Source organism: Glossina fuscipes, unplaced genomic scaffold (genome assembly GCF_014805625.2).
Source record: "Glossina fuscipes isolate IAEA_lab_2018 unplaced genomic scaffold, Yale_Gfus_2 1, whole genome shotgun sequence".
NCBI classification, from domain to species: domain Eukaryota; kingdom Metazoa; phylum Arthropoda; class Insecta; order Diptera; family Glossinidae; genus Glossina; species Glossina fuscipes.
Window position 1 is genome coordinate 5,923,619 of NW_023998415.1, and position 71,488 is coordinate 5,995,106.

The following is a 71,488-nucleotide window of genomic DNA, read 5'->3' on the forward strand; positions in this document are numbered from 1 at the left end:
TCAAATTTTCCAAATCCCTAAGGTATTTAGTTTAATAAAATAATACTCAATGCTTTCAACTCCTTAAAAACTTGTAAATAACATAACTTTCCACGACATCTGTAAATTCATCTCTCTCTTTAACATATGTATGTATATCTATCTAAACATCGCGTTTCATGCTTGTTCTCTCCTTCTCCTCAAATTTCCTGCTGTAGTGCATCTGCTCGCTTTTCACCGCAACTGCGACGGCTTACCTTAACTGGCTCTGTGCCAAATCTCTCCACTCATGCCAATCATCCTCTCGCCTATTCCACTAATATATCACATTTGCTTTCGCCGAAACACAAATCCCTGCTATTGATGGAACACAAACGTTTTCGCCACTCGCACCATCGTCACCATCATCATCATCATCAACATCACAACCACCATTACAACAATAACCATCAAAATCGTCCTAAATCAAATAATAACAACAACAACAACAATAGTGGTCGTCAGATCAAAAATCGTGGTACACGTATTAGTAATAGTTTAATTCAAAGAACAACACGCGAGAGTACTGGTTCGGTGGCCTGTACTTTATTACAACCGCCTAGTAATAAACTTTACTGGCATGCAGCTTCATTTGATGAGAGTGCACGATCGGATAAACAACTCGCGCGAATGGTAGAGCGTACAAAACGTTCCGATACAGCAAAAAGGCACGTGCTGTCACGTCAGAAGCCAATTGAACAAGAAGAAGATAAAAGCTCTGTTAGTCCACTAACTAATCGCAGGTAAAAGCACGAGATTTAATGATTTGTAATCAGGGACATTCGAGTAAACACAGTTCTCCTATAGAAACTCTATCATGTCGGATTCATCGTATAGCGGCCGCTGGACGGCACGTTGTACTTCAATAGCCAGCCGAGCATCAAGCATTGATTCGCGACGCATTCAAGTCGACCTACATAGCCCTGAAGTAATGCCGAAGTCCATATTACGTTCACCGAAACGGTACAGTTCAGGACCTTCAAATAATTCGTCAGTGGAGAGAGAATTCAGGTATGATTTAGTATTATAGAGATATGTCATCATTGCTTTTCTCATGTAAATGCAAATAAATTTTATTTACTTTACAGAAGTCAGTTATCGGTTTGTTCTGAACCACCGGCAACCATACGTCAACTTTCGGGTCAGTCCAGTCTCGAGCCTTGTCTACCGGAAGAAGCAATAGAAACGATCGATGAAAAAACCCAAGTCAATCTTAGCGACTCATCTAAATCTCCCGTATCTCCGTCAACGCCAGAAAACACCGAGCCATCGCCTATTAAACCGGATAGTAAACACTGCAATCGTTTCGCTGCGATTAAAAAGCCCCGACCCGATTCATTACCGCTAACGGGTTCAGCTACGATTTTGAATTGCACAAAATCTAAACATGAATTCAGCGATAAAGTGTTGCAACGGAGCAACTCAACGCGGACGTTCTATCGACCTAAACCGCAAATATCGCCCAGACATAATGATTCCATATTTTATATACGTTCACTGGAACAGCGTGACACTTATGATTGGTATGATTCCGAGCAAGTAATTAACGAACGTCGCTGCACATTACTTAAAGCAGATAGCGAAACCGCATTAACAGAAAGAAAGCAAAGTAGTTTTTCAATACCTGAACGTATCAATGAGAACTCACACCATACGTCCGTTGATATTGAAGATGTGACACCGACAACAACAACAACAACAATAGTAACGAATAACGAGACAGTCTTGCAAATTGATATAGACGTTCGCAACTCAACGGTCGAGGTGAGTAAAAACACTTAGATGCGCAGTAACCAAATAATTACTTTACAATTTAGTGTTGCGTTATATAAAAGGCAACAAAAGAGATTAAAAAATTTAGGCAAAATCAATATATCTTTAGTTTCTCAATTTTAGTTGACGTTTTAAACGGAATTGCAGGAAAGAGTATTGAATTCGATTTTAATTGAGAAAAGTATTTAGTTTTAAATTTATTGTTGATGTTATAGTGAAATCAATATGCAACTAATACATGCATTAGATAATTTTTTTGTGTTTGCACAGTGAATTTCCCATATTCACCGAGAAAACTTTTTTAAATGCCAACAACAAGTTTAAGGATAATTATTATTAAAACCACAACAACACACCTATATGAAAATAAAACGAACACCCACTGTGCGTAATTCTTATGATATCGAAAAATCTATATCTACTCACATTATCAATTAACAATAATCTAATAAAGTTTCTAAGTTCAGCTCAAATGCACTTTAGTTGTTTATGAAAACGCAAAAAAAAAAAATACACTTTGGGCGAATTTTGTACACCCACCATATCCTACTAAGGAACGTTTATTACTTCGACTTGCTTTACATTCCATTATACGTGGCAATCTGTATGCAATACAAAGGCATTTATTGCCTGCCTATGGATATATCATATACCTATCAAGTGCATAGCGCACTATCATATTACCATTTTTAGGTTAATATTGTTTCTCTCATAACTTTGTATCTACTTCATTCAATTCATCCAATTTTTCGAATGATTTTCGACATAATATCACTCATTCACGTGTTTACCTGTTATGCTATTGTCCGGGTTTTATTCCGGAAAATTCCTTTGAGTTGTCTAAAAATAATAAGAAATAATTTCTCTGTCGACAACATTACTTAAAAATAAAAACCGGCGTTTCGATACCCTACAATAGTAAGTGGGCGCGGCTGATTTATTTATTTTTTTTTTCATTCTAATAGAAAACACAAGATTATCAAAAAGTAGCAATCAATGTTCGTTAGATTATTACATAGTAGGCGTGTTGATTGACTAATTTGGCCAATTTGTGACAAGAACTTCCAATGTTTTTGACAAATCTGCATTTTTGCGACAAGAGGAATATTTACTACACAAATTACCCGGGCGGACTATACTTTGTACGGTCCTAGAAATTTGCTTCCTTTCGTATGGCAACAACTAATATTATATGATAAATGCACCACCCATCTTTAGTAGCACCTACAACAATTTTAATTCATAGATTCTCGACATTGAATACTGAAATCTTGCAACCGGGCAGCAAAAACCTTGAAACTGAACAAAATACAACAGGGACGGTTGTCAATTTTCACTCAATAAACCAGAAAGAGAGAACTCAACCTATCCATGTCAACCAAGCCTTGAATCTTTGATTATCTGGAAGGAATAAACATTTCTCGCTATAAACTTGACAACTTCATATGGATAAAGCAATTTTTTGAAACCTATAGATTTGACAAAGAGGCACATTTTTGCCATTTGGAAAACTCATAATATGAATAGAAGAGAATATATTTCTTCCAACTAAAGCTAACCCTTTAAATAATAATTAAAGACAACTTGCAACGAACTCTTTTGTAATTGCAAAATACTTTCAACATTTAAATATGCTCTTGAAAATGTAAATCTATTACGAAAAGAACTGACTTTTAATCGACTAACATTGAAGGATAATGAAGGTCGTTACTATGGTTTATGTTGTTTAAGCGTTTTTTTTTTCTTGTGTTTTCTCTTGATAAATACGCAATCGTTTTCAATCTTCTCAGCTAAATTAAAAAGAATCTTGAGTTTGTTTCAATAGTATTCCTTCAAGCGTCATCATGTTGATTTACACGTTGAAACACTTAAACAGCAGTTATGGATGTGCGGCAGTTTGCTATTTAGCCGTATAATCGCCAAAGACTTTACAACTTCCTTTAGAGCGAAATTGTATCTCATCCAATTTACTATATGTTCTTTTTGTTATATTAAGCGTTCAAATAAAAAAAAAAAAGGAAAAGAATACAAAGGATAGCAACTAAAAAACTAATCGTTTCAGTTATCAGAAAAAAGGTCTATAATATATTTTGTTTCGCGTTTTACTTGTCTCTAATCATAGCTTTATTGGTTCCCTGATAAATGATAGATGATAGTATATTCGCGAAAATGGATTACCTAAATATTTTATGAGCAATATGCGAAATAATTTTCTATTTTTAGATGCGCATAAGCGTTGAATTAAGTCTCGTATGAAGTAAAAAATTTAATCTCACTTTACGACAAAGTAAACCTGCTTTCTGTTCTTACATCACTCTTATAGGGTTCATAACTTTATTTTTACTTCTACGAAATGATTAAAAATGGAGAACAACGCAAAAAGACAGCGAATATGGTAGAATAGTCGTTGATTTAAAACATTTTTACGTAATTGGTCTTCAATGATTCTCCTCGATCCGCAAGGACTTCATAATCCCTGTAAAGATGTGATGAAGGTATAAAGACAAATCAATTAAGTAACCTCCATCAATTCCCTTAATACAATTATTCACGTAACGGATTTTCAAAATGAGTTATTACATGGGAAGTGATCCGAACCGAACTATTCTCAATAGCGCTCGTCTCTGAGCCAAAACATGTCGGCGGTATATGTCAAATTTCATTAAAATATCTCAAAAATTGTGACTTTTATGTTACACACAAGAACGCAAGACGGCCAGACGGACAGACAAGCTTATAACGATTCAGAAAGTAACTCAGAAAGTGATTCTCGAAACGATCGGTATACTATAAAGTGGGTGAGCCTAGTTTAATTCCTTCCGGTTGTTAAACACAAGATGGACAGACGGACAGACAAGCTTATATCGATTCGAAAAGCGTTTCAGAAAGTGATTCTGAAACGATCGATACAATATAAAGTGAATGAGTCTATTTTAAGTCCTTCCGGGTGTTGCATGCATTCGCCCAAACTTAATATACCCTTCTCCCGCAAACGGTGTAAGGTATTAAAATTAAAAAACTTATTTGTTAATAAAAAGAATGCTGTAAAATCATAATTAAATCCGTAATTTAAGCATCCAAGACAAGAAGTCATATATCTAATAATACCGTAACCTTAAGGATGCCCTTTTATGATTTCTACGTTTCTATCCAATTACTTTGATGAATAAGTCCATACCATTGAATTGTGGTTTTTAAAGTAACATAGGTCTTATTTACAATTTTTAAGAGATCCGTTTACAAATGGATTATTTACAGAACTTTATATTTGAAAAATAATAATGTTTTGTCCGTTCGAATATTATGATTCGATACTCTTGACTCGACTGACGGTATTTACGTTTTGAAAATATTCTGCTTATAAGTAATTCCCCTCCTGCCTTTACGAACACGTTACCAATACCAAATTTTATTGTGAGATTTTTGCGTTAATGACTTCTTGCGTAACTCGTTGGTAATCCTTTCGATAATCGTTGCCTACTTGAGGTAGGATAGGTAAGCATAGAATTTTTTTAGAAATTTGTTTTATTAGAAAAATCGGTTAGTTTTCATTCATGAGTCATTATTTCGTTTTCGGCCCAGATGGCTATGATCTTAAGCTTGAATTTTCAATAAATGAATGAAATCGGTAGAATCGATATTAGTTTTGTTGGAATTTCAAATATTAATTTCGCGTTTTCATTTAAAAATTTTACACAACTAACTTTAAAATAAACAATCAATTAACATTACATTGAAGAGACTGAATTTAATAAAAAAAAGTTAAACACAAATTATAACTCTTTACAAAGTAACCCAAAAAAAAAAAAAACCCAAAAAAAAAATTTAGAAAACCATATATGTATATATATATATATATACATCGATATATGTATAATAGATGCTTATATGTATTTTGGCCAGCGAAATTTATTGATGAAAATAATAAAGTAATGCAAAGTGTTAATGTACACAACGGTTAAATTTCATAATGTTAACCACTCCCTCTCTACATAAAAAAAAAAGTTCTTCCATTTAGGACAATTAACACATCAATGTGTGTGCAGGCGTTAATCATGGAATGCTCAATATGCATTGCTTTCATTGCTTGCCAAGCAAAGAAAGAAAAGTTTTTTTTGGCGTATTATGACTGTCAACGAAAGAGTCAAAGTGGTTCTATTACGGCAATCCCAAAGACGAAAATTCATGGGTTAGGAGGAGGAGAGCCGTCCACATCGGCACTAAAGCGAAAAATTTCGCTGTGCACATGATGGGACCAACAAGTAGTGTAACGTAGTGCATTAAGGGCAGCTGAAACCGAATGAAACTGCTAATGCCGATGCGTACCGACCAGCAATAGCGGTTAACAGTCCAGCAAAGCCATCATCCACTTGCATGCCAACACTCGGCCACACGTCAAGGCTACATCGTTGCAGCTCGTATGGGAAGTTCTACCGCATCCAGCATACTGAGCAGACATAGCGCTTTCTGATCGATACAACCGGGCTTGGTTGGCAAGCGAGGAATTGCGAAAATCGATCGATGATTGGATCGCTGCCCACGATATCGCCATCTTGTCAGAAAGACGGGGAAAAGTTACAGAAAATGATGAAATAAATGCTTTTTTCAAGTGGAAAAATGGCCAAAATACAAATGCAAACATCTAATATATAATATATATATATATATATATATATATATATATCTAATATATAGAAAGACTTGTTCTCATACTTCACCTTGAAATTTCTTCAAACATATCTTTTGGTTAATTTTTTGTTTTCATTTATATATACGCATATGTATATATAGAATACGTACATTAAATGTTAGGAAATGTTTATGTAAAGCAAAAACCACCAAAAACTTGCTGATTTTGGTATAAAAACAAATATAAAGAAAATAAAATTTTTATTGCGAGTATGGTTTTATATGACACTTGTTTTCCTGTTTGATACATAAGATGTTTGTTTGATAATGTTTATAATTAATTATTATTATTAATAAGCCAATCAATCAAATAATATTTGTGAAAAAACTTTTGAAAAAAAAAAAAAAAAAATTAAAAAAAAAAAGCAATGAACTTATGAAACTTTGTATGTTTATGTAAATCGAAAACAAAAAAGTATGTTTATTACTATCATTATATGTGTATATAAATGTGAATTTTATAAATATACGTATGTATATCTATTTCTGTGAAAGTAAGACAACTAACACTGTAATAGAAAAATTACTGGCAAATAAAACTTTTATGTGTTAAAATACAAAAAAAAAAAAAAAAAAAAAGATATGTGTAAATGTTTGCGTATATTATTTCACCATTTCAGACATGATTTCTATCTAACTGTCTCTCTTCTATTGACCGTGACATTCAGATTCTACATGATTCCTCAGCTAAACCTAAAGCTACTGAATGTTGACATTGGCTTGACTTGAACTTGGACTTAAATTTAATTATTGACTTAACACTGCTAAATAACTTTAACTTACCCGTTTCATCTGCGCATCTACGCATATTAAAATAGAGTGATAGAGGTTTTAATAAAAAAAACAAATGAATAAAATTTTATTACCCTGCGTCTGACATTCAGTCAGTCAATATTGAATTATATGATTATGCATATAGAATACACATGCGCCTCGTCGATCTAGAGCCAATATCTGTGAAGAAGTTTTACTGCGAAAGGAAATTTACGAGTTTAATCATTGTTTGCACTGCACGTTCGAACTGAACGCATTTAGAGTTTTTTTTTGTTTTGTTTTTTGGCAAGCGAACTGCAACGCGGAGTGTCATTTCGTTTCTGAAGGAGTTTCAAACACTCATCGTGCACTCAAATGCTCTCTAAAAACTGCATTAACTTATTGCCACTACTGCTGTTTGTAAACTTACACTGAATCTCTGACGATTATAATTGTAATCAAACTTACGACCTGTCGTTAAGTTTGCAAAGCCATTACTGTACTCCTTATCCGATGACGCGGTTCTCCTTTCATGCATCATATTACTCGAGGATTGAATGTTAAGCGGACTTCCCAAGCAATTGCACAAATTATCGCATGCATCGTTGTTCTCATTATGATAGCCATCGCGTCTCCCATTACACTGGCTATGCGGTAAACGTGTCAAATTATTGCCATGTTTGTTTGCAATATGCGAATTGAATTTACGCAATGTGGCCAACAAATCAGCATTTCGTTCCCACTCCGTAGTGGTGGGACGGTGCCTTTGGAGCCCCTGCCCCTGCCCCTGCCCCAACGCACGCTGTTTGCGAATAATAAGTCTTTACGAGAAGAAACATAAAAGATAATAATTATATAATTTTTTATATAAGTTTTTTTTTTTTTTTTTTTTTTTTTTGGGTTTTTGAAGCCAATTTTTTAAGCCATAACAACTATGACAATTGTTCGTTCCCCATTAACGCCCTTAAAACGTAGGCCATTCACCACTTTATCGAAATAGCATCGCTTGAGTTATATTTTCAGGATCAATGGGATCATTGCAAGGTTACTTTCTTGGAGGCAATGTTCCAATACATATTACGCATTACAAACAAAAAACATTTCATACACAAAAGTCACAAGTTTTGCTTTAACATAAATAAATAATCGAGAGAATTTATAAAATGTTTATTAATAAAATTTGCTATAATCTGACATATATGTATGTATGTATGTATGTATGTATATATGCATGTATAGATGGACATTTAATATGTACAGATGCGTAGACTAAATAATTAAATCAACTTTTTTTTTTCTTTTTTTTTAATCATTAAAACTGATCGAACCTACAACTATTTGTCTTAATGTACAACAATAACAACAACAACAAAAAAAAGAAAAAAAAAAAACAAAGAAGCTTTGATCACTTCTTTTACAAATCGGTTTTTTAGTGAATTCTTAAGGTTGAGTAAATGCAAATGTGCTTAATTAAAACCATAATTAATGAAAATATCAAAAATTCTGTCATAAACTATTGATGATAGAAACATTTATATATATACGACTATATATGTATATGCACGACGAAACTGAATGAAAGATGATTTATTTAGTGATAGTTTGCATCGCCTCATCAGCGTAAGTTCTATCATATTAAATCTATCACAATCGTGATTGCCTCTCCGTCCACGTACGTAACTCTAAATGGGATAAGATAATATAATTTAGATTTCGAGCCATTACCACACAGTCTTCGCTGTACAATCGCTCACAGAAACTTGAAGTCCCTACCCATTACAACAATCGTTGTTGCACCCCTATATATGTAACATAGTGACGCATAGAAAGAGAGATGGTGCGGAGAGATCACATAAGATCACATACGCCCGTCCCATGCACTCACAGCTGTGTAGCTGCGATTAAACACCAATCATAATTAAAATATCGTCTATCGCACGACGATGAGGATATCCGAGTATGCCCGATTCATAATCGCGCTTTTAAATTAGTCGCTTATGCAGTAGAAGAGAGACTTTCATATTGTTCCATATTGTTGCATATGCAGAGAACACGTTTATAATATCAAATTTTATACGAACAATAACAATTTAGACGGTGGGTATCAAAAGCTTTGGCTCAAACCGATGCGAGATATTGATATCTCTTCGCTTTTCTATCCTTTTGCGTCCTTTGTTCTTATATGAATTGATCATAAAAATAACATAACGTATCACAATAATTTATTTAGCAAAATGTTTTGCATAATAAGTTTTAAGCTCTTACTCACTGTTCGGTAGAGCTGTTATTAGTGTTTTTATTAGTCTTGTCAGACAATAATGTGACTTGTTCGGCTAGCACATGCTCTTTTTCAGAGTTATTCGCTTCCTTTATTATGATGCTATCAGCTGCTGTTGTGGTCGTTGGCATACTGTCCGTTAAAACGTTCGCAAGTTGCTGTTGCTGCTGCCGCTGCTGTTGTTGTTGATTTGATTCTTCCGTTAACTTTTCAAGTTCCGCGAAATGCGGTTTCGGTGTGGGCGGGCTAACATTATCATCATCTACGCTAACATTTGCTAAAGCTTGCTCAATTTCCGGTTCTGGTGTAGACGTACGCAAACTATCCGCCTCGCTATCGTTTCGCATTAACACGTTCTCACTTCTCCTATTAATTGCGGATTGTACGGATGTTGTTGTGTTCATTTTTTCAGTTATATTTAAAATTTCTGTCTCCCCTATTTTTGCCACGTCTAATGTACTCGCATCGCTAACACCGTTACAGTTACCGTTATCGTTACTGTTATCTGCAATCGCGTCTGTCTGTTGACCTAAATGCAATTTACTTAAAAGCGAATTTTTCGCCTCCTCCAACATTTCGGCCTTCTCTCTTACTGTTTGATCTACCTCATGCTTGACATCCTGCATCACGTTGTCAGCATTTTCCTTAACCGCAATTAAATTTTTCCCCAATGTATCTTTAACGCCTGCAACAACAACAAAAAATTCAAATCAAAATACAAAGTATTTTATTAACTTAATTTATGTGATTTAAGAAACAATAAAGAGCAAGTTAAAAAATAAAAAATAAATAAATAAATAAAAAGAGCCATTTAAGTAGAGCTTTGACTAATTACACTTTTACTACATGCTTGTAAATCATTATACCGTGATACACATATGGGTCAGCACATTGCACGCAATTTGAAATCGATTTAACTCTATCCCTTTTGTTTGTAAATAAGTTGTTGCTTGTTCTTCCTATTTTTCTTTTTTCTTTTTTTTTTTTTTTTTTTTTGAAAGAGGAAAGAATAAGTTTTCACACAAATATATATTGTGATATAAATTGGAAAGTAAGTATAATACATATTAAATACATTCATTCATTCATTCATTACTTTTACTTGATTACTTAGAGAATTAAAATTAGAAATGAAAAGAATTAAAGGGAAATGCTGTGCAATTTCATTACGTTTATAAACGGAATAAATGTGAAACATTATGATCGACTTCTATATATTTATACCCTACCCAACATGTGGTACAGGCTATATTAAGTTAATGCGGACGTATGTCGCCCCCGAAAGTGCTTCAGATGGACCGACCCTTTATTATACCAATCGATTCAGAATCATTTTCTAAATCGATCTAAACCAATCTGCCTGCCTGTCTATCCGTCTGATGTTTGTCCATGTATTATTGTGTTGAAGCTACAAACGCAATTTTTAAAATATTTTGATCAAATTTAGTATACAGACATACTTTAGTCCAAGGACTAGTAATCCGATATTCTCAAAAGCCGTTATATTGGAAAAATTTGCAATTTTCAGAATTTCTCGGAAAAAGTGCCCAAGTAGTAGTGTTTCGGTATTCTAAATTGTTGAAAAAACTTCGGATCGGCTATTGGGCAATTTTTTGAACCCGCTCTCATACCGTCGTTCTTGCGAAAATGGAAGCTTTACATGGTAAAAAGATCGAAATTATAAAAAAAATTGAAAAAAAGATCTACCTTACCGAATTGGAACCGCAGGGATCTATTTTTTGGATACCGCCAAAAAAAAAAACGCAAACTTTTTTATGCCAAAAAAGTCTAATTGCAAATGTGTTTGCGATGAAAATTTGTTTACGGTAGTAATTAAATAGAAAAACTAAGTTGACCTAATTGGAATGACATGGGCCCACTACATAGAAGATATCTCACGATACCGTAATAATTCACAGTAGCGTTTCACATAAAAAATTAGGGGCAGTAAATTTGGATCACATAGGTCGATTTTTTTTCGGACCCCAACATACAATCGCACTATCACGGGACACAAACTCTTACATGGAGCGAAAATCGAACCTTTCAATATACGGGCTTTCATGACAATTATGGCTTTGCTTGAAAATAATGTCTACTCTATGGAGTAACTGTACTAGGCGAAGTAGTGTTGAATATCAAAGAATCGGCCTTGCCCGACTATGATGTTCTGACTTGTTTCATCTTAATTATATCAAAAAGTGAATCTTATGCCGACATGTAAAACCTCATCCTTCATAAGAAGCAGCGATATGAAAGGATGCTGACACAATGGTCTCATCGCATCTAAAATTTCATTATTCACTTATTATGCTAAAATAGTCTATAATTTATCAATGTCATCAACATAAAATATATTAAAAAGTTCTTTTACGGGTAGTAGGGGTGAAAATGAGCCAAAGGTCAATTTAAGTTGTTTTCCTCACGGTTTATCTCCAAATTTCATCAAAACATTGCGAAAATTTTACCATATAGTATAGTATGAGACAAATATACAAGTATAAAAATCAAACAGACACGGGAAAAACGGACCGACATGCTTAAGTCGATTTAGAAATGACTTTCAACCGTTTGGTACACATAAAGTGGCATCTGCCTGACTTCTTTTCATTCTGACGTTGCATAGATTCGGGCATATGTTGCATACACCATTACCACAGATGCTATAGAGTACAAATATATAACACAAAGAACTTGAATGAGATTTTTCCGATTTTTCCGCTATTGCTAATTACGGATGAACCTAGAGATCAATTTTTGCTGACTTTTAAACTTCAAACTTCAAAAATAGCTGACTCTAAACTTCCAAAGCAATTCTTAAGACCGCAATTAAGATTTAAGCGAGCAGATGTGATTAAACAAATGTAACCGTTCGGACTGAGGAGTCAATAGTTCCCGAGACGTAAATACGGATGTCGCTTCTAGCAAAAAAAAAAAAACAAAATTCATATTATTTCTAAACAGTGCCAAAGTACTTCAGAGGAAACCTATCAAAATTTCCCATCATTCCAATTATTTGCTACCAGTCAACAGTATACATATTCCCATGTACTAGGGAAATACAGACACGTATTGATTCAATATTGATTTTTGATCGGAAAAAATATCCTTCAAAGTTAGTATTGATTTGAATAACATTATGACCAACATTTCTTCTTCGAAAACTATTTTTCGATGCTTTCCTGATATTAAATGGCACCGTAGAAACATCGATGACGTTGAACGTGGCGAATGCCCAAAACAATTGAGAAGTGAAGTGAAGTGCAAAGGACAACTGTTGTCCCGAACAAATCACTGCTTTGCATAAAAATTCGACCAAGAGAAGATTAACTTGTAAATCAATAGTCACGATATCGATTTTAGAAGAATTGAAATTCGAATTACTTCTGCAAACACCGTATTACGCAGATCTCGCGTCCATCGACAGTTATCTGCTCCAGACAACAAGATGCAAATCAAATGCTGAGGTTATTGCGAAAACTAGAGCGCACAATGAGAGCCTCGAGTAATCGTTTCATAAAAAAGGCATCGACGTGTTAGAGAGCGTTGCCGAACTGATTGTTTCACTCTCGAAGGATTGGTAATAAAACTGGAAAAAAAGGCGTTGCTCTTTTGCTTAGTCCTGGGAATTGTTGACCGACGTATTACATACAGAAATATTATATATATATATATGACAAAGTTAATGTACCTGTGGCGTGGGGTACAACAAGCAAGCAAATTTCTTCCACGAATGCCCTAAATAAGACAGAGCGCGAAAATTTTTTTTGTAAATTACAACAACGCCATTAAGTTATTGTATTCTGTTTAGAAAAAAAAAAAAACAAATCTTCCTTCGATTTATTACTCTCTACACTAGTGCTGGTTAAAGGGTGTATTAAGTTTGTGTGAACAGAAGGGCATGAGATAGACCCACCTTTTATTGTATTAATCGACTCAGAATCATTCCCTACCTGTCCGTCCGTCTATTTATAGATCTGATGCACACATTTACATTTGTGAGCTACCTTGTAAATCCCTTAAAATTTTTTACAATTAATTTAGCCTCTTGTGTGTATGAAGAGGGTATATATGAGACGATTTTGGCAGTGATAAATCCCGGATATAGTAATGAAATTAGGTTTCTCTGTTACCCAGGCGCATTTTGGACCAAGGCCGTATTCTATTGGAAATGGTTCGGATCGGTTCACTTTTTCGATCACTCACTATCACTATTTAACGGCCTATTCTGAAAAGTCGTTATATGGGGAAAAATTGCGATGTTCAAAATTTCTCGGCAAAAGTGCCTAAGTAGTAGCATTTCGGCATTCCAAAATGATATGTAAGGTCTGGATCGGCCGGCGAAATTTTTTGAGCCCGCTTTCGTATAACCGTTGCTGCGGAAATAGTAAAAAGATCGAATTTCCAATATTTCATGGTGAAGATTGACAAAGGAATCTATCTAACTTTCCGAATTGGGACCTTACATATAGGTGTATGTTTTTTGGACCACAGCATATATAAACGCTATCGCGAAATGGAGAGAAAATCTCACCTTCCAATATTCGAGCTTTAATAACAAATATGGCATGGGTTCGAATAACGGTAACAAACGATAAATCGTAACTTAATAAAGACATATTCCGCAAAGACACAAACCATACAAAAAATGCGAGCTATCTTCACTTCTTCAATAAGTTTTTTTTTTTTTTTCATTTTTAATTTTATAATAAAAACTATTTTAAATATTAAATGTAAAGCAACGCCCAAACGTAGACTTATAAATGGCAAAAACTGTTTATCGTTCTTGTCTACTTGGTCTTGTATTAGCGGTACTATTTTTAGTGAAGCGTTTTTCGCAATAATTTAACATCAAAGTGTACATGCACTAACTACACTTGACATGTAAGGATACGAAGTAAAAGAACTGTTGTACAAGAGTGCAATATATGTGTATGCGTGCATAGGTGTGTATTCGCCGACAAAAGGATTTCGTTTACTTGGCAAGTGACAAGTGTTTTTGTGTATTGAGATAAGTGTAGCATATCTCTTATAAAGGGTTTCCTTTTCTTTCTCTGTTGTTTTTATTTTTTTCATAAGAAGAGACATTTTTTTTATAAATGAACATGTGCGAGAGACGATAAAGTAACAAGCAAACAAGCGAATGCATAGGCAAATGTACATTAATTCATGTATGTATGCAATCACAGTACAATGTATGATACTTGGAGAAAGGAAACTCAACACTTTTCGCATAGTTCACTAATGACTGTTTAAGATTTTTTTATTTTGTTTTTTATATGATTGTTTTCTTGTTATATTTTTGTTTCGTTTTTACCTTGCACAGCACCTTCAGCTGTTTTAGTTGCATCCGAGACAGCATTTGTGGCTGCTTTTAACATTTCACTTCCGGCAGTTGTTATCAGAGGTTGCGTACTGCTGGCACAACCCATGTCCAAAATTAATAAAAAAAAAAAAATTTTTTTGTTTTTTGAAAAATGCGAATGCCTATCTAAAGGCTTTTATCTAATTGCCTTTTAAAATATACTTATTTGTTATTTTTGTAAAATATTTATAGAATTTAAGAACGTTGGTAAGGGATTAACGTATTATTTGGCCCTTTTTCTATTTGCTTTTTAAATTAATAAGTAGCCTTGTCAACGCAACAGAAGTGTTTGGACACGCAGCATTTAGATAACTAAAGGTAGGAACGCGCTTTTTATTCCATTTAACCGTAATACCAAGTGTTGGTCAATATTTTTCTATTACTTATTTCCCCTTTCGTTTCTTGCTCTGTAGTTAGACTGTCCAGACCATTTAATATCCTATAAAAAGGTATGTTCGTGTTTAGTTGGCATTTACGTTAAAATATTCAAATGTTGTTATGGTTGTTGCTATTGTTGTCGGATTCTCTTTACCCTTAGTTAAAGTTGATTGGATATACTCATTCCTCGAGGCACGCTAACTACCGTTAACCCACAGATGAGATCATAGCGGTCTATTACAAGTTATATAGAAGAGTGCATGCTTCATTGTTCGATGGCCTATTATTATCTCTCTTTCTTTTCTATCGTCCTTTCGTTCTTTCTTTTGTTCTTTCTTTTATAATCTTTTACTTTTTATAATTTTTCCTTATTTTCTTTTTTTTGCTTGAAAACTTTTTATAATTGCGACCACAAATCCTTTAGAGAAAAATAAAAAAAAAAAAAAAACGCTTCAGCTTAATATATAAACTTTTATTATAGGCTTATTATATACAAAAATACAAAAGAAGAAAATGTCACAAGAACATTTTTATTATTATATCATGTGAATGTTGGTTGACTTTATGACTTTGATTAGTTTTTTATGTGCGCTTTCAAGGCCACCAAGTGTAAGCGTTTAAGTTGCATTCGCTTCCATTTCACATTTTTTAATGTTACTGTTCGAATTAAATGCCCGACACATAGGTGCACGCAAGCGAAGGCTCATACATTATAAATCCATGTTTAAAAACATCAATTACATGCTTATCCAACAAAATGTTATATCGTCTAAAAATTGAAATTTAATTAACACTTTTAGTGTCTCATCGCGGAGCTAAAACAAATAAAAACATTATACCCATTACGTTACGTTACATAACATTATCCATATAAAGGACTGTTCATAGGAAGACTTTATATGGGAAGTATTGAAAAAAGTGTCCCGATCCGAATTATTTTCGATTGCGTTCATTCTTTAGTGAAAACACGTACGCATACCAGATATCCTCCAGATATCTCAGATGGACAGACGGACAGACAAGCTTAGATCGAATCAAAAAGTGATTTTGAATCCATCGCCAAGCCATACTGGCGTTGCATACATCTGCACTTAACTTCACATGCCTTTGCACCACAGGTGCTGTAGGGTATAACAAACAAAATTCTCCATTCAAAAAAAAAAAAAAAACCCCCACACTTTTAATTATACGAAAAAAAAGTAATGGTTACATTTAAACGAACACCGAATAGATATGACTTCAAAGAGCTTTTTCCAAGTAAGGAACTACTAGTGCCTTAAAAACTTAAAAAGATTTAGTTTCTAAGCACCTTCTAAGCAGCTAGTTAGCTTTAGCTGAAAAAATTGAAACCTTTAGCCATAACGGCTTAAAAAAATTATTCGAAAATTCGATTTCGAATTTCGCTCACGTTATTGTGTTAACTTAAGGCATCATTGAACAGCTATTCAGAAGATGAAAATGAAACGACGAAACAAAATTTCCTTCAACATAACTATAATTAAAAAAATTCTCAATATGGTCAGTAAATCAAGAAATGATTTTTTTCTAATTCAAAGAGGTACTGAATTTTCATGAGATCGCAATTCGTCCATTCGCCCATTCGTCGTTGAAAACTGGTCATAATTTATTTTTAATACTTTACCTTCACATGCTTTATGCTAGATTCTAATCTAATTGCTCTCCACTTATAAGATACATACCATACATATGTATATACATTTGTTATGAAGCACTTAACAAACCATTCTTCAATCAACAAGTTTTTACGTGAATGTCACTTAGTCGGCCAAAAAAATGAAAAAATAAAACTGTTTTCTATATTTAATAACAAGCAAGAAAATTATATTCGATCATGACCGAATCTTTTATACCAATCACCGTTAAAAAAAAAAAAAAAAAAATCCATTTTGATACATTACAAGACTGGGCAGGCGCCGTCATCGGCATCGCCCATAGAATATACGTTCAAAATTATTACACATTTATCGGCTCTAGTTTATGGGTAATGACTATACAAAAACAATTTTTCATTCCTTTTGAAAAACAAGTGTTCCGGCTTTATATAGCCCTGTGGGCATATTCTTCGACCGATTTGGCCCATTTTCAGTACACCGATGTGCCCGCATAAACTGCCAGTGTTGCTGCCAAGAAAACAGAGGGACAGGCGGACAGACGGACGGAATTTGATGCTGATCAGCACATTTATATATATTCGTCGTCTCTAAATTTTTCTTCTGGGCGTTGCAAATATTTCAACAAAATGAACATACCCTTCATCCTTCGATTGCGGTGGGTATAAAATAGGTGAATGACTTTTAATTCAATTTGGAAGAATACATAGAGCATAGAAAGTTTTGCTTTATTAAAATGTAATAAGAAATTTGTCCATAATTCTCTAACCGAATTAAAATAACTTGCAAATATATTAAATTTATTATTAGCATACGATGTCTACAAGAGCCCTCTTGAAGTTCAAGTCATTTTATAGCAATGAAAATAACTTTAACACATAATTATAAAATGAATTTATGTGAGTCGTTTTAATTGTTTTTTTTTTTTTTTTTTTTTTTGTTATATTTATTTGATTGCATGTCTTCTTCCCTCATTAGAATATGTTATTATTATATCCTGTAATTGTTTTCTTCCCATCACAAGGTCGTCAACATGCAACCTACCTAAGCGAAATAACTAACAATGTCGTCTAATATTTTATTGTGTTATATATATATATATATATATATATTTCGAAAGGCATGATAGGCAGACAAATCGAATTTTTGTTACTCTCTATCGGCGGCTTCTTTGGAATATTTACATAGTCGGTCATGCGGATGCACTCAAATTTTCACAAATACATAAATGCCTGCCCGATTATGAATTTTTGCATTGGCTCTAGAAAAGTAAGATGGACTTTATTTAAAAATTTTCAAAAACAAGCCAAAGCTACAACTGTCTACCAGATTTTTAATGCCTGGGCGGTGCTAATGTTATTCTTTCCTTCTAACCAAAAAGTTTTCATACTATACTATACTCACACCCATTTTTCGCTAACATACCAAATTTCAAAAAATCGTTAAAAATAGCTCCCGAAAGAAAAGTTTCAATTTTTTTTGCTCATTCGACAAGTACTTTTATATAGACTCACGTGATATAGGTGAATATTGGTAACATTTTCTAGTTTGGCCACACTATAGTCTCAAATTTGGTTGTTTTTCCATATTCATTTTTCGCTCACTTACCAAATTTCAAACATCGAAATAGAAAAAGCCTCCATAAGCAGAATTTGAATTTGTTTAGCTTTTTTGGACGGTAATTTCATATAGACTCATGAAATGTTTACAAAAATATTTTGCTTTTTTTAATATGGAGTAAAGAGTAGGCTTTCAAATCCAAATATATATGTTAATTGTAATTATTTAACAGAGCTTTGTTAAGTCGTTTTCTTATTGGAAATGGTAGGTGTCTTTGCTAGTTAAATTCGAATTTATCTTCACACCCTTGCGATTCTTAATGATTGCAAATCTTTAAAGATGAGGGATTAAATGTTTTTGTTTAATTGGCTTTGCTTAGTAGCCAATAATAAAACCAATAGACTTTCGGTCGAGTCGCCAGGCTGACACGAAGGCTTAAAATTACTTCTTTAAGATTAAAAGCAGCGGTTTCTACTAAAAGACTTTTGCCATCTGCCTCCAACACAGATGTTGGAGGCTACTTTCGGCGAACATCTGAAATGTGGACAACGTTAGCCTTCGGCTATCAAAAATACAATATTACGAGCATGGTGTTCGAAATAAGTGAAGTTATTAAAGAAAATAATTATATAAAGTGTATAGTGATAGAGCTAGAGATAGAGAGAAGTAGAGAGATTGAGATGTAAGTAGAGATAGAGATAGAGATACAAATAGTGATAGAGATGGAGATAGAAATGAAGGTAGAGATAGAGATAGAGATAGGCATAGAGATAGAGATGGGGATAGAGATAGAGATGGGGATGCAGAGCTTGACATAGAGATAGAGATAGAAATAGACATTCTTTATGGGACTAGCTTTAAAGGTTGTTTTTGCGCATTCTAAAGATTTTGGGAAAAAAAATTAATTTTTGATACACTATAATACTGGGTAGACGTCGTCAATTTTTTTCCATTTTTATACTGGTTTTACATCATTATCCATAGAATATGTGCTCGAATTTTTATACATTTATTTGCAATTTGTTTATGAGTGATGAGCAAAAAAACGATTTTTTCATTCCCTTTGAAAAATAGGTGTTTTCCGTTCACGCGGTGCGTATCCTTCGACCGATTTGGCCCATTTTCAATAGCAATCTGCATGCGGGAACTTTCAATATTTCTGCCAAATTTAAAGTCGATAGCTTAATTTTAGCGGCCAAGAGAATGTTTACAATATACACAGACGGACGCATGCTTAACTCGATTTAGAATTTGATGCAGATGAAGGATATGTATACTTTGTGGGGTCTCTTATCCTTCCTTCGGGCCGTTGCACATGGTTTGACCTATGAATACTCTCCTCATCCTTGGGCGATGGATACATATATATGTGAAAAAGATGATTAGCAATAGCGAAGTTGTTACATGCATGCGAATCGTTCAAATTACAAAATTGATTGATAAAAGCAAATACAATACTGTTGATTTCCTGAATAGAAGAAGAAAAGACTAAAAATAAACATAATCCGAATGTAAGAATACACAGCCTAATTTGTTTAATTTTACTTGGAAAAAAATTACAAAAATTAAATGCTTGGAATTTCAAAACCGTATAGAATAGCTATGTGAAAACGATAAGTGCGTGTGTGTTTTTCTAATTTTATAATCACCTTTGTTGTCCTATTTGTGTGAAAACTTATCGATATAAAATTACGTGATTTGTCATCGCTACTTGAATTGATTATAAAAATTTTGAAGTGACTTAGCAGCACTAGTTGAAGGATTGAATTGTCAATTAGATATTTCTCAATACACTTTTTTCACAATAAAGGGAGAAACGATTAAGAAACAAAAAAGAAATCTTATCGAATGGAGTTCACAAGTGTAGCAATAAAATGTGTGGGTGAAAAGTAAAGGAAATAGGAAAAGGGAAAAATGGTGCGAAATTGTTAAGCGAAGTTTTTTGCAGTGAGTCAGTCAAGTAAAAATAAAGTAAAGTCACAGAACATACATATAGGTTTTGCGATTTACGGACGAGTGATTCACTCAATAAAAATGCCTAGCAGCTTGTTGTTTGCTACAAGCAGTGAAGGCCGTGTTTATACATTGTCTACAAGTTCGGCAGCATGGCGAGAATTTCCCTATTTAGGCTTAGAATTTAAAAAGATAAGCGCTGTGCCAAATTTCATGTGGGCAATAGGTGGCGACCGCCAGGTATACGTCCACGTTTACGGTTTAGATGTGCCTATTCGCGTACGGGAAGAGTCTTATGAGAATGAACGTTGGCTACCTATAGAAGGTTTCTCGAAGAAATTATTGCCTACAGATAGACCGCGCCACTCGTCTGCTGATGGAAGCCAAGAGCGTAGCATTGAAAAGATTAGATTGCCGTCAATGGCTTGGCAATGGGATGGTGATTGGCATTTGGATTTAGATTTAGAAGGTCAATCGTTGGCTGAAGATGGCTGGATGTATGCTTTGGATTTTCCGATGAATTATTCCGCTAAAAAATCATGGAATTCCTATGTACGTCGCAGACGTTGGATACGTTACCGTCGATATGGCGCTTTAAACAGTTGGTGCGCTGTTGCTCCATTGCACAAAGATCCAACACAAGAGCCGTTTATTGATGTGGCAATTGGTGGTACCAACATACCGAACGCTCCCCCAGGCACCCTTGTAGTTTGGGCGATTACAGCTCATGGCAGAGTAAATGTCTAGTTTTTGTATTTAAAATTCTGTATTTAAAATTCCTTATATTTTAGGCCATGTTTCGGACTGGCGTTAGCAACTCTTCCCCAGAAGGTTTGCGCTGGACAGCTATTTCTACCCCAGCAGGTAGCGAGCTTACACAATTAAGCGTGGGGCCTACGGGATTGGTTTGGGCCGTTTTATATAACGGTCGCGTCATAGTACGTTCAGGGGTAACACGTGAAAATTTGGCGGGAGAAGCTTGGCTGGATGTTAAACCCCCAACGCCAGTTAACGGTTGCGATGCAACAAATGGTTTGAAAATTGTGCAAGTTTCGGTTGGGACTGATTCGGTGTGGTGTGTCACCAATGATAATAGCGTTTGGTTTAGACGAGGCATTAAAGGTGACGCATCAGGCATTAGCGAAGATGCTGCTATAGGCGGTGGCTGGGTAGAAATGATAGGAAATATATCTACAGTATCGGTAGCAGCCAATGATCAAGTAAGTTTTTTTTACAGTAGTAGTATATTTTCTAAATATATTTAACAATTTGTAGGTATTTGCGATAGGATCTGCAGATCGCGGGCTTTATTACCGTTTTGGTGTTTCTCTATCTGATCCAACAGGCAAGAAATGGCGCCAATTGCAACTGCCAATGCAAATCAGTCGAACTTCGAGTTCAATGTCGCTTATATCCCGTAAAAGCGGTAGCAGTTCTACACCTGGCTCCAAGCATCAAAGTTTCTCAAATCTTTATAGTAGGGAAAAAGAAAAAGCCGTAGTAGAGACATGTGCTCCTATCGAAAACGTAATGCCTCCCGCTACAATCACTTCCGCTGCTTCACGTAGCAGCTCGCACTCCAGTAATGGCACCGCTGCCCCAGCGCACGTTCGCTTAAAAAATGACTTATGGAAGTATAACTCTGACTCCCCACCAAGTATTGGAAGCCTGAATCTGAATGAACGTCATAGAAAGCGCGCGGCTGCTTTGCGTGAAACTACACATGCTTCGAGTGCGCCTGCAACTGAAGTAGCTGAGGTAACTGGTAAACATTACGAAACTCAACTAAAAAATCCTAGAGCTTGGTCCCCGGTTCGTTCAGTAGGCTCAGCTGTAGGCGCGGAGGCGCATCCCGAAAGTGACTCTGCCGTGTTTGATGCCGATTCAACTCACCATGGTTCAGATGCTTTTCTCGGAGATGATGACGATCATGCAGGTGGAATATTTTAATTTAATTTTCTAAAATTCAATAATTGAAAGATTGCACTCTTTAAGGCTCTCAGTTTTGGACAGAATGTGAGGTTATGTGGCTTTGTGTGACTGCCGGTGCAGTGACCATTAATCCTAACAATTTGCCCAACTGGTTTAATGAGCAAGTAGCTGCTGATGGGTGTGTCGATGTGAACGCACCATGGCGTAAAGATATTTTGGAAAAATTACAAAAACGTCAGTTAGCCTTAAATTCCATACCTAACTTGGGGCTCTACGAGAAAGCTGTAGAATTATCATCATGGATTAAGTCGGCTGAGGCTCGCTATCAGCGGCCCGACACTTTAGAATGTGAAGACTGCCTCATAGAATTAGAATGGGTTAGCAGCAATGCAGCCTCGACACCCACCACTCAAAATCCTAGTGTATCAAGAGCAACAGATTCTGGAACATTTACTGTCCTTCACCCGGACGGAGTGACTACTAAAATTCAATTTTCTCTCTCAGCCATAACATGCGTACAATGCTGCAGTGAACCAGCGTCACCACGTCTTGCCATACATGCTCCCTGTTTACCGACAAACTGTTCGCCTGTAAGGTTGCTTTTCCTAAGTGATGCTGAAATGGAAGATTGGTTGTCCCACTTAACTTCAGTGTGCTGCCAAATTAATGAAGTGTCAGGTACACCAGCGAGTAACGCGATTTGGACTACTACGGAAATAGGAGATGTATACGTATTTGATCCGGAAAACATCAAGTTGCAACAATGGGTTGAACAAGAAAATTGTTTCATGCAAAAAGTGGATGTTAGCACCATGGAAACGCCCTATTATAATACCCTCTGCAATGGGTAAAGGCACTACAAAAAAATGTTTAATATCAAAAATGTTAATATCTTTAATTACAGTATGCCATCAGGCACTGAATTGGATATAACAGGATGCGTGTATGATGACGCCGATCAAATACGCTTCGACTTACAATGCCATCCTAATATAAAGTTACGTGTTAAAGTTGAAAAATTTCGTGTAATCGCAATGCATATTAATCCTAGGTAAATTTTAATTTAAACTAAATTAAAAAAATGAGAGTATCACTGGTTTTAACAATGATGCATCCTTCTTGAATCAGATTTAACGAGAAGACCACAGTACTCAATTCTATGGACGATTCAGAATGGCAAGATGAGATGCGTTATGATAAAATGGTATTCGCTCCGGGCGCAACGTTTAATTTGAAAATCAAGTCAGTTCGCTATAAACATAACCGTAAAAAAAATTTAGTTTATCTTACGTATAACGGTGTTTTGTTCTTATCTTTCTTGTAAGGGCTTTAAAAAATCACTACCAAATTATAGTGAACAATAGCCATTTTGCCGATTACAATTATCGCGTAGATCCCGCTGCTGTTACCTGCCTTTATGTATCGGGACGGGTTAAACTGTTCAACGTCACTTATCGTTGCCCCACATTTATAGTGAACTTGCAAAATATGTTTTGGCGCCAGATGGGCGGTCATCTTAAACGCGTATTTACTTGCGGAGCTGGCGTTGTGTGGGGCATGACATGCGATAATACTGCTTGGGTTTACAATGGCGGCTGGGGTGGTAACTTTTTAAAGGGCTTAGAAGGAGGTTCCGGCAAAATTAATCCTATGCTAGACACACACAACTATTATGTGTACGAAAATCAGCGTTGGAACCCCATAAGTGGTTTCACAACTAAGAGTTTACCCACAGATCGCCATATGTGGAGTGATGTAACGGGACGCCAAAAACGTAGCAAGGAGCATACTAAGCTTCTATCATCTCATTACGAATGGATTTCTGATTGGATGATAGATTTTAATATTCCTGGCGGAGCTGACAAGGAAGGTTGGCAATACGCCATAGATTTTCCCGCTACGTATCATGCGCAGAAACGTATCACGGATTGTGTGAGACGACGACGTTGGCTAAAAAAGTGTCGTTTAGTTAGTAGCGGACCTTGGCAGGAACTAAGTCACTCGAAAATTTTGGACGCTAGTTTGCAAGTTATAGCAAATGAAGACAATCCCAATGAGATGAGGGAAGAAGTCTCCATAAATGCATGGGCCATAGCTTCGAATGGGGACGTTCTAATAAGATATGGAGTAACTTCTTTCAATCCGAAAGGTGATAGCTGGGAACACATACCTAGCGAGCAGCCTCTAATCGGCATCAGTGTTTCACCCTCAGGTCAAGTATGGGTAGTAGGACGAAACGGGACAATATTTTATCGCTATGGCATAACAAAGCAAAATCCTTTAGGTAAGTATATAAAAAGAGGTCCATGAAAATACTGTAAAGGAAAATATTGTTCAAATTTCGATAGGTAAAGCCTGGCAAACGATTGAAGCGCCTGCTGGCGTGCATTTTAAAGCTATTGCTGTAGGTGAGGCAGGCATTTGGGCGTTGGATAATTCGAATCGTTTGGCTGTGCGCAGAGAAGTAACAAAATTTTTCCCTGAAGGTTCTCATTGGCAATTCTTACCGAATTTATCAACAATCGCCCCGCACACTGACACTCATGTAGGCTTTAAAGCTGTTTCAGTTGGACCTGAGGTATGGGCGGTAGCTATGAATGGAATAATTTGTAAGCGTTGCGGCATTACCAAAGAGAATCCAGCCGGCTCAGGCTGGAATTTAGGAATTCCAGTAAGTAAATGCAAAATTACCTTTTTAATTATATCACAATAATGATATATACTTTTAGGGTCAATGGCAATATTTATCTGTAGTTGGCTTCTCTTAAGACCAAAATTTCTTATTTATGCTTAATTATAAAAGTTTTGCGATTTTTTTTACATTCCTTCCTTTTAATAGGTTGTTTAGCTATTAAATTATTTTTTAAACCTTTTTGTGCTTAGCGTAATTCATTTACCAAAAAAGTATTGAAAAAACCATTTATTTGCATTTATCATATATTTTGACGCTATAATAAGAATACATTGCATACCGTAAATACACAAATCAAATAGAAATACAATTACAAATATATGCAAATATATGTATATATTCAAAAATCGAAATATGAAAGAAATTTTTATTAAACTCTCCTAAAAATTATAACTTAACACTAAACCGACCCGGATTGTTGAATATCTGCTATAGAAAAACATAAGTAAGTTTGCTTGTTCATTGTTTCCCTAAGTAAATCCAAAAAGTGTGTGTTGAAATGATCTTCGCCTCGAACCGTTTTGGTAAAACCACGGAGAAAAACAAGAAAGAACATTATGGTCGGGCGAATCCAACCTTTAAATACCCTACACCACATTGTCTAACACAATACTTATTTTTAATGTGCGTATTTATGGGGTAACAGGCCTAAAACGTAACCTAATGTAGTATAGGTTTAATTCTTACACAGCACAGAATTCAAAAATAGGCGTACGTGGTCGTTAGACAAAATTTATTTTGTAGAGTTCATTATTGTAGGAAATTCCTAGAATATGGGTAGATTTTCATCACCACATTTAAAATTTAGATTTTTCTGCTCTACAAAGCATCAAATTTTCGTGAAAATCCTTATTAAGATAGGATCCAAAAACTAGGGCGAGATGGTCGAAATTTGGTACAGTTAATTTTTTTATGTTAAATTGCTATTATGATATAATTTTCATCATGAAGCATTGAAAATTATACTGTTTTCGTTATATGAGAGGGGGTTCAAAAGTTGCTCTAGCTGTTGCAAAGTTTTCATATCAATTTAGAATGCCGAAATACTATTACTTAACCACTTTTGCCGAGAAAATTTGAAAATTACCATTTCTTTCCATGTAACGAATTTTCACAATAGGGCGTTATATGGGAGGAGTGGTTGAACAAGTGGATCGAGCCGAACCATTTTCAATAGCGTTTGTTCTTGAGTCAAAACACGTCACTATATTAAATTTCATTAAAATATCTCAAGAATTGCGACTGGACATACGCATAGACAGGCTTGGGCCAATTCAGATTATGATTCTGAATCGACCGGTATAATAAAAGGTGGGATCCTCCGCGCTACAAGATCATTGATTTATCGATGCAAATATTCTTTTTTTGGTTTGTGAAAAAAGAATGGATAAAACCTGTAAATTGAGAGGCTTACACAGCAAATTTTTCTGATAATCCCCTGTGTTAACAGGCATAGATATACCAGCCGAGAAAAGTGAAACATAAGTCCAGAATGTTTATTTGTGTAAAAAATAAAGCTGGAGAAAAGAAGTTAAAAATAGAATTACAAGGAAAATGAGGACGACGTAGTCAGGTAATTAAAATGCAAAGCCGTCAGCAAAACAAAGGAAAAGAAAAGTAGTGAAAGTGAAAACTTTAGAATATTTAGTATCTAATGTTTCTTTATTTTTTATTAATAAATCGATGTTTTCATATAAAATTTCTTAATTTCTTCAAATTTACAAGTTTACCGCCATAATTTTTAAACAAGGCCCTCGCTAAATTCCCTGTTGAAAGGCAAAGCACAGAGTCGCTTATAATAAATAAAAAAATTGCCAAAAATGCTCTGAAATGGTTGAGTGCCCAACTAACAACTTCAATTGCCAGAAGTTAAAGAAAATTGATGCGCCTGACAAAAGGAAAATTAATTTATGATTAAGTTAAATTTTTAATAATGTTAGTGACCTACTTTTAAAACCAGAAACGTCTTCAATCAAGTACATTGATTATATTACGTTATATAATATATGAGTCGATTCGAACCCGTGTTATAATCCTTTAAACATATCGAACTTCATTTTGAAGAGCACTGTAAATGAACGAAATATTATATCATATAGACAGAATTTTTTGGAATAAGTAAAAAGTTATAAAATAAATAATTCAGTTGGTAGTGCACGATTAAGTTCTTCAATGCTAGTCAGTGATATATGTAGCTTGTCATCATTATTGAACCTTAAATTTAATTTAGCGCACGTGGCATACACGAACACTTACTTACTCTAAATTGCGTTGATATTTCTCTCTGTATTTGAAGTTTTTACTGAATATCTGAATATATGGAGCAAAATAAATGAAAAAGAATCAGTTAAACAAAGAAAATTTCAAAACATATTTTTCAACTTATTGATGAATTTAAGATTATCATTTTATGTTCATTAGAAATGTTTAGTAACCATTATTAGCATAGGATTAATTTTAACGTGGCCAGTTACCCGATATTTAGCAATTTATTTCTCTCCATTATCTATTTTATGAAGTAGTACAAAAATTATTCTTGGCTTATATAAGAGAACAATTAACTCTACACGTGTAGGCAAGCGTTGAAAAGTGGTGAATTTTCTCTCTATCCGGGTAAAGTCAACTTTTTAAAGGATAATGCCAGCAATACCACCACGGTACCAGGGTTGCCAAGTTCCTCTGTCAGAGCAAACAAAATTTTAATTAGAAATGCCAACAAATGTTATACAGAATCGAATCCCTTTGGTCTATTATTTAACAGAATCGATTCCCTTTTGTCGGTAAAGTTGGGCATTTGGTCTGTTATTTAACAGAATCAAATCCCTTTTGTCGGTAAAGTTCGGCATTTGGTGTGTTATTTAACAGAATCGATTCCCTTTTGTCGATTAAGTTGGGCCTTTAACATTAGCTGCTTGGCGTTAACATTTTTGTTAAGTTGGGCATTTACGTTGATCGTAAATCGTCTTAACTACTTGTTGTTGTTTTTATTTTATATGCATACAAGAGCAAATGTTTCCAAATTGTCATAATGCCGTTTAAAAGTTGGAAAAAGTGTATTTCACCACGAAAAACGTAACTACATTTGATTTTGTATATTCCCAAACATTAGGATATAAGCGCGACGTTATCGTGCTTGCAATACTATTTATTTAGGCTTATTTGATAATATTGATGAGTAGTAACTTGGCGGCACTTTCAACTTAATTTTTGCCATGCCTGTTTTTAAAGAGAAGAAGAACGATATCAATATAAATATATGATACTCTCGCATCCCTAACAAAAAATAATCTTAAAGAAATAATAATAAGGAAAGGAGCGAAAAAATTCGAATCAATTAACGAAGTTATTGGGAATAGATAATGGCTGACAATGATTTAGAAGCTGTACGAGCTCAACGGTTAGCCCAATTACAATCGCAATATGTAAGTTTCATTTCCTGTTTTAGAATGTAAAAGCTCCAAACCGATGGCCGGCGGAAATGTTTATATATGCATGTGCCTTATATATAGAGAAAGGGGGTTAACGGGAAAATGTTTTTTTAATTCTCCAACTGACCGATTATATTTAACATTTATTAAAATAATGTAATCGTCAACTTGGAAGAAATTTTAAAAGGCTTCTGTTTTGTATGAAAAGCAAAAATGACTCATTTTCTTTGCTGCAATAGATAGGTAACTGGGCAACATAGATCTTTACGTAAAGCGATGTCTTTAACAACTCAATTAATCCAGTCTCTTTCGCATTTTTTAAGGCTGGTGGGCACAATGCACCGGATAAGCAGAAAGCTCAGGAAGAACAAATGCGTCAACAAGAAGAGATAAAAAATACTATACTTTCTCAGGTGTTGGATCAACAGGCCAGAGCCAGACGTAAGTTAAAATGACTAAGACTTTGCCAGTTCCTTAAAAAGCAAAAAAAAAAAAATTTACTTACTTTAACAGTAAATACTTTAAAGATTAGCAAGCCCGACAAAGCCCAAATGTTTGAAAGCATGGTTATACGTATGGCACAGATGGGTCAGATTCGCGGCAAACTAGATGACGCACAATTTGTTCATATTTTGGAAAATGTTAATGCCCAGATGCCACAGAATAAAAGTACCGTTAAATATGACAGGCGCCGTGCTGCAATCGATTCTGACGATGATGATTACGGTTGCTGATTTTTCAAGAATTATTTAAAAACTGGAACGTATTTTTTTTAATCTTCTTAACGTTTTCTGAATATTTTTGGTATATATTTAAAAATTTTAATCTTCATAAATAACGTTTTCTGAATATTTTTGGTATATTTTTAAAAATTTAGTTCATATGTAAATTTGAACAAAAAAAAAGAAAAAAAAAAACGAGAACAAATAGAAAATACAAGATTATTACAATGAACTTAATTCGTAAGCTTACAAAAGTCTGTAAATTTGGACTAAGCTATTTTTGGCATAGAATGTATCATCATCTTTGAAATGAATATCTAGGCAAACTGCACCTACTGTTATACTAAATTTTACGATTTATTCCTTCTTTTCATGGTCATCTTCGTCTTCGTCTTCGATCACCATACAATCCCCACAGAAAATCGAGTATAAAATTAAAGAAAGAAACCCTAAAGGTAAACCAAAAATAACTGTGGTAAGGACCGGATTACCGCGCCACATTTCAATGAGAGACTTTTTCAATTCGAATAAAGCTCTATTAACTCGTACTAGATAGGTGTCACCACCCAAAGCGATAGCACTTTCATTATGAATTGCTTCCAGAAACATATGTAAAGCCTGTGGTGTCATTTGTAAGGGATCATCGTCAGGTAAATAATGATGTTGCGTAGTAGAATTAATTACAATTAGATGCGGCGTAGGCAGTTGATCCATAATGATGGAATGGGCTATACTGGGATCTCCAATCTACGGAAATAACATATATTAGCAAAAGAGAAAGAAAATGATGCAATTTTAATAAAACTCACCCAACCGAATTGAAATTTTTCGTGATAACGTTCTCTATGTTTACGTATTACGCCTTCTACCATGTCTCTAAACTCCAATTCGTGTGTGGCCACTTGATTCAGTTTGTCCTCTTCTACCACCGCAACAACTAAATTCTTTTTAGTTTTCAATAATTGGTGTATATTGAAACGTGTGATTTTAGGGAAGCTTACAAAACGTTCTACATTAACCCAGTGGTGTATAGTTTCGTTAACCTCGAAGGGATCCATCTCATGAGCTCGATGGGCACATGGATAAAAGTGATGCTGCTCCTCTTTATAAACGATGACCGCCGGTGGATGTTCAAAATCGAAATGATGAGCAGCTATATCTTCAGTAGTGGCATAAAAGAAACCATGTTCCTGATAATTTTCAGCTGCTGCGTAATAAGTCTCCCAAACGATACCCTCTTGCAAGCCCACAAACATAAAGAATATGGTATGGGAGCCCTTGAGCATGTCTACACTTTCGGTGCGTGTAACTAATTGTACGGGAGGTCCGCTCATTCTTAAAGCATAATCTACAAGCTCATCGCGGCTTCGATCGCCGTGGTAAGTAAACTCCATATTACCTTTTATGAACATAATAGTGGGATAAGAACGTATTTTAAACTCCCTAGCTGCGGCTGGATATTTGGTGCAATCCAACCGACCTACTCTGACATTTGTGGCATGCAGTGCTTGGGCCACCAATCCAAAAATTGGTTCAGTTCGTTTACAATAACCACACCATGGTGCATAAAACATAACCAGCCATTGACCTTCATGTCGTACGTCAATAAAACGATCTGTCAACTCTAGAACACGGGAAGAATCCGCTCTGCGCCAGGCGAATAATGTTGAGGCGCTAACTAGCACGATGAAAACTATAAAAAATATGTTTCGGCGAGGTATATAATGAAGCAACCTTTTATTTTAATATTTGATTTTACCTGTTAGAAAAGCTCTCAACTGGCTGCAATGCCACAACATTTTCGGTGTCATTTTTATAATGCAAATCAAATCTTAATTCAACATTTCTATATCCCTTTGGACAATAATTGATGGTACTTCGTATGCCTTTTGTTTATTATTTTATACAACTTTTTTAAATTAAATTAATAAAAATTACAAATACATTGAAAAATTTTTGTAAAATCAACCCCATCAACAAATTGTCAAATACAATAGAAGGGGAAAAAAAGATAAATGGATAAGATTGGCCAGGATTACCAATACTTTGTTATATTAACTCACTATAAAGATCTATTTAGTAGTCAGATATTAAGGAATAATTGCATATAATTAATCAAATACAGTATAAGCGGAACTCAATTTTTAAAGAAATTGAATGTTCGAAGTTTAAAATATGAAAACTTTTAAAAACTAAAATTATACGAGAGTTTCGGTACTTAATAAAGAAATAATAAAGACAAAAAGAAGCGCGTAGATAGACTCACGGCTAGACCGTATAATATTGTATGCATACTAGTTACATAAGCAACTCTTTAAAAAAAATCATAAAATAATTTCGCGAGCGACTTTTATGAATACATTTAAAAAAAAAAAAAAATTCGAAAACGTTCCTGAAGCAGAAGTATTACTGCAACTAATACATAAGACATGCAGTTTATATTTCTCTCATCCACGAGACAATAACACAACACAGAATCACAACTTACGTGCTTTACTGAAGCAAGATTTGGCGTTTGTTTATATTTGTTGTTTTTTTTTTTTAAATGCGCAAATAGCCCTTTCAAATCGTGATATATTTATCATATGACTTTCTTTAGTCCCTCATAAATGCATCATGGTTTTGCTGGTCAGAGACAAACCAAGCAGCAATTTTAAAAGTTTGCTAAAATTTTGCTTCTATACAATAAATATGGTAACCACATGGCATTAATTGTATTTTGTGAGTTCATGCTTGTGTTCAGCACTTGTGAATTGTTCTTTGCTCTTTAAAAATAAACTCCTATTATCTACAGCTTTTTATTTTCAGTAATAGAAATGTCCTATTATTTATAAAAAAAAGTACAGGATTATGGCAACTCTTCATATAACAAACATGTGCCTTGGAATATAATTTATTTACAATATATATTTTTGAGTTTATTTACTTAAAATTCTGGCTTAGTCCATCTTCAATCAACATACCAAAAAAAAAAATATTTACCTAAAATGAAAATGGAAAATTCAGTGTGTGATCTACGGAAGCGTTGTGCGAAAATACATAATGTTCGTTTCTACAATATAACACCACGTTCCATTCAAACAATGGCATACAATTTTATTTGGGGAAAATTAGCTTTAGCAAGGTGAGTCGGCGTAGGTTTCATATATAATTTATATATATTTATTTTCAATTACCTATCAGGTGTGATGGATCTATCGAGATCTGGGATGTGAGTCATGCTCCCTGCTTAGAGCGAGTCATACCTAAAACCCCAGGCAATTCAGTGGAATGTATGGGTTGGTGCGGTAAACGTTTGTTTAGTGCCGGTTTAAATGGAGAAATAGTCGAGTGGAATTTACAATCTCTACAGCCACGTGTTAAACAACATGTTACCGGCAATACTGTATGGTGTTTGGACATCAATCGGGAAGGTACTGAATTAGCTATCGGTACAGATGAAGGCTATATTAACCTTTTCGATGTAACCGATAATCAGTTATTATATAAAAAACTATTTGACAAACAGGAGGGTCGTGTGTTATGTTGTGCATATGATGCTACCAGTGAATTTCTGGTCACAGGGTCTGTAGGCGCTATACGCATTTGGAATTGTCGTACAGGTCATGCTGTCAACAAGATTAACATAAGTGCCAACAAATATAATAAAGCTGAAGCTATAGTGTGGTCTGTAAAAGTGCTTAGCGATTTTACCATAATTACGGGTGATTCCTTGGGTAATGTAACCATGTGGGATGGCCGTATGGCATCACAGACGGAAACTCATCAGGTTTTAAAAGCTGATGTTTTGGCATTGGCTGTGAACGAGGAGGAAGATAAACTGATTTGTGGTGGTGTAGAACCCAACATTCGCATATATGCAAAAGCCTTGATTAAACGTAATGATGCAACTTGTAATCGCTGGGTGAAGTTTTTGCAACGGCGCGTACACGACCATGATGTTAAGGCTTTAGTTTGCGCTAAGAATTTCATATACTCAGGTGGTGTAGATGGGTGTCTGGGTTTGTCGTCAGTGGCCAAAAACAAAATAATGAATGTGAAATACGGTCCGTTCCTGAAGGTTGGTTTAAAAATAATAAAAATAAAAGCAAATTTAAAAAAACGTTTTACTCTTTCATCTTAGCCACCGTGTGTTTCAGTTGCCAGCAGCCAACGTTTGCTTTTATTACGCTACCCTAACTATTTGGAAATATGGCGTTTAGGTTCTCCCAAGGAGAACTCTGATTCAGAATTTCAAGAGCCGAGTCAGCAATGTCAACTGTTAGCATTAGCTAAAAATCCAGAAAAGTTATTGGAATTAAAAAGTAAAAACGAAGATCCTATTGTTTCGGCAGCTCTCTCCCCAAATGGCAATTGGTTATGCTATTCAACACCAGAATATATCAGATTGTTTCGTTTCACAATAAGCAAAGGCAAAACTCCCTGCCAACTGAGAAGAGTTAAAGATTTACCACAACAATTCGTTCCCTCAACACATATTTGCTTTACAAGCGATTCAAAGCGTCTATTTTTGGTTAATCGTACTACAAGCGAGATAATGATTTTCGCTGTACTTAGTGCAGACGATGATTTGATTAGCTCGCTCCCTCCCCTCGATTTCGTAGAGCTTGTAGACACCACCAAACATGTTAAAGATGGTATTAAATTGTTTACAGTATCAGTGTGTGGTACTTATGTAGCGATAGCCGGAAACGATCGCTCTATAGCCGTGTGGTTTGTATATAAAGGTAAACATTTTAAACACCTACTTAATTTGCCTCGTTATGCGGCAGCTACTACAGCTTTGGCATTACATGCTGAACTGCCACGCTTAGTAGCCGCCTTTGCTGATGGTAAAATTTTTGAATACGATCTCGAGGAAATGTGTTTCACTTGCTCAGCTATAAATCAATTTGTGAAGCAAAGTGAACATGCTTGCATTACCAATATTTGCTTGGATTCGAGAAATCCCGAAATAATGATTATGCAAACCGAGGCCGTAATGTTTGTGCTGGAAAAGTACTCAATTCAGCAAGAAACCGAAGATGCACATCTTGATAACTCCTCAAAAGCGGAAAAATTTAAGAAGTGCCGGACATCATCAAACGAGGAATCAAAAGTTTTGTCCTTACGTTTGAAACAACACAAGGCGTTCCAGGTACTTTTAAGCTGGATTGTTTTGTTCATCGATATCATGTTGAAAAAGTTTTTTTATACTCACCGCCGACGGTTAATGTTATATTCATTTGCCGCAAAACATTCGGAATACCCTGAAAGAAGTTTTGAAAACCCTATATATATATGTATTAGTTTGAGGAAAAAGAAACCCATTATTTTTTTGGGTAGATGGCTGCACTGATAGATTTCTCGTAAAGTATCGATCAAACAATTTCAGATTTTTGCTCGTTGGAAAGGTGACATTTCGCAGTAAAAAAAATTCTTTTGCTGTTTTTTGTTTGGTGCATTCAGTTGTGAGTTATAGAGTGGTAAAAATGGAAGTGAACAAAGAGAAAATTCGGTACATTTTACAGTTTTTCTGTGACAAAGGCGAAAATGCAATCCAGGCGGCTTAAATTGTGAATGGTGTTTATGGTTCCGATACTGTAACAGCCAATTATGTGCAATTTTGGTTTCGTAGATTCCGTTCAGCAATTTTTGATGTTAGAGATGCACCTCGCACAGGTAGGCCGGTCGTCGAAAATGTCGATAAAATCGGAGAAATGATCGAAGTTAACCGGCATGTTAGCAGTCGTAACATCGCGCAGGAGCTAAAAATCGACCATAAAACAGTTTTAAACCATTTACACAAAATTGGATTCAAAAAGAAGCTCGATGTTTGGGTGCCACACCAATTAACAGAAAAAAACATGATGGACCGAATTTCCATCTGCGAAGCCTTGGCCAAACGGAATGAGATAGACCCATTTCTTAAACGGATGGTGACTGGAGATGAGAAATGGATCACATATGATAACCCTGTGCGAAAACGATCGTGGTCAAAGAGCGGTGAAGCATCTCAAACGGCCAGGAAGGTTTTGCTATGCATTTGGTGGGACTGGAAGGGGATTATTTATTATGAGTTGCTTCCATATGGCCAAACACTAAATTCTGATCTCTACTGTCAACAACTGGACCGTTTGAAGATAGCGATTGACCAGAAACGGCCAGAATTGGCCAACAGGAGAGGTGTCGTGTTCCACCAGGACAACGCTAGGCCACACACATCTACAGTGAATCGCCAGAAACTTCGGTAGCTTGGTTGGGAAGTTTTAATGCATCCGCCATACAGTCCGGACTTGGCACCAAGCGATTATCATCTTTTTCTTGCATTGCAAAATTTCTTTAATGATAAAAAATTGGAGTCTAGGGAGGATTGTGAAAATCGACTACTAGAGTTTTTTGCAAATAGAGACCAGGACTTCTATGAGAGAGGCATTTTGAAGTTACCTTTAAAATGGCAACAAATCATACAACAAAACGGTGCATATTTGACCCAAATCGGACAATCTGAAGCATGTTAAATAGAGTGCTGAAGTTCATATAAAAATAATGGATTTCTTTTTCCCCAAACTAATATGTATTGTAATATATATATTCTTATATATATTCTTATATATATATTCTTATATTTATATTCTTATATATATATATATTCTTAAAAGAGTATAAAATTTCACATCGATTTAAAAATGTCTATCCGTCCACCGCTTTGTATGTCTGTGGTAAACATTCTTTCGATCCCAAAATCGCAAAAACGAACGACTTCAGGTTAGGTAAAAATTTGGAAGTTACTGCAGGCATATTGGTATTGTAATACAAAATAAACTGGGAAAATTTCTTTTTTTAAAACCAAAACAAATTAGGCGTTTTGGTCCTTACCCATACTTGTAAGAGATACAACGATAAAAGCACCCAGAAGCAAGCTCTAGTATATTTCGGAACAAAATATCGTAATTATTTTTATTATTATTAATTGTTTTTTAAAGCATAAAGACGGTGGGTATAAAAGATTTGGCCGTAACGTAACGTAATTTTCATACATGTTTTCTTTGTTTCTTTTTTTTCGTCGTAGCATCTTGTACATTTGTGTTGGTTAAGCTCTGATGAATTGGTGGCGGTGATTGTTGATCCAATTACTCTATTGGAGCAGTTACCGAACGTATTTAGAGAGAAACTTTTCGGAATCATGTAGTTCCGCTTAACGTCTTCATTTTATATTGACATTTAATTAATTATATTTTTACGCAAATAAACTAAGCAAAAGTTTTATTTAATATAAACATTTTAATACACGGTATCAATATTGTGAGTTTTGGGAAATTATTGACTTGGGATTCTGTTCTGATTTAATTTTATTTACTAGATTGCATATTTATGAGAGGAGCTTCAACTGCCCAAGAAATTTGTATTATGTCCTTGTGTAATAGGGATGGGATGTGTGCACTATGCCTATTTACATCTTCTTATGTTGGAGATAGGTTAAATTTCGGTGTTATATGTACGAGTCACTCTTCAGCTTTTTGAACATCAATTTTTCCCGGAAAGCTTGCCTAGGCTAAGGTTAATTTTAATTTGCGAATAAATATTAATTGAAACAACCCAAAGCTTCGCCGCTATCAGAACTACATAATTGATACAGTGCCTCCAAGACATTCGGAATTATAAATTTTTTTTTATTCTATCTCCCAAAAAAATTGTTGATCCACACAATAATTGATAGCATATTTCAATTAATGTCAAGCACCAGAATAATCTGTACAAAGTTGAGGAAATCCAGCCAGTGCTGAGGAAGCAGACATTGCTTTAGATGTATTGCTGTCAGCGTGAGATGGGCTAAACCTTATTTCAAGGAGTTGATAACATTTTGCGAACCTTGTTCGTTCATATAAACAGTACATATTATTGCTTAGCGTGTTCAGAAAGATGGATTTGAGCTCAGTCGCTTGTCTGTCTATTGAAATTATAATTACGTTCTCCTGGTAGTTTCAATAGCAATGTACATGCTATTTATTTCCTTTTTTACCTCAGATAAGCGTTACCTCAGTTAATAATCTAAAATATATGATTGTTAATATTGGCATTATAGCAAGTGCCGGCATAAATTCAAACTAAGTAAGTAAACAGAACATTTTAGCTTATAAGCAGTGTGTGGATACGTTGTACTGTGGCTCGGAAGGCTTTTAATACCCAAAACCAATAAATTATATAAATAAATTCGGAGAACGAACTATTCTTGCCAAAGTTACCTGTGCAGGAATTCTGGCGTCATGCTTAAATATGATGTAAAAATTAGGACATCTTTTCAGTAAATTTTAGTATACGTATGCGTTTAGCATACACGAAACCCATACCCATATGTATACGTAAAAACATTTGAGATACTTCTTTGATTCGACAGATTGTGAATATAGCTAAAAGATATTAATAGGAATTATAGATTTAATTGTTAACTAGTTTTCCGTGTGCGGAATTGGCCAAAAGTCTGGGATTCTGCGATGTAACGGCTGGTATTCCAGGGGAAATAGTATTCAATACCCTCTATGTTGAACGATTATCGGTCGGACTTTTAACGACGATATAACGATGTCAGAGATAAAAAAACTAGTCTTACTGTTAAAGGGATCACGAATGCAACTATCACGACGGAAGTGAGCACTTTCTTGGGCCCTGTAAGCTTAGGGTTAAAGAAACGCTTGTCGTTATAAATGGTCGCACAATAGTGAAGTTCACGAAGATACATTTTGATAACATCGCTAGTAATATCGCAATTGTCTTAAGGGGATCGATCTTCAACTCATCGGAAATCACCTTATAATATATCATAAATGCTTTTTTCCACAATTTGGTCCAAAAAAATGGGGGTGCATATTATACTCGGTCAAAAATTCAAAAACAAAAGATTTTTATAAACATCGAACAACGAAATGATTGGTTGAAATGTGCTTGCGGGCATTGCCCAGGTGGGGCACAAAAACCGCTTTTCATATTTCCCTTACATTCAGAAATGCGACAAATAAAGTCGGATTTGGATATTATTCCAGGTGGCATTACCGTCCACTTCAAATTTAGACGTTTCTCTCAATAAGCCCACGAAGGAAGTTATTGGTCGTAAATGGAATGCATGGTTAAGCGTTGCTAATCATGTATATATATATATATTGCACGTGGTCGTATACGTCAACCGATTCTCTTAGATTTTGCAGAATGGCTGCTTTCGACATGGAATGAATTAGATGCGTCTATTACTAAACAAGGTTTCCTCAAATGCTGTATATCGAATAATAAGAACAGCTGTGAGGTCGACTTATCGTCGGAGGTTGTGCGAGTGGCATCAGATGGGGACGGTTTTTTTAACAAAATTATTTTTATTTTTGCCCATTATTCGGAAATTATTAAAGTTATATGGTTGAAATTTTCCAAATTTACTTTACGGAATACTCTACTCTTTAGGTTTACAAATAATTAAATTTTTCATAAAGCAAACAAAACCGAATGTTTAAAATTATTTTGTGCACATCTCAAATGAAGATATATTATCTGCCTAAAAATGGGTTTATTTTAAAAAAAATATGGTAGACAACGCGATAAATTTTTTCTTAATAATGCCAGCGATATGGGTATCAAATAAAAGAACTCGGAGAGTAGAATGCGAAAAGCATAGTGGTGAGTATGCGGGATTCGGACCCCGCCGATTATAACTTTTTTACTCGTTTATTATTCGTTGGATTTAGAATCGTTTGAAAATCAATTGCGTTCGACTAGAGTGCTTTTAGAAAATTGCAAGAGAGCTCCATCACTATGGCGATCGCAAGAATCTTACAAGGGGGCACCAAGTGAATGGTGTTTCGAAAATTTTTTTTTTTTGTGTTTTTCTATCCTAAAATAATTTAACGGGTAATGTAGTTCTATTGCTAGGATACCCCACCGTGTCGTGTTTTGCTCATGATTGTTAGTCTTTGAACTACCTTGCCTAACTAATTCCTTAAAATAAACAATGCAATCAGTTTTAATCGTAACATTTCGGAAAATTTTTCAGTGTTTTTTTTTAATATTCATTGGCTTAATAAACGCTTTGAACGTTCCAGAATATCGGGAAGAGAGTTCACTAATTGAAAAAATGTTTTCTAGATGCGCTACAAAAAGACTTAGGAGAACCAGAACTATCCTTAATTTCAATTGCACACGTAGGCTGAATTTAGAAAGAATTATTACATACATATGAGCGTGAGCCTTAGCTGACGGAGGGGCGAACTGTGAATAAGAATCTACCGAAGCGGGGACCGAAAGAAAGAACGTGCTATGTTTTCTGAATTTCAAGCTTAATAGAAGCATGTGCTCGAAAGTCAAGTCCGGAAAAACATAACATATCGGATGAGTTATAAACATATAACAACTTAAAAGAGTTTGATGTGAATTTATTATTAGAAGGGTGATATGTTAAACATAAAATAGTATGAAAAGTAATTAAATGATGTCACATATTCAAATGGTCTAGAGTAACTGGAAAGTTGAAAAGGGACCGTATGATTATAAGAAATAGAGAGGCATTGTATGATGATATTCAATGTAATAAATTAAAGTTATATTTGTTAAGTAAAAATAACAATAAATAACTGCTGTGATTAAAATATGGAGTATTAAGGAGACGGGGTTCGAGATGTTGAAATTATGATACGAAACAGATCCGTAAGAAAAAGCAACGATAGATCTTAACTAAGTCAGGAGGCCCAAAAGAAATCAATGAGTTTGGGGGAACTTTCAGGTCGTAGGAGAACGTGCCACATACTCGTAGAAATTTCTCCCCTACAAATCAGTCGTGTTAAACCAATCGTTGATTGGAACTAAACAGTTTAATTTCTTACTTCTTGATGTCTTCCTTCTCTAATACACTAACAGACTTCTTTAGTAGGTGTCTATGTTCGTTTAACAGCATTTCCAAAAAAACAAAAAAAAAAAATACGTTAGTGCGGTTTCATTGAAACCTTATCGTTGCCAAGATACGGAAAGATGTTTGATTGAGACCGAAGTATATCTTTACTACATTTCCGAACTGTGAATGTGTTTCTCTCGAAATACGAATTTTCTAAACGGCTTGTAGCGTCGATCGAACAATAAGTATGGAATACAACCATTAATCAGACGTTCGAGATCCTTAATGGGGCGAAAATTAATCAGATGATACCATGGTTAATTAGAAAACTCGTTTTGACATCGTCAGCTGCTGATAATGTCGAATGCATCGTTAAAAGTAAATTTAGGATCCACTGGATCTGGATTGGCAGCAGCTAAGTTTGCCAAATTGTTAACGCATTCATTGATTTTTATGTCACACTTTCTTGGACTCAAAAGAATTTATTAGTATATTTATGCATTTCTGATAAGAGATAGTTTAAAGAGCGGAGAGGTCCGTGTAAATAACTTTTAGTTTAAAGGCATAGGGGCATGGAAAATACCAAGCAACTGAGCTGTGTGTGAGCGAGGAAACTATTTTATTCGGACTGAATGGATAAAAACGGTTTGTTCGCCTCTTGTTATCAGCGCGTGTATGCAGAGCGTGAATTAATGCCGGAGGCATCGGCTGTTATAATAATGGAAGGCCGATTATACGTTCAATGTTGGCTAAGAGGAAAAAAGTAGACCAAAGTGCCTACCTCTGATGCCTATATTAGAGTGACTCTTTCTACATTTTTATTTCTCTCATCTCATATATTAAAAATTGAAATATATATATAACATATATTTATAAATTATATATATATATATATATATATATGCTTTTAAATACATACATCCATATGTGGTGTACTATCGATAAATAAAAAGTGACTGACAGCAGCAGAACATTCGTCAAGATAGTTTTTAGGCCAAAGCATGAAAAACCAAAACAAAACAAAAAAAAAAAAAAAATGAAAAAAGACTGCAGGCGGAATGTCAATCCATATAATAAAACCAATGTGAATATAAACAGATTGCGTGAGTGTGTTTCTGTAGGTATACAAAAATACTCTGTTGCAACCTATAGAAGCGTCAAGCTGTCTACAGTGAGCAACAGCTAAAAATACCAAAAAAACAAAAACAAAAAAAAAAAGACAGAAAAAAACAAAAAAAAAAAAAAAAAAGAGAAAAATAGCAACAAACTTTTTAAACGTTTAGTATTTTCGACCTTACATGCACATGCACGCTTTCGTATATAGTTACAACTACGTATGAAATGAAAGCTAAATTCAATTTGAAAATGTTTGCCGACAATTAATGTATTTTTCTGAACGTGTTAAATATAGAATTCATTTATTGTTGTTGTTTTCGTTTTTTAATTGAATGCCGACACCAATAACAACAATAACAAAAATAAGAACAGTAATAATAAAGAATTGCATGTGAATTTAAATATTTGCGAATAAATGAAAAAGTATTTCAGTTAAAATTTGCATTTTTCTTTTGCTTTTGCTTTTGTTTTTGTTTTTTTTTTTCTCAATTTTTACACTAAACAGTATTTGAAAAAAATTGTTATTAATATGCTAGACATTTAAATAAGCAGCGAAACTAAAAAGTAAGTACAAAACAATATGAAAATTTTTAGCATAACATAACAAATCACCCGGTCTGTCTGGACGGGGACATTGAAAAATATGCTGTCTGTTGTTAGCTGCTTAAGCTTGCAATTGTCTGTTTCCGTTTTGCATTCACACACAGATAGGCATAAAATACATATATACATACATACAAACATTTATGCATAAACATATATATACATTAATAAAACCGCCACTAACATTCATCAGTATATCCATTGCTACTGTGTTGAGTGCAAAAAAAATAAAAAAGGAAACCAAGTAAGAAAGAAGGTTATACGCCCTTTTAGGTGATTCTTGGACACCCATCATCCAAATCTGGGGGGGGGTAATCACATATCAAAAATTGAACAAACTCAACGAAAGCCAACTTTCAGTTACGTGATTAGCGTCCCGTTTTATATATATGTGTGTGTGTGTGTGTGTGATTTTTTTGTTTTTTGTTTCTAAAATGCCGTTCACTTTAAATCACTGCGTGCACAAACAGTGCTAATTTGTGAACAAGTGTTTACCATCACAGTTAGGTAAACATTTTCGATTTGGACTTTTGTTAATTTCATCATTCATAAATTCGAAATCCAAATTTTGCGTTTTTCGGAGCAAAACTCTATTTCCATTAATTTGAATTTTATTTTTTTTTGGAATTTGTACTGACTGACAAATTGTTAAAGTTTGCACTCGTTTTGAAATGTTGAAAAGACTCGAATTTTTGAACAAGCCAATGAAATAAGTCGTTTCTATTTCAATCGTATTCACTTTTCCATTTCGTAAAATCGAACGAAATGATGAAATTGATATGAACCTATTCCTTAACGGTGAATATATAGTAGAATTAGAAAATAAATAGAATAAAAATGAATTTTGGCAAAAATTATAAAATCTCTCAAGAATAGAAATAAAAATAAATAAATAAATAAAAAAAGATGAAAGTAAAGACAAGAAAGAAGAGAAACGAACATATGTGTAGATTTAGCCGAACATTCTTAAATAAATCGTTAATGTCATAATTAGTATCGAGAAGAACGCGTTTAGGTAATTTAGTGAGAAAATATCAATTCAGTGGGTGTCGATTTGACAATTGTACAAGTAAAGAATCGTTTTGTGCCTTATAAGGTATAAAATGCATCTTTCGTTAGCTATAATTGCGCACGAGAAGATTGAGATATTTCAAAAAATGTTGACCTACCTAGCTGCCACTAGTAGCTAATGCACTAGACTTGACACAAAAGTACGGATCAGAGATAATAGAAATAAATAGAATAACTTTTCGATCACTATAAAATTGTCAATTTGTTTACCTATATCGATCTGTCTATCCGTTTTAACGTGCCATAGGTACAACGGATAGGACTCGAAATAGAAAACGTGATATATAAGCAATGAAAATCTATATATATATATATATCTGCTTTCATCCCCGCGTAAATAGACGAGCTGGCAAACGATCGCCGTGTTCAAACGTTAAGTGCGCTAAAGTTTTCAATACAGGCGAGCATCTGATCTAAGTTATCCGGCAGGCTTTAAAATCTATACTATGTATATTTATTTACAAAATATATAGACAATGAATAAACGAAGGTATTTACTGACAAAAATTTATATAATATATAATATATATCAAAATATTTTCCATCATTTTCTATAACACATTTTAACAATACAATAAATTAATTAAATGAATAAATAAATAAACATATTTTCAGTTGATAGTTGTTACAGAGGTTGCGAGCTTAACCACGTGTTAGGCAGTTATTACTATAACGTAAGTGGACGAAAATACCTAAGGATATTACCGGTTGATTAACATAAAGCTATTTTTAGGTAACTAGGCAGATAATTAGGATTAAAGATATAGATATGCGATTATGTAGAGCAATCTTATGTATGATCGGTTGCGCTGTAGTGATGAGAGCGGGCGTATAAGACTTATTTTACTTTTTTATTTTAAAGAAGGTAAAACAATTACCGAAGCACATAGAGAAATATGGAATGTGTACGGAATTGACGCTGTAGCAGAACGCACTTGCACAAACTTGTATGGTTTGTGAAATTTCCAAAATTTGTGAAAGGCCAAATGCGAACTTATGACTGATACTGATCGACGCACAACGATTCGTGAGCCAAGTTTATTCCTTAAGTAACAAAACAAATTTATTTTCTTTCACAGTGAAAAGTTGCCAGAAATTTCCGTACTACCGGACTACGTTTTGAAAGTAACCCTAGTCGGTCTATTAAAATTTTTCAAATTCAGCAAAAAATGTTTAGTATTCAAAATTTACTTTAACGTTTTGATAAGTTTAAGACTAAGAATAATTTGTTAACGTTTTCGGTAAATTATTGCGATTCATTCAATAAAATCGCGTTATCAATCTCACAATCAATCCGGTTGTACATGCAAACTAAACCACGATATAACGCAGGGATAATTGTAATGAGGGAAATAAATTTTGATCAAGTTCAGTGAGAAACATTAATTCTCAACGTTCCTTTCGATCGTTTCGTACATTAACAAGTAAGAAAATTAAATTCGGTGTGGACCCAATCTTTTATGTCGATCACCGTTTACGCCAAAAAAAGACAAAAGAAGTAAAAGAAACAAAATTCTCATGTTTTGTAATAAGGAGTCAGTGCAGTTGATTTTTTTTATTCTCAAAATAAATGTTTTTGTCATAGAGGCATGTGGGCGTTTTAGGCGTGTCCTTTGAAAAGTTTAGGTCACTTACAAATTTGAAAATGGCTAAGAATTTACATGCATTATGGGGCTAGCTTTAAAGCTTGTTTTTGCGCCTTCTATAATACTGGGAAGGCGCCGTCAACTTTTTCCATTTTTATACTGGTTTTACATCATCGTCCATAGAATATTTGCTATTTGTTTATGAGTAATGAGCAAAAAAATAAATTTTTCATTCCCTTTGAAAAATAGGGGGTGTTTGCAGTTCACGTGGTGCGGTAGGCGTATCCATCGACCGATTTGGCCCATTCTCAATACCAATCTGGCTACAAGGACTTATCTTTTTTTTTGCTAAATTTCAAGTCAATAGCTTTATTTTAGCGGCCAAAAATATGTTTTTTAACAGACATTACATAGACGGATATGCGGACATGTTTAGATCGATTTAGGATTTGATGCTGATCAAGAAGTTATATACTATGTTGGGTGTGTGATGCTTCCTTTTGGGCGTTGCAAACGTTTTGGTAAAATGACCACCTTCGGAGATGGATATGAAAATAAACACAACTAAAGGCAGTACAAGTTCAGTCATTAAATATTGCTTTAAGTCAACTCGATTTGATACAATTTATTAAGAGGAATCATCAACATTACTATAATAGTTGTAAGAAAGATGACATTGTCAGCATTTCGTTGGATTTGTTTGTCGTAAAATTTAAGTTATTTGGGCGCAGGCTTAGTTGCAAAACTTAAAAATCAATTGAATTTACTAATATGGTGAGCTTGTAATGACGAGACTAGGAGAGAGCATGTTCGACTGAGACTCGATCAGCGATGGTATCTATAGAGTGTGAGACAAGAGCCGGAAGGAGGGAAGGAGCTCATCATTTGAATCTTTTTTGATGGTTTATGATGAATTTAAGCTTAACTGGAACTTGTATTAAAGCAAAAAAAAAAAAATAAAAATAAGGATTTATTTAGATGAGTCGGAAATCGAAAAGTTCACGTGTAATTAATTTAGGGTTTTTAGTCAATTTTTCACTCGTTTATTAAATAAATTAATATATTATTACATAGTTATCTTCAAAAATCGAATCATTGCTTATGGAATTTAAAATTGTTTCAAATTTATTTTAATGATATTGCATAGTAATGAAGAAAACTTTATTTGCCTTTGGTGCTTAGAGCAAAAGGATAATAATAATGTGGAAAGCACAGGGAGCACAAACAGAGCCTTTAGAGAAAATTTTATTTACGAATTCGGGTAAACCATCTGCGAATTTATTATAACTTTTGACTCTTACACACCTTATAATATACATAAAGCAACCGTGTTTCCTATTTATGCCACCCTCTAGTTATTCTTTCGATATACAACTTGACAGCCCAATAATGTTGGACAGAGCAAGAACTAAATAGAACTTTCTGAACTGAACATATTATGTATATACGTATAACGCCTGCAAGGATTTTATGCTGCAAAAATTTATGCTATTGCTGCACACAAAACAAAGAAATCACAAGCATACATACAAGCACGCACGGATAAAAACAGAAACAACAGAAATATAACCGAAAAATACTCCATAAAAATTTACGTGTGGGTTGACTTATGTATATATATGTATATATATATATGTACACACTTGTAAGCTCTCGACATTATTTGTTGTTGCTTTCGTGTTGTATTTTTCGTGGTATGCACTTGTCTAGACTCTGGCTAGACAGTGTTAAACCAAATATCAGTACTTTTCGACGAGTATGCTTAACACGCACACATACATACATACATACATACATACATACATACATACATACATACACACACACACACGTATATAAAATCTCTCAGTTTAGTTCAGTTCAGTCACTCAAACGCAGCGCTCAGACAATATATCCAGACATCAGTACAATGGCAGCCGTATGGCCCAGTCGGTAACATCACAACAAAAAAGTAGCAAACAAAAAAGGAGATGAAAGAAAAACGTTACCTAACAGGAATCATTATATGGCCGAACGTGTGTTGTATTGATGGCAGCGGCAATCGATACCCAGACGTATGTACACAAGTTCACTGAAGAAACTTTACTTGAAAAAGAGTTAAAGAAGACACAAAAAAAACGAAAAAAAAAAAAAACACAAAAAACACATTGTTTGACTTTAAGCCGTAAGTTATCGAATGGCAAAGATTTTACTGACTCGGATCGTATCTGCTGATCAAAGGGGACATATTAATAAATTATCTAATAGTATGCTTACATAGACTAATTATCAACACAATGCAGTGTTCGTTGTATTCAGAGAAGAAGAACGAAAAAGAAAAGTATGTTTACTATACTCACTAGCGCGCACGTATACTCGCATAATTGTTGGATATCGAGTCACATTAGGGTATAAGTCAAGAAAGCGGTAAATGAAAATCATTCATAACATTCAAAATTTGTAAAAATAGGTTTGGTATAAAGTGCAGGCCGTTTATTGCAGAGCAGTTAATAGTGTACAGTGATATTTAAATCGAATTAATATCGAATCCATTCTTAATTCCACTCCAATCATTGAGAAAGCTATCATTTTCCTGGCTGGCAAAAAATCCAACTGAACCCTGGAAAGTTAATCACTGACAATCTAGTCTAGCTCTTTGGAGTAGACTTCGATGATATGGTACAGATTAAACCAAAAGTTCTTTGAAGATTTTGCAGATTTAATGATGCGCACACAGAACCAAGCATATTAAGTAAAAAAAAAACTTGCATATATGTTGATATATATATATATATATATATATATATGTATATAAGTTTTATGAACTTATTGTAAAGAGTTCATTCCATATTCTTTTCCTTATCTTTAAGTGTACTTCATTGCTCTTTATTACAATTTCACATTGTTTTATCCTTGAGAAAAATAACTCGATACGCATCGCAAACCTATTGCTGAAATGCATACACAATGCAGTAAAGTGCATTTGAATGTGTTTCTTGCGTTTCATTTAAAATTTAACATCTTGGGTGTGTGTGTGTGTGTGTGTGTGTGTGTGTATGTGTATGTGAGCATGCAGTGAAGTCTATTGAACTTTGATTCTCGGCTTCAAGGACTTTTGTAAGACATTTCAATACTCAACGGCAACGTCATTCCCAAATACACAGCTGTGAGATGCATATTTTTTTTTATTTTCTTCTTTTCATTTTAAATTCTTTCAACAATTTACGAAAGAAATTTGATACACATTTTATTTAAAAATAATAACAAAATTTTTTGCGAAAATGGAGCTAATAAAGCTTTATTTCCCTGAAACGTGGCTCTTGCTTTATCTAGATTAACCCGAGTGATTGCTTTATCAACAGGTCGGTTGGTTGGTTGGTTGGTTGGTTGGTTGGTTGGTTGATTGGTTGATTGGTCGCTTACTTGGCTTGCCTTAGCTTCTATTATTTACAGAAAATTTTCTTTGTTTGACTGAACGTTATAGAGTTTCATTAAAATAAGATTTAACTTTGTAATGCATCTCGTCCTTCAGATTGTCTGAAAAGGACAAACATGTAATAAAATGTTTGCATCCAAATTGAAAACGAAGGGAAGAATGCAATAAATTGCATTATGTCCTAGCTCATGTCATTATGTTTCTGATGAAGTTCAATGAAGAAATACATGTATTATGTACATGTACACATATACACTTATATCTGTAAGTGAGGCTGAAAGAGAAGTAGATTTTGTGGAAGAGTAGAATTTAAGTATCATATTTCAATGGGGTCTTTTAAAATGATTATGTTCATAGATTGCCAAGTTTTTAAATCAGCCATCGAAAGATGAGAACACGCTAACTTAACCCTTTCGCTTGTAATATCCAGGAATGCTGCTTACATCACTGTTGCTGTCGTGAAAAATTGTTAATATCAATATATTTTCCTTACCTTCCAAATGTAAAAAGTTGTTTGACGTATTTCGAAATCGATATTGAAAGTAGATATTATTCTGCTTCTCCTTTTGCAATTCGCTATGTAGAGTAAGCAGACATTGTTATTACAAATTATAAAATTACGTATACGTCATTTTGTTTGATAACATTCGGCAATTTGTCGAACATATTATAATACGACTTCTTTTTTGCTCAACAAAAAGAACAAAAAAAAAAACCAATCAAGAACATTGTAAGGCCGACCTTTAAATACCCTACATCACATTTTCTAACACAATTCTTATTTTTATTATGGAACACGAAAATTATATTGTGTTCTTGCGTATTTTCGATATGCATATCTATGGGGAAGCGGGTCTACAACGGAAACTAATGTAGTACAAGTTTAAGCCTTACCACGGGCAGGATTCAAAAATAGGCGTACGTGCTCTTTAGACAAAATTTATTTTGTAGAGTTCATTATTGTAGGAAATTCCTAGAATATTATGGGTAGATTTTCATCACCACATATAAAATTTAGATTTTTCTGCTCTATAAAGCATCAAATTTTCGTGAAAATCATTATTAAGATAGGATCCAAAAACTAGGGCGAGATGGTCAAAATTTGGTACAGTTAATTTTTTTATATTAAATTGCTATTATGATATAATTTTCATCATGAAGCATTGAAAATTTTACTGTTTTCGTTATATGAGAGGGGGTTCAAAAGTTGCTCTAGCTGTTGCAAAGTTTTCATAGCAATTTAGAATGCCGAAATACTATTACTTAGTCACTTTTCCCGAGAAACTTTGAAAATTAGTGGATCGAGCCGAACCATTTTCAATAGCGTTTGCCCTTGGGTTAAAACACCTCATTGTACCAATTTTCATCAGAATATCTCCTGAACACAGACAGGCTTAGGCTAATTCAGATTATGATTCCGAATTGATCGGTATAATAAAAGATGGCTCTATCCTAAGCACTTCTGTTCGTGTTACATACGACCGCACTAGTTTAATATAGCGCAAGTACCGCAAGTGGTACAGTATATAAAACTGTGAAAAAAGCTTTTTAAACCAACTTCCAATAGCCTTCTGGAAGTTCTCGAAAGATTCAACAAGACAACGATACATAGGGGCTATATAATGAATGATATAAATTTTACAAATAAATTTGTTTGCTTTCTTCCTGTTCTACAAGGATGCTTACAATTTGATGTGCATCTTGGCAAAAGGAATTTTGACATGTTATTGTGGAATTATGCAGTGTAGGCGATTAAAAAACTGAGAGCATGACGATAAATGAAATCAATTAATAAATTAAAGAACATATCACTCAAGCATGCTTTTTTTACTTGGATAGGAAACGTTCATCAAGTGAATAATATTTGTTGCGTTCCAGAGCAGTTTGTCAAAGTAAGAGGAGCACAAAATTTATTGAAATAAAATATTGTTATTAAGCCAGACTTTTTAAATCGAATGGAGATACAAATGTATTTAGCATAATGTATAACGCGTAATATATGTAATAATATAATAATAACATAATATCGTCGATTGATTGGAAAAACTGATTAAGTACATTACACGGCTCTATACTTTTTGACAATGTATCGTTAGAAAAGCTGAGCATGTTCATTAAATGTGTCATATCTACATATATATATATATATATGTGTCATATATATTATATATGAAACGATAGATAATGAATGATATTATGACATGACAGAATTTTATGAAAGAAATGATGATTAAAATTCCATCACTCACTGCAATTGACAGTTGACAGTACAATATATGTAATTGACTGCATAATATATACTATACAGTATATAATCTATAATATATAATATATTATATAAATTGTTTAACCAGACCACAGATCGCACATATAGATAATATCGAAAACGACCCAAACTTCTTCTAAGGAAGATAAAGCAATCAGTCTAAAGTTATGCAATTTGAGTGAGGTACGCATACGATCCCAACGAAAATAATAAGAAATGGTTTTGAACATGCTCAAGTGGGTCAATGCGGCATTTAAAAAACTAGAGAAGCAAAGATTTGAAGCATATTCAAGGGCAAGCTTGACCAGACTTATTAATAATCTTTTCGTTACATAAAAAATGTTGAATTCCTTCGATCATTGCTGAATGACGCCTAAAAGGCTTTTCGCTTTATTAACTTATTATATTTAATTTCTCTATGTAGATTGAGGTCAGATATTTGCGGTTAAAGGAGACACAAATGTCTTGGAATGAAGAGACCTCTTCCAATTTAACATCACTGATATGATGAAGTGTGAAGATGGCGGCTTTCTGGAGAGAGTCAATTGTTTTGCATTTACTCCAGTTCAAGTACATGAAAACTACTCTGCGCCAGACTAAGACTATTACGATTTATATCAGCCTGCAGTAGCTATAGGTCTTCTAGGGAATTAAAAAGTAAACACGACGTAACATCATCTGCATGTATAAGAATTTTGACGTACAGAACAATCAAAGGCAGATGGCTGCCTTGAGAGACCCCTACAGAGACAAAGATATCATTCGAACTGTGCGATTTGAAGAGAATCTTTTTGTATTCTCTTTTCTAAATAGCATATTATAACATGGAAAAAAAATGTGAAATTTATGTTCGGCTTTGCCGAATTTTTATGGCCACCATGTTTACCCTAAAAAAAATGAAAATAATTAAACCTCCACGTGCAGTAATGTTAGATGCCAATGGCTGATTGTTTTCCATTTTTATATGATATTTGTGGAAATTCTTATCGTGTGAGTAGTGAGCAGAAACCTCCAAAAGCGAAGATGTTGTTAGTTCACGTTGCAATAATGACATGTCCTATGACCGATTAGGCCACTTTTCAATAGCAGCCTGCGTAAAAGAACTTGAAAGGTTTCGGCAAAATGTTAATGCAACATCTTCACTCTTGTGGGCTTACCGCAGATACTACACACATTGACAGATGGAAATTATGTGGATTCCTAAATTGACGCTGGTTCAACATACATATACTTTATGGACTCTTGGAAGCCTCCTCGTGAGCGTTACAACGATTTTCATAGAAATATTAAATTTTAAGGCATTACAATATTGGGCGGGGCAATTTTTGTGTAGATATTACAAAATTTCCCATACAATATCCGTGGACGCTTTTATCCTTTCATGCTGTAGCTTGTTAGTAAGAGCAACACGGACAAAAAAATCTATTTTTATACCCATTACCGAAAGATCGGGGATATATTCATTTTGTCAAAACATGTGCAACGTCCAGAAGGAAGCATCAGAGATCCCCACAAAGTGCATATATTCTTGATTAGCATCTAGCCTAAATTGACCTAAGCATGTCCATCTGTCCGTCTATGTAATATCTGGTGTAAACATATTTTTGGCCGCTAAAATGACGCTATTGACTTCAAATTTGGCAAAAATATTGGAAGTTCTTGTCTGCAGGTTGGCATTCAAAATGAGACAAATCGCTCCAAGGACACGCCTACAGTGTCACGTAAACTGAGAACACTTCTGATTTTCAAAGGGAATGCAAAGTTGATTTTTTGCTCATTACTCTATAAATAAATAGCAAATAAATGTACAAAAATTTGAGCACATATTGTATGGACGAGGATGTAAAACCAGTATAAAAATGAAAAAAATTGACGGCGCATTCCCAATATTATAGTGTATCGAAAATTAATATTTATTTCAAAATCTTTATAAGGGGCAAAAACAAGCTTTAAAACTAGCCCCATAAAGCATGTAAATTCTTAGCCAGTCTTAAATTTGCAATCCACCTAAATATGTCCGTCTGTCTGCGCTGCTGTGTAGTATTTGTGATAAACATTCTATCGCTAGCAAAAATGAACATATCGCCGGCAAATTTGCAAAAGAATTTGGAAGTGACTTAGACTTTTCCAAAGCCACACCTACCACATGCCAATGTGATGTAAACTTTTATTTTGAAAATAGATTAAATCAGCCGCGTCCACTCCATATTACAGGCTATGGAAATTTAGTTCTTGTACTTTTTTTTGGTTTTTTTTTTTTTTTGTATGATAACTTGATGTAAAAATATAAATAAAAATACAAAATACAAAATATGTAATATGTAATATATAATATATTATATAATGTAAACTTACACGCAAAACGAGATATGAAATAATTTGTTATTGTGCTTCAATGCATGAAACATCTATGCGTCCACATTTTTCTTTACCCGTATTCAAGGTATTCAAGTAAACGCCGAACATTCGCAATCTTATTTCTGCGTTATCTACGATTACCTATATACATAAGATTCTGTACATTTATAGGCCATAGAGACAGGTTTAAATTTCTTACACGATTGTTTAAACTTTTTGGGACATTTTCTCAATAGAAGTAAATAAATCGATACGGAATCTCAAGATAGATCTCTGAATCTCCCGACAAGAAAAACAAAAAAAAAAAAAAGAAGCAGAACTATCACAGATAAAAACTTGTGCAAAATTTAAATTGCAGTAAGTAGAAGAATTTAAATAGTAGGACGAATTTGTTTGTTTGATAAGAAGGTAAGAAAGAGTAAAACAAATATCTAACCAGACATACGTATATAGCATTTATTGAGTGAAATATCAAGAGGAAAAACTTTTGGCTTTTAATGTTTTATATACGTAGGCGAATGGATGATGGGTGAATGTGTAGGTTGGTAGTTGCGTTTATATGCAATAGTTGACGTAGACTTTTACATTTTTCAACATTTTATTTCAATTTAATTCCACCAGCGGGAATTGTTTGAAAAGTATTCGACACTCGGCTTTTGATAATGATGATGATGACGGGGTAATGGAATGGTGAGTGTGTGTGTGTGTGGCTGTGTGTGTCTGTGTTAGCACCGTTAATACAATTGTCGTCTAATGACAAAAGTTTACTTTGTCGCAGAAATTTTGTGGTATTGTAAGTTGACTGTGGCAGTTTTAAATTGAGTTTTAATTGTTCGAAAAATTAACAGTTAAGCTACCGAACCATACGGACAGGATATTAAAATATCACAGTAAACAAGCAAGAGAGCCATGCTCGCCTTGGGATGAATATTGCATATGTATGTAAATATTAAACCGTTTCAATTAAAGGGAAAATAAATGTGTACGTGAAAGGAGAGTCCGTAGGAGAATGTTTCTCTTTTCTTTTATTCTTTAATTAGAAGCCTGCTTTTCAGATTAGCCGGTACCACGAAAATATGTACATATTCGTATATACATATCTGTCGCTTCGATTTGTAATTTAGTTTTTTTTTCAAGACCAAAGAGGGATAAAAAAGTTACATATAAGGTAAGAGGAGTACAGTATGCAGGAATAACTTTGCTTCTCTTATGTATGATATGGTTAACGTCTCGATAATGTGTGGCAATGTAATCAGAGATTCAGTCCTACGATTTGTTATAGTGCGAATAACGGACAAATAGCTAGATAGATATTGTTACCTTTGATTCGAGTTTTGTTTTTTTTTTTTTTTTTTTTTTTTTTTGGGTTAGCGTTTCTTCTCCAAAAGCTGAGTTCATTTTAAGATTTTCAGATTACATTCAAGAAACAAAATAAACTTGTAAATGAGTTACTAAGTATTTACTTAGTGATGTTGTAGTTGCTAATGCAATCAAGCATATAAAATGGCAATAACAACAACAACGGCAAGAACAATAATGACAAAAAGGCATCTAATATTACTCTGCATAATTATTAAAAAAATAACGTTTTCATCATCAGCGTCTAGACTTGAGACTGATGTTTATATGAGTGCATATGCGCTAGTATTATGCATTCATATATATATATATATATACACATATATGGATATACATATATATGGATGTTAAGTTTTTGTATGATTGCGTTCTGAATGCGTACATATTTCGCTTTGGAAACGTGTGGAGTTAATTGAATGTACGAAATGAGGTAGACACACGCTCGCAGTTGGATGGGTGGGTTGGCTGCAATGACTGTATGCATATATAACGATGCACATATGTATAAGTGAATGTTTGCCTGTTCATGGTTCAATAAGAATTCTTGTGTTAAATTTAATGAACATACAAACATATGCACATATTGTATATGCATGCGTTTTGGTGTCATTAGTTTTAAGGAAGCAATATGGCGCCAGCAGGTTGTTGAGCATATTCTAAAGTGAACTACATTAACTGACATATAGATATGTATACGTATGCATATGTATGATTATGAACATATATGTATGTATGCTTGAGAAAATTTAAATAAATACTTGGATACCTACGCATTGCATATATAGTGCGAATAGTGGCACGCATGCATGCTTTTCTAAGCGTACTTACATATAATTTTTTATGAAAATTTGTTTTTCTTTTCTTTTTTTTTTTGCAAATTGAATTTCTTTCTTGCTATCGTCTTTCAAAGCGCCACAAAAAATCGAGAAATTGTCGGTTGTAATGTCAATTGCAGCTACAACTTAACGCTTAGCTTTATCAATTTCCTGGCGAGCCATGACAATACTCATAGATTAAATCTTTACCCCTAGGCTATATGCAATCACCAATCGTTTTCAAAATTCATCACTTCCTATTCAATAATAGTACCAGTAACAGCAATAAAAAAAGGCAAAAACACATTTTAAAATTATAAATCTTTTAATCTCCGCTAAATTTAAGTGTTTTCTAGTTGACCAGCCATAGCAAAATAATTGATGTTCAAACAGCCAAGAAGCAGTTGATACACAAAACGTAAACCCCGAAGGTCAGGCGAGGAGTAAGGCAAAAACTTAACAACTAATCGAGGAATAAATCGAAAGAAAAGAAAAAAGAAAAAACTAATCCTTCCTAATGCAACAAGAGCATTGAAAATAGAATAATGTTAATATGCGATCACAGAAGAGAGCAGAGACTTCATTTCAACGAAGACGTATCGAAATTGAGGAAAAAAAAAGGAAAAACGATCTATGAAAGGCAGATAGACAGGTGGACAGATGAACAGACGAACAGATGCTATACCATAGAATATGCATTCAAATGTTTCTGCATTTATCTGCTATCTTTCATTCCTTCGAACAACAGATGTGTTCTCAGTTTACGTGGCACTGTAGGGGTGTCCGTGGAGCGATTTGGCTCATTTTCAATACCAACCTGCGTGCGAGAACTCCCAATGTTTTTGCCAAATTTGAAGTTGATTGCTTCAATTTGTGCGGCCGGGAGAAGTTTACAACGGACATTACGCAGACGAACAGACAAACAGACGAATTTAGTATTTGATGCTGATCAAGAATATATACAGTTTGTGGGGCCTCTGATGCTTTCTGCTGGGCGTTGGAAACGTTTTGACAAAATGAATACATCCCTTATCCTCCAATGATGGGTGTAAAAAAAAAATCGTAATCCTTTGTGAAAATTAAAGATTTGGTTAATAAGCAACATGATGCCGCCCTTATTCTCTCAATTATGCAAATACGTTTCCCAATTTGCTATATGGAATGCCCATGAAAGTGTGAATAGTGAGAGAGAGAAAGAGAAAGAGAGAAAGAGAAAGAGAAAGAGAGAGAGAGAGAGAGAGAGAGAGAGCGTAATTTATTTTCGTTCGCTTCTCATTACGATATATGTGATTGTAATGCTTTCTTCTTCAGGCAATTGATGTCAAATCGTAGGAGCGGGGAACTAGACTAGTAAGTCCGAATGAAAAGAACCTCTACAAACCCATCCACAATAAACAATAAACACTAGTCTATTTTGACCATCAGGAGATCATCTACGTACTGGCTAGCTGAACTTAGGACGAAAATTTCCGACCTGCTGAATTTGAACTTGTAGCCTGACATTTATTTATTACTCTGTATATTATGTAGATAACTTAGATTAAATGCTTGTCTGTATTGAGCATTCGGTCATAATTGAGATTTGAACCGGCCGACCATTGAGTTGTTAGTCGCGATCCTTTGCCTACTCGGCTACTTCTGTGGAAAAGAAACCCGATATTCTTGCTAGTTATACTAATTGCGATCAAAATGTGCTGAAGCAGATTGAAAAACGAAGAACGAAAATTGAAAAGGTTGAAAACTACTGTTTAGAGAATTTGAATTCAGACGTAATCACGTAGCCATGAAATTTATTTTCCATTAATTTTTCAATTTCATGTCAATTGTTCAAACTTTTTATATCTTTGAATACGAAAATCAATAATACTAATAATAATAATAATAACAATTATAATAGTGATAATAATAGCGGTAGCGTTAATAAAAACCCGTAACTTGGGCTAGAAAAGTTCGCAAATCGCTTTTACAAATTGTGATCATATATTTTGTGATTTTTATTTCGACTGAACATTTTCGGATTAATCGACTTGTAGTAACATGTCAATGAGAGTTGGAAAGATATGTCAGAGCGAAATGGCGGTAAGTGCACGCCGCCCTTGGCCGCAATTAGTTTTGTTTTTTTCGTGTAATACAATATAAGTAAAATTATTTCGATTTTATTAGATTCATAACCGGAAAGTAGTTCTTGGTACGAATGATGCCTCATCAGATGCGTCACGTATTAGTTTAGGCTCAAGACATTCGACGCGCTTTACATTCCACGAGGTTTTGCAGCGTCAAATATTAAAGGCCCAAGAAATGCGAGCACAATTCCATGTATATGATTATGTGTGTGGAGAGTCAATGGATGTTACACCGAAACCGATTACGGTGACTCTTGATAGGCGGCCTCATCCTTTACTTGAAAGAAGAGCCCTGCAAAGAATTGGCGACGACTCGGGAAGTTTTCGCAGTTTACGTAGCGGTACCAGTTCATTAGTGCGCGGTAAATCCGGTCGGGCATTGGGAATAAAAATGTCCATTGATGATATTATTATTGGGGTGAATATTACTATAGTCTCGATAATTGCAGACGTATAGCGTTTATAATTGCAGATTGGTAGTGATCGTTTATTTTTTCAATTGCACGGCTCCACACTTTCACTTCCATCGTTTAGTTCAGATGAATCTTCGTCGGAGACAGATGACGCAACCGATCTTATATCTCAGATGACTATCCATCAATTACCATTTATAAGCGTTCGCCTTACAAAGACACACTTATTTCAACTCTATAATCAACTCAGCATAACGGCAATGAAAAACACGGACGATGGCGAAGCAGTTGAAAAAGATAATAGAACCTATGATTATTTGACTATTGGCCGCGGAAGAGTGCGTCGCCGTTCAGATGCCGAATGTCAAACTTTGATGACATTAAAGAAAAGTCGTGACATCAACACAACCACAGTCACAACGACCAATACGGGTACGTTTGTATCGTATTATGAAATGTATGATACATACGAGGTGTTGGATAAATTTCGTTCATCGTGGGAAATAAAGTACGATTTTGACAAAAATGAACGGAATCGCATACAAAAATTGACATTAGAAGAACAATTCCCGGCCATTAGTCGTCTACGAGCTTTTGATTTAGCTACTATGATAGTTATGCGCGTGTTGGCGGGTAACGAACATGGAGAAGCACAGAAACGTTTCCGTAAAATGAATTGCGTTGACCGTATGGTCAAGAAAATCGATTACAATTACTCATTGGACCCATTATTTGTGATATATCCGTTTGCAACCGATGTACGACGAGCGGTTTGTGATATTAGTTTTTGTTACAGTAATAGTGATATTTTAGCTGTTGCTTATGGAATTTATTCATATTCGGCAGCGAAATTGCCTAAAACAGGAGTTGTGTGCGTATGGAGCATAAAGAATCCCTGCGATCCGGAACGTTATTTTTACTATGATTATCCGGTAGGGTCAGTTGAGTTTTCACCTTACAGAAGCACATTGCTGGCCATAGGTCTTTATGATGGTACGGTTCAAGTGCGGGATCTAACAAGCGCTCATGGTCCACTTGTGGCTGTATCGGAACGCAGCACTTCACCTGGCGTAGATCCTGTATTGGCTATTAAATGGATTCAACAACCTAAATCCGATGAGAGTCATGATATCGATCCGATTCTATCCTTATCGCAAGACGGTTCAGTTACCAAATTTAATATAATTAATAGCCCATATTTGGTCGGTTTCAAACAGGCTTTATTGGAACGCGTTGAGGGTACGCCCGAAGGTATACCGTTTAAGGAGCCACCATCAGTTGAGCATCAGGCTAATCGACGGCCTCAAGGCCTATGCATTACAAAGCATCCTTTAGAAAAGGATATTTTTTATGTTTTAACGGACGAGGGATGTTTGCACAAGTGCTCAACCAATTATCAAAATTTATATTTAGAACTCGTGAAAACGCACGTAGGCGCTGTAAATAGCATGGACTTCTCACCGTGGTCCCCAAAATTGTTCTTAACATGCGGAAATGATTGGTAAGTATACAATATGAATTCTACACGTATCAAAAAAGAAAAAAAGTATTAACAGCAACAATTTGAAGGTGTATACGCATATGGATGGATGGAATTTTGACGCCGTTAATTACTTTAAAAAATTTATTTGGACCCTATCAATGGGCCGCATGGAGTCGTACACATTCCACTATCATTATTGGACTTAATCGTAAGCATCTTGAGATATGGGATATAAGACGTACAATATTAAAACCGATGTCCACATCGTTTTTAGAAAGCTCTTTTAATACCACGGCCAAGTGAGTACAATTTCGACCAAATGCCGGCGACGCTTATATTCATAATATTCATTAAATAACATTTTCGATTTCAATGTAGATTTTCACTTGATGGCTACTGCATTGCCATCGGCAATGAGAAGGGAAACGTTCATATCTGTGCTTTTGACGGTATGCCTTTTCCATCATATTTTCAATACGACACCTTAGAGAAAGCCATACATAAAGCACTCATCTCCAATAATGATCTTTTAATTGAATTGAAAAGTGTCGGATATTTCGGTTACCCGAACAAAGGATTTGTTATGCCTCCTTAAATAAATTCACCAGTCATTCCTTTATAATCCAATATATATTTATTTTTGTTTTTTTAGTTTTGTTACGTTATTATAAAATGATTTTGTATATGAATGGATGAACTGAGAATACATAAATGATCATCTTGTAGCACTTTCGCTATTCTTTCCGGTTTCGTTTTCAGTCTTGCAACATTTACACACAACGTATTAATGTAATTTCATAAATTTAATATGCACTTCAAAACCGTTGCATTATTACTTTGCATTCAAATTTCGATAATTATATAATCTAAACTATGATTATATATTGTATGATTTTCGGGTTGTACAAGAGAACAACATATGATTTATGACTTAGAAGTTGTTATAATCTGCAAACTATTAAACATTTGACGTACGTTAGCGCCGTTAGCATTGGAAATCAAAAAATAAAATTTAATTGTTTTTGTTTTCTAGAACTTTCCAAACTGCGTAAAACGATTTTTACATCTTTACATACGATCCCTACTTCTATTAGATACGATTAAGATTCGTTTCTCTAACAAAGATAAATTAAACGTAAGACTTGAAGGACTGATCTGTAGTGGCAAAGAAAGAGAAATTTCCTTAAAATACAAAACATAAATAAATGCTGTCTATAAAGTTACAACCATCCATCCGTTACCAGAACGTTCATATTCACAAAGTAAAGCCACTCAGACAAAAGTCCTCCAGACTGTTAAACTAGACGATGATGACGACAACGACAACGACAACGACAACGACGATGACGATGACGATGACGACGGCGACGACGACGACGACGACGACGACGACAGGAGCTAAAAGCAATAACAAGGGAAAAGAATGAAAACAACCACACTTTTCGGTATAAGAAAAGAAACCGACAAATACAACAAAAAAAAAAAAAGCAGAAGAAGAAAATTCAGGAAGTTCGACATGAAAACAATGACGAAGTTGATGAAGATGCCAGCAAAGCTAAAGCGATGATAACTATGACAACAGAGTGGTGCTGTATAGTACACATTTAAGCATTTTGCACAAACACATGAAAATAATCAAATACGCAATACATACGTACAGGCGTTTGGGAGTATGTAAGTTGCGCGTGAATAACCCAAGTTTGCACAAAAATGCAAGCACTTAAGCGGAAATATAACTTCTAGAGACTCTCTCTTTCTCTCAAACACACACATACACTCACATAATGCATATATACGCGAACATATAGTAAAAAGTATAAACGAGCATCTTTACACAAAGTCATAATAAATGAAAATTTGCTACAACAATAACAACAACGAAAAAGTTTAGCGCAAACAAACAAAAGGAAAGGAAAAAGAGGAGCAAAGAGCATCTAAAGAAGAAGAAGAAGAAGAAGAAGAAGAAGAAAAAAGTCTGAGAGAATGGAGAAGAAAAAGAAAACAGCAGTAGAAGTGTCAGCAACAGAAACACCGACGCTAGTAGCAAGATACAACAAGAGACAGTTACTATGAACTAAACTAATGACTGCGCGTATATGACGAGAGAAAAAGCATTTACCACCCGTCCGAAACATCGGCGAATCCTATGAAATTGTTGTGATCTGTGCTTGAAATTAAATGCAGGCTAATTAGACAGATATACACAAAAACCAACAAAACAAAAAAATGAATAATACTTTGATTTTTATGCAAAATGATATTAAGCCGCACATAACGTAAAATAAAAACGATACTTAAATGCTGTCGATATATGCATAGTTTGCGTTTTATGAAAATGTTTCAAATATACATTTACATTATAATTATATGCACGATATATGTATATATATATATATATGAGGTATATATGTATTTAAAGACAAAAGTGAAGTAAAGTAAATCTGATGTCAAGCTTATTGGTACTATATATATATAGTACTATTGTATATGGTACTAATCAAATCGATTCGATCGGGACATTCCTTCTTGGCAGAAAATTTAATAGGGGAGTAATTTATGATAAATGTCTTTAAATCGAAGAATCAATCTTTCGTAAGTGATTTGTAGATTTTTGTCCGTTAAGTAAGCTTAAAACAATTAAATGACGTCAATTATTTATGAAGATATTTCATATATAGGATTAGTTTTGTTAATCTATTTGCAAAATATTCAAGCTACTTGAAGTCTGAGTCGATTTAGTCGTGTTAGCTTGCTGGACCATCTATTCACCTCTCACGGTTGCAAATGGTAAGTAGTAAAATATTGTCCTTATTCTGTTGGTTGTTGTCGGGACAAAACTAGAAAAAAGAAATTTATTTTTTAAGGCTTGGATGTACTTCCCAAAATTCGGCCCGAACAGCATTTGCCCCATTCTTCACGCTATACGAAAATTTTGAAATTTCATTCTATTATAACAAATGTACTACACTGTAGTAGGCTACAGGTATTCATTCATATAACCCTTTTTTAAAATGAGTCGGATCAGAATAATTTTCAGTAGCGTTTGTCCTTAAAACAAAATACGCCGGTTTACCAAATTCCAGCAAAGTTGCGAAAGATAAGACGGACAGACGGTTAGCCGGACAGACAAGGCTAGATCAGTTCAGAAAGTGATTGCGAATCGAGTGGTATGACAACGGATAGAATTATCTCAAGATCATCTGGGTGTAGCATATCTCCGCGATAACTTAATATAACCTTGTTTCACAACTGGTGTAGGGTATAAATATACAATGCGATATTATCCATGAGCATAAAAAGAATTGAAAGAATTTTTGTTTTCGTTCCTATGCGTTCTGCGTGTTTTGTACTAGAGTTAGCCGCCATGTGAAACCGTTGTTAGACAGATTTGTCTTTCTTACTTTTAAAAGTAGTAGGTTTCTCTATAAATATGTATAATTTTGTATTGTTGCGAGAAAATATCAATAATGAACGAGTTAGATTCCCAAATCGATTAGGATTTCTAATCTCTATTCCTGAATGCAATGAATTGTTTTGTCCCCATGACTCGAGTGAAAAGTGAAAATCCGTTCATTTGATCGCATCGGTAGTTGTCTACTGAGATATTATAATTAAAAATATTATATTTATTATCCCAAAGAAATAAATTGCTGGATCAAAGTTAGATGAGCACTAGCAACCAAAACTGTTGGCAAAAATTTCACTTGAAAAAAGAAAAACAATAAAAACGAGTAAAAATATCATAGGGGAAAGCGGTCCACCATTAAATACCTTACAGCGTTGCGCTTATAACAGTTATGCTTATGAAGGAACTATGAAGGGATATGACGGGATAAGGTCTTATATGGGGACTGATCGAAAAATTGTTCTGATGCGAACCATTTCGAATAATATGCGTCCTTGGACCAACATATGCCACTGCACTAAATTTCATTAAAGATTGCGACCTGCAGCTTGAACACACAATTTACATGGACAGATATTACAGAGATTACACGGACAGATGGACAGACAGGCTTAGATAAATACAAATTATGATTTTGAATCGATCTGTATAATAAAAAGTAGGTCTATCTTAAGCCCTTCTCCGTTTTACATACGTCCGCGCTAACTTAATATACCCTCTACCACAAATGGTGTGGCGTATAAAAATAAATAGTGTCGCTGACACCATTGTTGACTTATTCCTGACAATTTTCGCTATAAATTTTTATCCAGGATACCTTGGGCATTGCGTTGTCCGAAATTAATGCTGAGGCAGCTGCAAACTTGGCTGTTTCATCGGCTTTTTCATTTTGCAAGAGAACATAATGACTCGGTTTACGTAACAAAAATTGTAATCTTGTCTCCATAACTAGCGATGATAATCCTCATTTCCATTTGGAGTCGAACTAATTTCAGATCAATAGCCTTTATGATCAATAGACTTTCGATAATGATAATTGTTTCGGGCAGTGTTATTGTATGACAGTTTACGGCCGGAAAGGTCTATTCAACTTGTACTTATTCGTCAAAAAAAAAAAGTTTTGTATCCGGCAGCACTTGGCAACATCTCCTGTGTGAGTGGATACCATGGCATTACTTTTTTCATAATTTTGTACAAAACTTGGCACTAACATCTCCGACACAAGTGACACGTCTGCAACAAAAATTCCGCAATTTTAAAACCAATCTGTACTTTAAAAAGAAGAAGAAGAAAATCAACCAGAAATTATTATACTTTTACTAATTGTCCGTGAATCTATAAAAAGATTTTGCAAATATTTGATTTTAATCTTAGTTTTAAGTGATCGGAGCGGATTTCTATCTCTTCTCTTAGACAACGTATTGTAGATCGTGAATATAGTTTAGATAAATGGACAGATGAACTGACATTAGCAAAATGTTTCTTATATTTGCTTTACAAAATTCTCACCGGAGATGTTAAGTGAAAGTGAAATCGATCTGATGGCACTGATAGCCTAACTAACGTTGTTGATGAATTGTTGCCCGCCCAGTGATAGTAGGATTTTTCTTTACTTTTATGAAATTTTCTAATTACTAAAGTAAATACAAAATTCGTACGTTACATACATATGGTATATGTGTATACATTTGTGTATATATATTTTTTTTATTATATATTATTATTTCCTTTTAACTTATGGCAGCCTAAGACATCAGCTTCTTTTGTATTATATACATGCTGATATTTATTTTTAAAAACACATGAGCCTAAAAAATAAGAAAATATAGACAAACGCGATGGAAAAAACGGAATAGTTCTTTACAAGAATCTTTCATTCAGTTGATAGAGCGACGGCCGTGTGTTCAAACATGTGCGTAAATTCTTTTGAGAATTGTAATTAAATTTAGCTAAAATAATATACACATGCATATGAATACATACATATATATATATTTATATATATAAAAATGTATACATATATATATATATATATATGTATGTATTTTTGCCGGTGTAAGTGAAAGCAAAAGTGTAAATATTATTGTAAAAGGAATGAAAGAAAAATGCAATGAAAACGAAAATTTACCTTGAACGTCATTAGACGAAACTGTAAAGTAAAAAGAGCCGATTGTAAGGCAATCACTTCTCTAAAGGCGAATTTTGAATACTCATCATCCAAGATCCGAACCACTTTATCTTAACATTCAATTTATTGTCTCCCTTTCAAATGTTATGTGTATGAATAATAAAATTTATATTTAGAGTTGCATATATGTATGTACATGTACAATGTAAAATGCATTAAAGGGGCAGTTCTTTATAATCATATTTATAATTTTAAAAAGCTTAGCTATACTGTATATATAATAACTGTTTAATAAGCTAAGATACTTGCGAAAGAAATTGAGCTTGAAATTTTTGATTTTTTGATTTTCGTTTGGTGAATGGACTGATTATCTTTGGGCCAATCCTTGATTGCGGATAAAAAACGACGAATAAAAAATTGCAAAATTTTATTACACTTTAAGTGTATGTTTAAATTTTTTTCATTTTTCAAATAAACGGAACATAATTTCTTGCTGTTGAGAAGAGCATAATAAGAAGATGTTGAAGAGAAGAAGCGACGAATGTAAGAAAGAAAGAAAGAAAGAAAGTAAAATAGAAGAAAGGTTTAATTAAAAAATCGTCGAATGGCATACATTAAGCAATTGCTTCTCTCTTTACAACGTCATTCGTTGCAATTCAACAGATATTTTGGAATATTTCAAATATTTGTCGAATACCAGCGTGTTTTTCTTTTACTCTTTAAATGCACTCGTAAAACAAATTTGTTTCGTTAAGCTTTCTTTTTTTAACAGTAGCTAGCCGTGTCGTCGTACAAACACATTTAAAATATTTCGTGCCTACATTTAAAAATACCCATTGCCAAGATATTTTGAAATTTTTGCGTTCTTTTGTGTGCCTTAAGCTGAATCTTGGATACCCATCCTAAGGTTCATATATATATGAATAGTTTTGTCTATGCTTAAAGAAAATAAAAAAAACATTTTTTTTTACAAAATAAGTCGTTTCTACCATTATTCGTAAGCTATTGTGAATAAATAGCTTTTTCTTTCAGTTTAGCTTTAATATATTTTGGTTTTTTCTCTTGAATGGACTTGATGTTCAATTATGAGTATCTATGATCTTTCTTCGTGTGCTTCAGTGTTCAATGCATACTTTACTTATTCGATTCATAATAAATATCGTATTGTATTTGTGAATGTTACAAATTCAATAACAAATGGAATATACCTTCATACTCCGTTGATGATGGTAAGAAAAATGAAGTGAATTTTTTTCCGGAATTTTCGCACCAACGGATCCATTGTATAACAAGATATTTTTATATCGAAGGCAAAACTATGTAAATTATTTCAAGAATCTTCTATTTTTATATCGTTGACAGATAATTTGAAGGTCAATGCGCAAATCCAAATGCACAAATTATAGGATAAAGCAAACAAAAAAAAAAAAAAAAAAAGACTTAATGCGTTTTGTATCGAATCTCTTCATACCCATCCATACATTTTTTGGTTGTTTATGAAAAAAAAAAAAAACCAAACCCCAACATCTATTCTATAGGAAATGTCGCTGGCACTCGCTTTCGTTTTAATGCTATCCTTCAAGGGCAGCTTTGATACTCAGTCCCTTCAATCGGTTAATGATTTTGCCATTAAATCGAAACATTTTTCTAATTTTTCCAATCTAGCTCAAGAATACGAATGATCACCATCGTTACCAGGACTCTTTCTTTCACTCACTCTTTGCTCTTGTCATACGTACATCATCATTATGAAATGATTGATTATTTGATCATGATTTGGCGATAGCTAATGTAAAGTTATTGCCTTGTAATGCAAATTTTTCGCGGTTTTATCTGCGGCGTGGTATTGAAGCCTATATATCGGGGAATACTCACCTGATTGTCATAAACGAACATATCCTTAAAAGGTGAGATTTCGGCTTACATTTTTTGTGCAGATAGTTTTCTAATTCTTTGCTCGTGTAAAAAGTTGTGCTCTGTGATGCTTTTTTACTATAAAAAAAAAGTTGAAAAAACGTTGCAAAAAAACAAATTTGTGAAATGCGATTTAGTTCCGGAAATTTCGATGTCAAATATGCACCTCGCACTTACTGAAAAAGTCGATGACATTTTGCAACTGGTGGAGCAAGACCGGCAGGCAAACTGGTCAGGAAGTAACGGAGACTCCAAACATCAACCACATGACAGTTTGGAATGTATTTGAAAAGAGCAGGCTACAAAAAAAGGCTCGAAATCGCGAAAAAAGCCGCGGCGACTTTTCAATATGATTTAATATTAAAAATTGAACTCTCTTACTATATAAAGGCTTATTATACTGTACACCACTTATGCTGCAAGGTATATATTAAATTGTTGCGGATATATGCAAGACATAGAAGGACCTGAGTTAGGCCCATCTTCAGATTCAGAATGTGATTTTAAGCTTGGTTTTTCCGTCCCTTTGTCTGTGTGTCTTGTTTTTCTTGTCCAAGTGTGCACAAGCAATAGCTCGGAATTTTTGCAATACATTGATGAAATTAGTTGACCCAAATATGAACGCTATTGAAAATGGTTCGGACCAGACTACTTTCTGGAATACTTCTCATATAATGTTTCATTTCGAAAAGTGGTTGATTATACGAATATCCGTAAAGCGGTGTAGGTTAGACAATGGCAGTTCGCAGCCTGCTATAGTATTTTCAATTGTCTTTATTAAGAATGTTTTTATTAAGGGGAAGTTTGAGGGGAAGCGGAGAGTTTAACACCAATTTTTCGCTTTTCTCCACACAAGTTTGCCCTTATTTCCGTAACAACACGAATAAACTTGATGAGTCGGTTCATTGAGGGTTCGTGGTCGAAATCCAATAGAGTTATCGAACACGATGTATATGGCAAGCTCACATACGCATTTTAAGAGATTACATGCACACGTTGAACTTTTCAATCGATAAGCTGATGCCACTGGTGCCACAGACTGTATGACATGTTGTAACATTTGGTTAAAACAACATATCGTCCAAGTCGAAGCCATAAAAGAATCAAAGGTCATGTGTCTTCAGGGTTCTACTTTGAAGATATCTCCTATGCTATTTTCATGTTCCAATCACGTACAGATTTTTCAGGAACAACAGATATCTTTTCTCTCCGCCAAAGCGGTAATATTTCTTATATTATGTGAGCTTTATCCCACTTGCACGCAACGTAATCGTGGGCTAATTGTTTTCCTAATAAGTTTTCACAGTTTCCGTACCCTATATAATTATGCGTGTATCGTACTTCACAAACAATGACAAAGTCGAAGCAATATATTAAAGAAAAAATGGAATCCAAAGCTCAATCAGGAGGATGACCCTACGTTAGAAATGAATAATCGTTTCCACGAAAGGATTCGTTCAAAAGAAGTCTTTATATGGGGTGTGATTCGATCGAATCATTTTCTAAATTGAACACATAAATACACAAACATTCATGGGACAGACAGAGGAAGAGACATGTTCAAAATGAAATAGAATCGAATCGAATCGAATCGAATCGATTCATATAATTAAATGCAAATATCAATTCAAATATTTTTGAACATCGCTTACACACACACACACACGCATAAAACGTAGTATTCCATTATCACAACAAGTTTGTTTTTTAGGCTTCAAGAGGACTTAGGAGGACTTGGCAGTATTTGTATAATGTAATCTAATTGATTTCATGACACAATGAATATAATGATGAAATCTACTTATCGGATCTGGCTCAAGATTTTTCTTACACTTTATAATGTTAGAAACAAAAGGCAATAGCAATCAAAACATATTCTCGCATCGAAACCTGATCCATAACAGTGCATAAGACGGAAGTAGATGGTAAAATGTAAATATTGCACGTAACTGCGTATATAGAAATTTTATATTGAAAAAAAAAAGAAAGAATTTTAAATGAATGTTACCCATCATACCCATATTTTCGTATATAGACGTGAATATGTATGTATTAACAAATGACGTGCAACATTGTTGCCTGTATAATTATTTATCCGCCTGAATTACTTAAGTCGCTTGGTCTCTTGCTTGATTACTTGCTTGCTTGCTTGCTTGCTTGCTTGCTTGCTATACCCTCTTTGCTTGCCGGCTTCATTGCCTGTCAGATAGATCGTTATTTCATTTGTTGTTCTCTTCGGTTTCTGCGGATGATACTGTTGGTGATGAACAAGATACTGCAACATTGTTTATCAAAGCAATATGCATATAAGGCAGACACATTTATATTAAACGGACGGACAAACAGATAAACAGACAGAAACATTAATGGTTGTGTTTTGTTTTGATATCAGTTGTTTTTGTTGTTGTTGTTGGTGTTGCTGTTGCTGTTATTGTCGCTGATGCTCTTGTATATAGAAAATAAAATTTTGAAATTCTTTAGACGTCATGTTCATCATCTTTGATATAATAATGATTTATGTAATTTCGTATTATAGGAGACCGAAAAAACAAAAAAAAAAAAAAAAAAATTAAAAAAAAAAAACACAAAATCAGGTTATTCTTCTTATTGGTGCGTCTAGTTCGTATGATAATAATCATCGTTCTCATAATCGCTATTGTCGTTAACTCTTGGCTCTTTTATGTAATTCACTGATGTCTTGTCTGCCTTAACTGCAGGCTGTCGTTCTTCCTCTTCTTGTATATTATTTTTCATTTCGATTTTTCCTTTTCGGATTCACGTTTCGGCTTTATTTCACATCTTATTGCTTTATTGTCTGTCCTTTTCTGCTGTCCTTTTAATTTTAATAGCAATCGCAATAATCGTAGACGAATTTTTTTTCTTCTTGTATGATTTTTATAGCATTTTTATACAGCACCGTTCAAAAGTTTGGAAGCAACACAAGGTAAAGTCAAATAAAACGAAACAATGCCATCTCAATGCGTTTGTATTGATATAAAATTAAAAATTAAACAAAAACTAAGTTAAGCAGAATAAAAATTTAATTTAAAAATTAAATATGAAAATAAAATTAAATTTTAACTTTTATTTTCTTCTTTCGCCTTTTTTCATTTTAGGCATACATTTCTATTCATTTTCCAAAATAATCTTCGTCTAACTTGGTCCATTTGCTCCACACAAATGATTGCCAAAAATTGTCCGCCCTCGTGGCGGATCGACTTTTCATTTCAAACATGTTGAATGGGAGAATGGCCAAGTGATTGAGTGATCTTTTCAGCGATGTTCTTGTTCAAAAATTGTTGAAAAATGAATTCAGGACCAATGAGATTCAGTCCACTGGATATAGCAAAGTCCTGAAAAATTTTCAACTAGCCGTCCCTGTTTAGTTTTCAAAATGCCCTCAGATCATAACATTATCATCACCATATTTATTAGTAGGCTCCGTTCAGTTTTTCTGAAGCCCTATCTTCTTTTGACCGGCGTACGAACATATGTCTATTGGACCCGAAAATCTGAAAATTGGATTCGTCACCCCAAAGAATATTTTGTGATTGGCCTATTGTCCAATTTTTATGCGCCTTTGCCCATGCTAGTCTCCTTTTATACCGATCGCCGATGGATGAGGAGTATATTTATTTTGTCAAAACGATTGCAAGTACCCAGAACAAAGCATCACAGACCCCATAAAGTATATATATTCTTAATCAGTATCAAATTCTAATTCGATTTAAGCATGTCCATCCGTCCATCCGTCCATCCGTCCGTTGGAAACATTCTCTTGGCCGTAAAAATTAGGCTATCGACTTCAAATTTGACAGAAATATTGGGAGTTATTGTTATTGAAAATAAGCTAAATCGCTCGAAGTATACGCACCACAGCACCACGCAAACTGGAAACATCTCTGTTTTTCAAAAGGAATAAAAAAATGGTTCTTTGCCTATTATTCGTAAATTGTAGGAAATAAATGCACAAAAATTTGAATTCATATTGTATGACGTAGCACCTATATAAAATTGGGAAAAATTTACCACGCCTACCCCATACTATAGTGTATCAAAATTAAATTTTTTTTAATTTTTGAAAATATTTAAATTCTTGACTAACTCAAATTTGGAATGCATCTAAATATGTCCGCTTGTTCGTCAATCCATCTGTCTGTTTGTGCATCTGCGTAGTATTTGCGGTAAACATTCTCCCCTTAAGCACTTAAGCGTCGGTTTCGTTTAGAGGGATTGGTGATGAAGTTATCCTGTTGTTGTATTGTGGATTTGGGCCAGATCTGTCTTCATTTTTCCCAGTGGTTTTGTTTTCTAGCAAGGGCGCAGTGTTTCGTTTATCAAGATCAAAGAATTTTTGTCAACTTGAAAAATACTAAACAAACGTGAGAGGTCGTAAAACTTAATTTTATTACTAATTTTTATCGCATATAATCGGCAATCTTTTGTTTTGTTTCAACACAGATGTGGTTTCAAACTTTCAAACGGCAGTGTACGTTTTGTTTGTTTACTCATTACATTACCACATATGTTTTTCTTTTCTATAATCCAAATCGAAAATTAATTTTAGGTAACGTAATGCGAGTCATAATAATTCTTTTGCTATAAGAAATTAACGCAAAAAATTTTAGGAGAAATTGTGTTCAATACTCAGAAGAGCTTGTTTCTTTTTTTTCTCTTTCATATGATCAATCAATTGGGCGATGTGCCCTCGTCGTGTAGCACGGTAATGGGGTACAGAAAAGATATGAGGAAAGAGAAAGAGTTACGGAGATGGGAATAAATATTATGCTTTTACCGACTGACCAACCACTTCCAGCTACGGTCAAAGCGAACTGTACCGCACTTGAAATTTGGCCACGCCAACACGGACTTGATAGTCGCGATTCCTACCTAATAGACCAAGCATTGCATTTTTTTAGCGATCGACCAGAGTACACGGGTCTACGAAACCCGTTTCACAGTTTGTTGCGTTTAGAATCACTAAAGTATATGTGTATGCAATTTTTAGCAGAGTTATGCAATCATGCATTCATTTAACCAAGGACACACTCCATATACTAGACCTCAATGAGTGAAAATGTTTGGTCCACAGAAAAAAAATAAATAAAAAATAAAAATTAAAAGGCAAAAACTTCTGTATATTTTCATTTATATTAGATATCTCGTCAAACTCTTAACCTGAATAATTCAATCTGAAGTCATTTGAAAGCTCGCCCTTAATGCGTCCATAGTTGACAAAATGTTATATATATATATATTGTACTCTATATCGTGCTCGCTATATATTTCGTTATAAAGCGAGCACAAGTTTCTTACTTGTTCTTGCTTACATCAATTTTTGTCTTCAGTTGTTGTTGTTCTTGTTGTCGATTATTTCATTCTATTTTGCCTTGCCCTTGACTTAGAGTAAA

The 71,488-nt window shown here is 34.3% G+C and overlaps 7 protein-coding genes and 1 long non-coding RNA gene across 9 annotated transcripts in view; 5 read left to right on the plus strand and 3 right to left on the minus strand.

Annotated features, from left to right (window-relative positions):
- Positions 1-1,800, plus strand: part of LOC119632187 (putative mediator of RNA polymerase II transcription subunit 26) — an 11,521-nt gene extending 9,721 nt beyond the window's left edge. The window contains exons 5-8 of the mRNA XM_038024990.1: positions 1-22; positions 198-761; positions 826-1,029; positions 1,107-1,800. The exon at positions 1-22 is cut by the window's left edge and continues 123 nt beyond it. Coding sequence (XP_037880918.1) covers positions 1-22; positions 198-761; positions 826-1,029; positions 1,107-1,800 — 1,484 coding nt within the window. The remainder of the gene's footprint in view (positions 23-197; positions 762-825; positions 1,030-1,106) is intronic.
- Positions 1,801-7,627: 5,827 nt separating this feature from the next.
- On the minus strand, positions 7,628-14,943 carry LOC119632191. The gene is made up of 3 exons (XM_038024999.1): positions 14,829-14,943; positions 9,503-10,196; positions 7,628-8,054 (listed from the first exon to the last, which is right to left on the minus strand). Exons 1-3 carry the CDS (start codon positions 14,941-14,943, stop codon positions 7,628-7,630), a joined length of 1,236 nt encoding a protein of 411 aa, XP_037880927.1.
- A 5,297-nt stretch (positions 14,944-20,240) lies between these two features.
- On the plus strand, positions 20,241-25,337 carry LOC119631742 (tectonin beta-propeller repeat-containing protein). Its single transcript, XM_038024215.1, has 9 exons — positions 20,241-21,133; positions 21,190-21,618; positions 21,674-22,334; positions 22,394-23,177; positions 23,235-23,381; positions 23,459-23,572; positions 23,656-24,614; positions 24,679-25,001; positions 25,060-25,337. Exons 1-9 carry the CDS (start codon positions 20,480-20,482, stop codon positions 25,096-25,098), a joined length of 4,110 nt encoding a protein of 1,369 aa, XP_037880143.1. The 5' UTR covers positions 20,241-20,479; the 3' UTR covers positions 25,099-25,337.
- A 1,632-nt stretch (positions 25,338-26,969) lies between these two features.
- On the minus strand, positions 26,970-27,562 carry LOC119632681. 2 transcript variants are annotated; one of them, XR_005246801.1, is made up of 3 exons: positions 27,497-27,562; positions 27,283-27,332; positions 26,970-27,090 (listed from the first exon to the last, which is right to left on the minus strand). It is a non-coding gene; the product is annotated as an uncharacterized LOC119632681 (long non-coding RNA). The 2 variants fall into 2 exon arrangements; XR_005246802.1 differs by having other exon boundaries at positions 27,279-27,332.
- Positions 27,563-28,280: 718 nt separating this feature from the next.
- Positions 28,281-29,254, plus strand: LOC119632189 (programmed cell death protein 5). Its single transcript, XM_038024992.1, has 3 exons — positions 28,281-28,444; positions 28,774-28,891; positions 28,964-29,254. The coding sequence occupies exons 1-3, from the start codon at positions 28,382-28,384 to the stop codon at positions 29,182-29,184; spliced, it is 402 nt and encodes a 133-aa protein (XP_037880920.1). The 5' UTR covers positions 28,281-28,381; the 3' UTR covers positions 29,185-29,254.
- Positions 29,255-29,339: 85 nt separating this feature from the next.
- LOC119631468 (protein disulfide-isomerase TMX3) lies at positions 29,340-31,199 on the minus strand. Its single transcript, XM_038023693.1, has 3 exons — positions 30,932-31,199; positions 29,982-30,865; positions 29,340-29,919 (listed from the first exon to the last, which is right to left on the minus strand). The coding sequence occupies exons 1-3, from the start codon at positions 30,981-30,983 to the stop codon at positions 29,530-29,532; spliced, it is 1,326 nt and encodes a 441-aa protein (XP_037879621.1). The 5' UTR covers positions 30,984-31,199; the 3' UTR covers positions 29,340-29,529.
- An 877-nt stretch (positions 31,200-32,076) lies between these two features.
- LOC119631243 (U3 small nucleolar RNA-associated protein 4 homolog) lies at positions 32,077-36,409 on the plus strand. Its single transcript, XM_038023285.1, has 4 exons — positions 32,077-32,296; positions 32,356-33,232; positions 33,296-34,309; positions 36,224-36,409. Exons 1-4 carry the CDS (start codon positions 32,160-32,162, stop codon positions 36,341-36,343), a joined length of 2,148 nt encoding a protein of 715 aa, XP_037879213.1. The 5' UTR covers positions 32,077-32,159; the 3' UTR covers positions 36,344-36,409.
- Positions 36,410-56,585: 20,176 nt separating this feature from the next.
- LOC119632545 (dynein intermediate chain 4, axonemal) lies at positions 56,586-59,224 on the plus strand. Its single transcript, XM_038025496.1, has 5 exons — positions 56,586-56,689; positions 56,774-57,151; positions 57,206-58,647; positions 58,716-58,928; positions 59,008-59,224. The coding sequence occupies exons 1-5, from the start codon at positions 56,648-56,650 to the stop codon at positions 59,222-59,224; spliced, it is 2,292 nt and encodes a 763-aa protein (XP_037881424.1). The 5' UTR covers positions 56,586-56,647.
- Positions 59,225-71,488: the final 12,264 nt, after the last annotated feature.

What these genes read in the sequence shown, in the direction of transcription:
- LOC119632191 (XM_038024999.1), bottom strand. Translation starts at nt 14,943, where the DNA reads ATGGGTTGTGCCAGCAGTACGCAACCTCTGATAACAACTGCCGGAAGT. An exon ending in AGCTGAAGGTGCTGTGCAAG is followed by an intron (nt 10,197 to 14,828) that starts GTAAAAACGAAA and finishes TTGTTGTTGCAG; the next exon opens with GCGTTAAAGATACATTGGGG. An exon ending in AATAACAGCTCTACCGAACA is followed by an intron (nt 8,055 to 9,502) that starts GTGAGTAAGAGC and finishes CTTCTCGTAAAG; the next exon opens with ACTTATTATTCGCAAACAGC.
- LOC119631742 (XM_038024215.1), top strand. Translation starts at nt 20,480, where the DNA reads ATGCCTAGCAGCTTGTTGTTTGCTACAAGCAGTGAAGGCCGTGTTTAT. An exon ending in CGGTAGCAGCCAATGATCAA is followed by an intron (nt 21,619 to 21,673) that starts GTAAGTTTTTTT and finishes AACAATTTGTAG; the next exon opens with GTATTTGCGATAGGATCTGC. An exon ending in TATAATACCCTCTGCAATGG is followed by an intron (nt 23,178 to 23,234) that starts GTAAAGGCACTA and finishes CTTTAATTACAG; the next exon opens with TATGCCATCAGGCACTGAAT.
- LOC119632189 (XM_038024992.1), top strand. Translation starts at nt 28,382, where the DNA reads ATGGCTGACAATGATTTAGAAGCTGTACGAGCTCAACGGTTAGCCCAA. An exon ending in CCCAATTACAATCGCAATAT is followed by an intron (nt 28,445 to 28,773) that starts GTAAGTTTCATT and finishes GCATTTTTTAAG; the next exon opens with GCTGGTGGGCACAATGCACC. An exon ending in TCAACAGGCCAGAGCCAGAC is followed by an intron (nt 28,892 to 28,963) that starts GTAAGTTAAAAT and finishes TTACTTTAACAG; the next exon opens with TAAATACTTTAAAGATTAGC.
- LOC119631468 (XM_038023693.1), bottom strand. Translation starts at nt 30,983, where the DNA reads ATGACACCGAAAATGTTGTGGCATTGCAGCCAGTTGAGAGCTTTTCTA. An exon ending in GTTGAGAGCTTTTCTAACAG is followed by an intron (nt 30,866 to 30,931) that starts GTAAAATCAAAT and finishes TATTTTTTATAG; the next exon opens with TTTTCATCGTGCTAGTTAGC. An exon ending in AAAAATTTCAATTCGGTTGG is followed by an intron (nt 29,920 to 29,981) that starts GTGAGTTTTATT and finishes TTATTTCCGTAG; the next exon opens with ATTGGAGATCCCAGTATAGC.
- LOC119631243 (XM_038023285.1), top strand. Translation starts at nt 32,160, where the DNA reads ATGAAAATGGAAAATTCAGTGTGTGATCTACGGAAGCGTTGTGCGAAA. An exon ending in AATACGGTCCGTTCCTGAAG is followed by an intron (nt 33,233 to 33,295) that starts GTTGGTTTAAAA and finishes CTTTCATCTTAG; the next exon opens with CCACCGTGTGTTTCAGTTGC. An exon ending in AACAACACAAGGCGTTCCAG is followed by an intron (nt 34,310 to 36,223) that starts GTACTTTTAAGC and finishes TTTTCGTCGTAG; the next exon opens with CATCTTGTACATTTGTGTTG.
- LOC119632545 (XM_038025496.1), top strand. Translation starts at nt 56,648, where the DNA reads ATGTCAATGAGAGTTGGAAAGATATGTCAGAGCGAAATGGCG. An exon ending in TATGTCAGAGCGAAATGGCG is followed by an intron (nt 56,690 to 56,773) that starts GTAAGTGCACGC and finishes CGATTTTATTAG; the next exon opens with ATTCATAACCGGAAAGTAGT. An exon ending in TCTTTTAATACCACGGCCAA is followed by an intron (nt 58,929 to 59,007) that starts GTGAGTACAATT and finishes ATTTCAATGTAG; the next exon opens with ATTTTCACTTGATGGCTACT.